The 72,089-nt window shown below is 45.3% G+C and overlaps 2 protein-coding genes and 1 long non-coding RNA gene across 3 annotated transcripts; 1 reads left to right on the top strand and 2 right to left on the bottom strand.

The window, feature by feature from the left end:
• Positions 1 to 35,694: 35,694 nt before the first annotated feature.
• Positions 35,695 to 40,688, bottom strand: LOC133910013 (uncharacterized). Its single transcript, XR_009908477.1, has 5 exons — positions 40,614 to 40,688; positions 40,246 to 40,305; positions 39,922 to 39,996; positions 36,563 to 36,635; positions 35,695 to 36,118 (listed from the first exon to the last, which is right to left on the bottom strand). It is a non-coding gene; the product is annotated as an uncharacterized LOC133910013 (long non-coding RNA).
• Positions 40,689 to 42,094: 1,406 nt separating this feature from the next.
• LOC133905449 (long chain acyl-CoA synthetase 4-like) lies at positions 42,095 to 57,207 on the bottom strand. Its single transcript, XM_062347233.1, has 20 exons — positions 57,169 to 57,207; positions 51,355 to 51,674; positions 50,191 to 50,254; positions 50,010 to 50,099; positions 49,744 to 49,800; positions 49,511 to 49,559; positions 48,914 to 48,990; positions 48,199 to 48,238; positions 48,010 to 48,104; positions 47,390 to 47,557; positions 47,191 to 47,301; positions 47,026 to 47,113; positions 45,855 to 45,921; positions 45,647 to 45,722; positions 45,442 to 45,559; positions 44,673 to 44,918; positions 43,213 to 43,352; positions 42,862 to 43,044; positions 42,661 to 42,780; positions 42,095 to 42,380 (listed from the first exon to the last, which is right to left on the bottom strand). Exons 1-20 carry the CDS (start codon positions 57,205 to 57,207, stop codon positions 42,345 to 42,347), a joined length of 2,184 nt encoding a protein of 727 aa, XP_062203217.1. The 3' UTR covers positions 42,095 to 42,344.
• A 1,690-nt stretch (positions 57,208 to 58,897) lies between these two features.
• Positions 58,898 to 60,196, top strand: LOC133905441 (uncharacterized). The gene is given in 1 exon segment (XM_062347220.1): positions 58,898 to 60,196. A coding segment is annotated over 1 exon segment (1,224 nt). The 5' UTR covers positions 58,898 to 58,972.
• The last annotated feature ends 11,893 nt before the right edge of the window (positions 60,197 to 72,089 follow it).

Below are 72,089 nucleotides of genomic sequence, written 5' to 3'. Positions count from 1 at the left end.
GGTGGCTCCAACTGAGGTGAACATGAACCTTCCTATTGTGGTTAGTGGAGAGGAAAATGGCGGATCCAAGCTGGCCATGAGGACCACTGTCGTCAGGTGGAGATCGTCGGATCTCCCCCTCGCGCAGTGCAGCTGGTCGGAAGTTGCCACCATGAAGGCAGTCGGTGAGGAGATGCGGTGGATCTACCCCGGAGCCATGTCGCCATCTTCGTCTTGTCGCCAGTGGGGTCTCCGGCATTGGGGTGGATGTCGCGCTTTGATGAGCACCACTGTCGGATACCGCCTTCTACCCAAGAGATGCCGACCACCGGAGAGATGGTTCTCGGGAGGGACCGGCCAATGGTTGCCGAGGGCCGCACTGCCATGGTGTGCGACCATGGGCGTGCGGTGCCAAAGCGGGCGCATCACTGCGTCGCGTTAAGCGTCGCTGCAGGAGATGGGGCGGCCACCATGAAGCCTCGCTGCAGCCGCGTACGACGGGGCAGAGGGTGGGCCACCGAGGTGTACGGCGCCGTTTGTGGGCGCGTCTAAGCGGCCACTAGTGGCCGTCAAGACCAATGCATCCAGAGGGACACCACCAGAGAGGTTGGTTGCCGTCATGAGGACATGACCTCTGTGTTCACTAGATGTACTGAATGTAGGTGGTGCGACCGGGGAGTAAGCCGAGCGACTGGAGAGCCGCTGCCTACCGACCTGCGGTGACGCCAGGAGGGCTGAGGCCCACCATCTGAGGATGGCACGGCTAATGCCAGATCTGGAGAGGCCGTCCGCTATCGTTGTTCGTGCGGTTGCAGTCGAGGAACAAGCGTTCCAGTACCTTTTGTAGTTGATCTCGCGTCGGTCTTCTGTTTTCATCCTTCGTAGTGCAGTGGCCATGTGGATGATGTATGGCGCTTGAATATTTCTGGGAGAGGCCTTCATGCCTCTCTTTTCTTGATTGTTGTGGCCGATCAGTGGTAGAACTCATGTTCTTTGTTTTGTTTAGAGACCTTCATGCCTCTCATTGGTATGGTTTCTCCTGGCCGCTCAGGTTAGAAACTAGTGTGGCTGATAACATATTTAGAGTACAGAAAACAATATGGAGAAATTGAAGATAGTAAAAGACTTGTATCCATTGATATGATATGTATACAATTTATAAATTACAAAGGGATAGGTTTCCACCGTTGGAATCCCCAACGGGTGCCTCTACAGGATACAACTGTTTGAGCACATGTTATTATTTACAACATTATTAGTTCATACACGGCCAAAGATTCCACCATGGAAAGGTGTAAGGTGTCATCGACGGAGCGTGCATGGTCGATCGTGTGGGCCTGTTGTACCTAGAAACAAGCTACCACTAACCATAAAGGGAAGCAGACGTGGCACACTGCACCCTTGTGTTACTTATCTAAACGACCCCATGGCTACGTGGCTCCTCGTCTGAATAAAGCGATCCCTTGGTGAGTCACTCAGGCGTGTCCCCGAAAAGGCAAAAAGAAAAGAAAACTGCTTTCCCCCTGAACCAAAATAATGTTGTGAATGTGAGATCATGGTTTCCTTATCTAGTAGTATAGTACAAGGGAAAAAGTTCTTTTTTGGAATGTGATCGATGTAACTATGTTGATACACACCCAAGATGAAGTGTGTACTAGCTAGCACTGCGTACTCGTACCAACTACCAACAGATCGCGAAGATGCATGCATGAATACGTGGGACACGAGAGAATGTACACGCACACATGCGGTGACGGTGCGCATGAAGGGAATCGGTGCACTCCCGCGTCCACTGGCGAGTGGGGCCGGGCTAACAAATGGTGAGACGATCGACTGCATCATGCATGGACTTCGATCGCCTTCGCATGGGTTCCATGCAGCACAATTAAGGTGAAATTGAATCGGATATGAACGAATATTATTATTATATATTCTATCTTGTATTTTTTTTCTCGAAGTTTAGAGTTGACAGATAGTATTACATATATATACGAATACGGATAGTTTCGATCACAAATACAAATAATATAAAATTAATACATGATGTTATTAGATATAGACCATACTGGTCTCAAATATTGCCTCGGACATTGAGTAAAAGCAACATGACATATGTTACGACCATTCAATCATTCCACGAATCCAAAATCTAATCACATTGTGCTCCACATACCACAAATAATCCAAGTAGCACCATTGAATACACGGTCACATACTACATTAAATAGATAGATTTACAAATCCATAGCAAATAGCCAATTAGCAAATGCCAAAAATTAGGTCATTTCAATCGATAATTTCACCCACATCATCCCCGTTCTGAACATTTGTATGGCCCTGAGGAACTTGGAATTGGTGTAGCTTGGTATGGTATCGGTCAACACTAAGCAGCTTTCAAGTGGTTTCAAAACATTATGATGCTCCTGTTAGAGTCAACGTGAGATTTGTAATTGCAAATGTTACATTTCCCCCAAAGTTGTTCCTCTGTCACACCACCTTCTCTCTTGTGTGTCTTCATATACCTAGTGTAGTGTTCCCAAATTATGCAAGTAAGACTAGCAATACGTTTGTAGCGAATTGGAAACTTAATCAGACACCTGCAAGGCTACACATTACTAATGCCCAGATTACCTTCAAAAATCAATGAACTGTGTTTTCCTTACGATAAAAGGGCCCTCCACTGGTTTTCATTACTGAGAACCTAATCATACAGATAATACGTTTGTAGTTTCTAAAAGATCATCAGCATGAGCCCCCAATTGTGCCGCAGCTTCTCCAACGTTCTCAGTTGTGGAACAAACCTCTAAGCAGGTAAGACTAGCAATGTCCAAAAAATTCCCGGAAACCTCATCGACAGTAACAGCTGTTGAAGTGGACCATGCAGCCACACGCCGAATCTCCAAAGGCTTCGAATTGAACTGCGTTTTTCTGCACTCACCTGACCACATCACACCTTACTGACCCCACGAAGGCAAAGTCACAAAACCAAGAACATGTAACCAATAACAGACCAAGAATCAAGAACCCGATGGATGGACGGATCCATCCTAGTAACAACCAGATCTCGGCAGAGCAAAGTGATTAAGAGTGGGTCAGATGTACCAAGGTCGCCGCAGCGCCGTGCAGAGGAGTAGTCGGAGTGGTGCTGCGAGGTCGGCGAAGGCGGCTTGGCCGGAGGGATCTGCTGACGGAGGTTGAGGAGGCGCGGGTAGTGGCAGAGATGATGTGGCCGTCGAGGTCCTTTCACAAGGCCTTGCGGCGGGATCAGGGTTTGGCTTACCGACCAGAGCTCAATTATCGAGCTCTGGCGGTAACCGAAAAGTCGCGGTTACCGCGGTAACCGTTCAAAAATTCAAAAAAATTGGACAAAATTCATTTGGTAAAATTTAAAATTTGAGGAAAAAATCACGATTTTAGCCGTTCGGGTTTGGACCGGTTACCGAGCGGTTTTTGCGATTTATCGAGCGGTTTTCTCGAATTTTCCGTATTGTCGGTAACCGCTCGGTTTTCTCGATTTATCAAGCGGTTTTCTTTATTTTCAACGAAGTTCAACAATAAACCTAAAAATTATCTTAATCTTGTAAAATCAATAACTAATTCATCTGAGCTTCAAATCAAGTGAAACAAATTTTGTTGGTTTTTTTGTAACATGATCTACATGATAAAAGTATTTATACTCATAAAAAGTTCAAAGTTTCTGTGAGAAATTGTATTTATTAAACCAAGTTAAATGCATAGTTTACTCTTTGCTAATCTAAAAATCATGAAACTATTTTGTTTAGTCTTCTTACATGATCATATGTCTTTTAAAAATACATGAACTCATGAATTAGTTATTGTAACATGCAGGATTGTGTAAATGTGTTGCGACTAGATTAATTCATAACTGACCCATCACACCTCAAAAATTAGTGAAACCACCTTTAGTAGTTTATTTATACTATGATTTACGTAGGAAAAATAATAGTAGACATGAAAAAGTTAATTACAGTGCTATTTCTTAACATATTCACTTTATGCTTGTGAACTTTGTAAAAATCATAGAGGAATTAATAAAACTCTAAATAAAGTGAAATCAATTTTAAAGATCCTCTTAAGATATGTTTTACACAAGAAAAATATGTGTTTGCATGTTAAAATTTTTCTTAACATGAGTTAATAACTGAGCCGCGCGCTTCAATTTTTTTCAAACTTCCTCCCTATAGAATATGATGCAAATGACATTATTTTTGAAAAAGTTTTTTACATAAGGTCTTACAATTGTGTCTAGTTTTTAAAAGATTTTTTTGATTTTTTATTTTTTTGAATTTTTTGAATTCAAATTCGGTTACCGTTCGGTTTCTGAAACCGAATCGGACCGAGATGGTCGGCTATCGCGATTTTTGCTCGGTTACCGTCGGTTTTTTGAACCCTGGGTGGGATCACTCATGTTTGCGCCGTCGGGGAGGAGAAGCACTGGCGCGGCAGAAGTAGAAGGCTAGCAGCTCGATACTGGCTCTTCGGATATTCACTGGGCCAAGCATCATCGGATACCTCTTCGGATATTCATCTTCATCGAATCTATTCGATAATTTTTATAGGATATCCGATGGATATCAGACTATCTATATATAGCTCCTATATCCGAGTCAGCTATCCGAGATCTTATCTAATATTAGAGATTTTTTTAATATTTGAGATCCAATTAGTATCCAAAACAATCGGAAAAAACCTGATCTGTTGTCACCCCTAAGGACAATGGTTCAACAACAACTTGGATACAAGACCTAAGCTATCCACCTCAGTTTTAGTTTCTTCATGAATTGCTTTCCTCTTAGATCTGATACCGTCCCTTGTGACTTAGGTCACCAGCAAGCTCACTACAGTTCGATCGTGGCCAAAAGCCGGAGAGTAAGTCAAAAGAAAAAGAAAAATCTCTATCTTCGGTCTTCAATAGACGTTATACAAATTATACTAATGTTTTTTGAAAAATAAAAAAACCTGTCATTATATTATTGCCCGTAGATACTAATGATAACTACTAGTGCCTTCTCCCCAGTCACATATGTGTATAAAAGGCAATTAGTAGAGTTTCGCACAAGGATTTCTTAAGATGGGCTTCCCTTTTTACCTCCTCATGGCCATATTGGTTTCTGGTTTCCCAGCGAGCCTTGCCTCTCCTTTCTTAGCCTTTTCTAGCGCGGGCGAGCAGGCGAGCCAAATTTGCTCGCTTGTGGTAGTGAAAGAAATATGCTTCCTATTCTTCAGATATTTGAAATCGTGCGAGATTTCAAACGATGTTCAAATTCACCATTGAGGAAAGGTTAGGGTTTGGGACTTTTGCCGATGAGCTTTTCCGATGAGGATTTGTGCCCTACAGCCTTAGAGAAAGGTTGGCGGTAGCAGGCATGTCTGACGGAGGAGGTGGGTGCGGGGACAGAGCGGCGAGGCGGGGGATGCCTTCAGCCACGGGCCAGGTGACAGACAACGGTGGGTAGATGCCAGGGCAGGGGAGCTTCAAAACGAAGATGTTAGCGCGGTGGGAAGCAGGGGAGCGAGATGTCATCGGGAGGTCGAAGATAACCTCTGGGCGGTTGGATCACAATCCGACAATCAATTTTCGTCAGCTGAGAATTTTTTTTTCCATATGCATGATAATTAGCATCTCCCTGAAAGAAAAGCTCGCAAGCTCATGCCCGGAGAAAAGGTTCCAAGAGATCCAAAAGCTATACCACATCTAGCTTCTTGCGCAAGGAACCGGCTCCTCTGACTTTGGTAAGTAAAGGCAGAGGCTAACAATATCTCAAATAGTAATTTGCAGTGAAATATTGTAGCTGAATAGTGTTCACGATATACTATGCTGATGCAGCACGAGTACTATAGTGGTATTATATCGCCCAATCTGGACGGTCCATTTCCAATCTAACGCATCATAACAGGAGCAAAGTCACAGTAATGTTCGCGTAAAGTTAGAGGAGCCAGTTCCCTTGCGCAATGAGGCGATGTAAGGCTTGCTTGCCAACGGATCCAAGCATGGCCTCTGTCTTCGACTGTTTCTGCCTCTGAAAAAATAAATTGAAATGTGTCTTAGTTCATTTGTGAATGATAAGGTTGTTGAGTTTTGGATTGCTTGAGCTTGGTTTAAGCATTTTGATTATGGACTAACTAGAGTTAGAGTTGGAGAAATATATTTGATTGTCTTATGGTGTACAGGTGACGGATGCAACTTGGCGATCAACAGCGGGTGATCGGGGCTAAGCGGATGCTTAGTGTCAAACGATCAAGAAAGTTAGGCGGAGTCAAGGGTGATCCTAGTTGTACACATAGAGGTCAAGCAAAGTATGAAACGGAAGATGAAGACGGTATGTTGATAAAGTCAAGCGAAATGGATGTCAGTATAAATGACAAGGCAGCCCGAGGGATCAGGAGCAGGAGAGATTTTTCGGCAGTCAAGATCGCAAGACGGAGTACACGCATCGACATCAGAGCGCTTGCTTAAGCTGTAAGCAAGTAACGAGTCACACTTTGAGAAGCGTGCAGAGGGTTTCACAGTTGGGTCTCAAAACGGTGAGAGGATTGGAGAAGTATGTGGCACCATCACGAAACTTGCGTCGAGGCGAAGCTAAGTTGTGAAAGCGTCATAGTCGTACGATGGACGGAGCAACAAATGGACTAAAATATCCTCAGTTGTAGGTAGGAGTATACTATAAGAGAGTGGTATTTTGATAACAAACTAGAAAATTTAGGGGTCAAGTTTCCTAGGCCTATAAATAGAGGGGAAGGGTTATGTGAGAGTTTGAACTAGCCACTTGAGAACCTTGTACCACCTATTTGAGAGCTTAGTGCTAGAGTTTTAGAGAAGAGGAAGATGAGTGTTAGCCTATGTAATATGTGAGAATTTTTAGAGAAAAATCCTTATAATTCACCTAAAATAGGACTGATCTCTTTGGGTAATGAAATTTATATTTTTGCATATGCTTAAATTCTCCTCCTTCTAGTCTCTCTCTATTGGTTCCCTTGCAAGTTTGCAAGTTTTCCTTTTTCGGTTATGATTTTCTTGTTGATTTTTGTTTTTGCCTTTAAGCTACGATTTTTCAACCTTAGAAAGTTATTCTTCTTGTTGATAGATGCATAAATATTCATATATTAATGTATTTGAGAGGGTCTTGAATCCTCTTGTCTTTAGACTATCAACTTGGAGAGTTGCTTCTTTTGGTGACTGTCTTTTTGCTTTGTTCTTCGTTTAAGTTTCAACCTTTTGTGCTCAAAGACACATGTAATGCTCTTGAATAAAGCCCACGGTTCATATTCCATTCATGGAGTCATATTTCCTTGGAACTTTATTTCTCGCTTTGTCTCTCTTAAGTTTATGCTTTCGTTTGTATGTTTTTAAGGGGCATTGGTTGAACAAGGAGTAGGCCATCTATTTTGCAACAAATTTGTAAGATGCTTATTCACCCCACCCCTCTAGTTGTCGTTCTTGATCCTACAATTGTTATCAGAGCCGGTTTGATCACTAGTTGATCCTAACCGGCTTTGTGATCTATAGGCGATATGGAGAGAAGTGAAAAGATTCCTTTGTTCGATGGTCGTGATTTTTCATACTGGAAGGTGCACATTGAGACTTATCTTCTAAGTTAAGGAAGTACAATATAGGAAATAGTTGATTCTAACTATGCAGTCCCTACTGCTCGCATGACTTAGGTTCAAATCGAACAGTATAAGCCTAACAACAAGGTCAGAAATATTTTGTTCACAAGCCTAAGTCAGAATGAGTTTGACAGGATCCAGCACCTTCGTACTGCCCGGAAGATCTGGACTACTCTGAGTATCTTTCATGAAGGCACTAATCAGATTAAGGCTAGACACCAAAGCACATACAACCAAAAATATCAAATATTTGTGCAAGGGTCCGGTGAATACCTTGATGCTATATTTGCCCGTTTTGATGGAATTATGAGCAACCTTAGATCCACTGGTGTTTTGCGCTACTCTAATCATAAGAGAGCCATCAAGCTTCTCTATCCTCTTGATCATAGCATATGAGAAGTGAAAATCTCAAGCATTGAAAAGTCATCAAGTTACGACACGTTAACTTGTGATGAACTCTTTAGCAAGCTCAAGTCCACCAAGATAGCAGAGGCGGCTCGGAACCTGTCGGAGGGTTAACTCCTGTCGCAGGGATCCTGAGGTACCCCATTTTAGAGATTCGGCCGGGGGGGTGATCCTGAATAAGTTTGCCGGAGAAATAAATGGATCTGAATGCGATGACTGGCGGGGTGGAATGATCTGGTGCGGAATGAAGTAAATGCACTAGGGGTTTAGACAGGTTCGGGCCGCACGGAGGCGTAACACCCTACTCCTGTATGGATGCTATAAATGTCATGAGAAAGTCTCTCAAGAATGTGCTAGTTACAATAATGTTTGTCTATCCTAGAGCCTGAGGCTCCTTGTTCTTCGGTCTGTGTGTATCTGTTGGCTTTGGGTGCCCTTGGACTTCTCGATCTTCTTTACCTCCTTAACTTCTTCAACCGTGCAGAGCTTCTTCCGTCTTAGTGCCTTCTGAGAGATTCAACTTGTCTTTGTCCGTGCTGCCGGCTGCTTTAAATACCCGCCGGCAGTAGCGTGCCCCGAATGGGAGGGCACGAGTTCCAAGGCACTATAAATAGAAAGGGCATCATCATAGCCTCTGTGCGAAGTGACGGGGGTTGAAAACGTGCCCCGCGCCCGGTCATCAGTTGCCATAATGGCACTGGCAACGGGCGCCGTGGAGAGGGCCCACCAGGCCGCTCTGTAGCTGCCCGGTGTGCCCGCCCTGTCTTGTTCTCCTGCCACAGTAGCGCGGCAGACGGAACGCCTCAGCCCTTGCGATGTTATCCCGAGGCGCGCCGGATGGCACGGGATGAGACCCGTGCATTTAATGTCCCCACGTCCTTCTGCCAGAATATGGCAGGAACTGACACCGAGCATGGCGGGAGCAGTTGGAGGTGACAGGCCATGCGCACTCTTAAATGCGGCCTCGGGCCTTTCACCGGCTGACACCTCATCGCTGGACCCCTGTGGGGGCCACTGACGGAGGGGCTTCCTGGGTTGTCGGGGAACCGAGTGCTCGGGGGTCACTGTTCACCTCCCTGAGCACTCTCTCCCGAGAACGCCCTTCATTGGTCCTCGGGGAACCGAGTGCTCGGGGGCCGCGGCTCGCAGCCCCGAGCACTCTCTCCCGGAACTTCCTTCAGTGGGCCCTCGGGGTACTCAGGTGCACGGGGGGCTACTGCTCGCAGCCCCGGGCACACCCCTCCCGGTACTTGGTTCTCCTGGCTGTCGGGGGACTTGGGTGCTCGGGCGTCATCGTTTACCTCCCCGAGCACTTTCTTCCCGTCACTTAGTCTTCGCAGATCATCGGAGAACCCGGGTACTCGGGGACCACCGACTGTGGCCCCGGGCGCCCTCTCCCAGGACTTAGTCTTTTTTACCTTGCGGAGGTGACCCCGCGGGATGGCGCCACGTGGCAGATTGCTGGCCTGGCCTCAGGATTCGGGGACCCCTGGTTCCTGATTCACCGACAGCAGCCCCCGAACCCAGCACTGACGCCACGCGGCGCGCTCTTAGGCGCTGGCCCTTCTGGTACGGCCCAACAGGGAGCTGAACGGACGCGCATCCAGCCGACTTCGGAGGCGAGTGATAACGGGGTGGGCGGCGCGCGTTGCAACTGCGCAGATCGAGGAAAGTGCGCCTGGCAACCGCTGACAACCGCGCGGCCCGAGGGAGATTCGCCTGACGGTTGCGCTGGCAGAGGAAACCGTCTCGCCGAGCGCGTCACGGCAGGCGACGTTTGAATTTCCCTGGAGTATAAAAGGAGGAGAGGAGCGAACCGCCCCCCTCTTTACGCCATCTTTGCGAACAAGCCTTCTTCTTCCTTGCGCTCCTAAGCCCTCATCCTCCCTTAGGCGATCAGAGCACCACTTTTCCCCCACCGATCCAAATCATCCCCCACCCTGACAGGATGACGAGAGCGGGAGGAAGCCGTCGCGACAAGACACCCGACAGCGTGCTGCTGGAGTCCCGGCTCATGAACGAGGAGGCGCGGACAAAGTGCGGAAGTTGATGGTGCCTGAAGGCCAACGGGAGGCCTCGGTGGTGATGCCGGCGAGCTTCCCGCCGGTGACGGACCGACCGGAGCGTATCGTCCTCTTCACCTCCTTCGTGGCGGCCGCCGCCGTTCTCGACCTTCTTCCTCGAGATCCTTGACACGTTCGGGATCCAGCTGGTGCATCTCAGCCCGAACTCCGTCGTCATCCTGGCGGTCTTCTCCCACCTCTGCGAGATGTTCGTGGGGGTGCCGCAGTCGGTGTCGCTCTTTCAACACTTCTTTGTGCTGCGGCCGACCGGGAAGAAGAGGGGCTTCTCCACCGCTGACGTTGTCAGCTACTGCAATTTCTGGCTGTGGGACGGCTTGGGAGAGCAGTGCATTCCCCAGGTGCTGCGGAGCAAATGGGACGACTGGCGGCGCGATTGGTTCTACGTCGACTTCAGTCCCCACGACCGCCTGACGCTGCCGGAGAGGGCGGTGGAGCCCCAGAAGCCAACCTGGGAGGCACCGCCGCACGCGGACGAGCGGATGGAGCCTGTCCTGGACCGCATCGACTTCTTGCACCAGGCCGGGCTCACTTCGGTGATGGTGGTGGCGGACTATCTGCGCCATCGCCTGGCGCCTCTGCGGGAGCGGGCCCGGCCCTGCTGGGTGTACACGGGCCCCCAGGACATCACCAGGACCCAGATCGGCGCGGAGTGGGACCTGGATGATGCGGTGCTGAGGGGCCTGCTCCGGGTGGTGACCGAAGTGGATGACCTGGGCCGTGCGGAGCTTCCATGGAAGGAGCTGGCGCTCTGCGCCGACCCGAACCGGGTGACGCTGGAAGCGACGCTGCTGGAGTTCGACGCCCAGGGGCTGCTCGACCGACCAGGTCGCCGGAACCCCGGAACCATCCAGATTCCCGGGGTGGATGAGGCGACCGGCCGTGCTCCGAGTGCCCCTGGCAGGGATGCCGACAGAAGCAGGCCGCAGACGAGCAGCGAGGGGGCCGCAGGCGGCCCAGCGTAGACCGGCGGCCCGGGCGCCGCGGGTGCCAGGCCGCAGGCCAGCCGTGGGGCTGCTGCAGGCAGCAGCCGCCAGGCCGGTGGCGGAGGCGCCGCCGGCAGTGGGGCGGTGACAGCGCCGGGGGACAAAGGGAAACGCCGCCGGACTTTCGTTCCTACTTCAACGTCCTTGTCGTGGCGCGAAGGAGGGAGGGTCGGGGCAGCCAATCGTCCGGCGTGGGGCCAAGGACGGAGGCGGCATCTACGGTTCTGGAACCAGACCTTGATCTGCTTGGGCTTGGTCTGGAACCCGGAGATCGCGTGGCGGCCCCGCAGAGCCCCCCACAGAAGAGGAGGAGGGAGGATTCCGGGCCAAAGCCGTCGGGCCCGGAATACAGGATCCCGGAATCAAGATGGCAATACCGAAGACCCAAAACTGCGTAAGTTTCCCACCTTTTCCCTGAGCACACCTTGCCCAGAGTGAGTTCGGAGACTGACCTTATTTTCTTTTTCAGGCCGCCTACGGACACCGCCGGAGACCAAGGGCGGCCGGACGCGTCGAGGCCGGCTTCAGCCCCCGAGCCGAGCGCGCTTGAGCCGAGCGCGCCTGAGCCGAGCGCGCCGGTGGAGCCAGAGCCGCTGAGCGCGCCAGAGGAGCCAGAGCCGCAGAGCGCGCCAGCCAAAATAGAGCCACAGGCGCCGCCCTACCTCGAGCCGATGGCAGAGGCCGCGCCCGAGCAACCGTCGCCGGCAGAGCCCGCCCTGAGTACATCGAGTGTGGGGCGGATGGCCTCATCGATGGCGGTGCCTATGTGGCATTATTCAGGGACCCTGAGCCCCTCGGAGAGGGCTCGCAGGGGACCCAGCGCTCGGTCGTCGCCCAGCCGGCCTGCTGAACCCCTCCCAGACGTGCTAGGAAGCGCCCGGGAGGTGATCGAGCGGCTGGAGGCTGCCGTGGCGGGGGAGAGGACGCAGCTTGAGGCGGGCCACACCGCCCTTGTCGAGGAGAGGGAGCGACTGGCCGAGGGCAGACGCCTTTTTGAGGCCCACGTCGCCACAGCGCGCGCCGTCAACGAGAATGAGTGGCGCGCGATAGAGGCGGAGCGGGAGGCGCTGGAGGGCATACGCACGGAGGCCGTGCAGGAGCAAGAAGTAGCCGCCCGCCTGGCCGAGACATCGTGGCGGCGAGCCGCCGAGGTACTCGCCAGGGAGAGGCTTGTGCAGGCTCGGGAGGAGGCAGTCCTGTCTCGCAAGAGGACGGTGGAGGCCTCCCAGGCGAACTTGGACCACTAGAAAGGCAAGGTTGAGCAGAGCCACGCTGAACTCTAGCGTCGGGAGGAGGAGCTCCAGCGCCGGGAGGAGGACGTCGCGATCCGTGAGACCGACGTCGGCATCACGGTGACGGATCTGGACACCCGGGAGGAGCTGCTAATCCGTAGGGAGACGGAGCTCGAGACCGCCAGGGCCGAACGGACCAATGTGAAGCTGATGATGGAAGACATCCTTCGGCAAGCACGGAGGTCCGTGAGGGTGGCCGGGCTCGAGCGAGTCCACGTGGGGGCGAAGGGGACGGGCATCGGCCACATCGCCCTTGGCTTCAAGAAAATCAGCTAGCGACTCGAGGTGCTTCCCCAGGCCGTGCAGGAGCTAGCCGCACGGGAAGGGCGTGGCTTGGCCCAAGCGGTGGCCAAGCACGTCCTAGCCTGCTACCGGAGCCGGGATCCGAACTTCTCACTGGAAGGAGTGGTCGAGGCCGAGGAAGGGGTGGTCGAGGCCGAGGAGGAGGCTGCCCGGGAGGCAGTCTGGGGCATCGCCGCCAAGGTGGCGGCTTGCTTCATGCGGGAGGTGCCGCCGACTCCGGACCCGGGGAGCAGCGGCGAGGAGGCCCCGCTGTCTTCTGAGCCCGACGGCTCTGACTTAGATTAGGATTTTGTAATTTTCTTTTTCTTTGACTTGATGTAAATATGGAAGTGATCCCTCATAATAGCTGTCCTTTCTTGTGAATATAATGGGAGCCTTTCTTTGGGGTCGCAACTCCAGTGTTCTTCCAAATGCTTGATGAAGTCTTTGTTCCTTTCACTTAATGTCCTGAGGAGTACTCAGTCAGACCGAGCCCGACCTTTCCCTCCCCGAGAACGAAGTTGCCCTGACCACTCGTCGCCCGAGCAGTGAGGCCTTCTTTGCGCATTCAGCCCCCGAGCCCTCGCGAGTCCGCAGCGGCTAAGTCAAAAGACAAAGGCACGAACTTCCTTGCTCGGGAGATAGGTCGATCCAGCACGGAGCACACCACGACCAGTGAACACTTTCCCATTTTGTGACCACTCAAACAGGTAGACTGGAGACACGGGCGGGCGGAAATGCGACCAAGAGTCCTCACGGTTTGGTGGTGCCCGGGCTAGGATGAACCGGACCGAGCACTGACAGCCCGCCCTCAGGGTCTAGGCTCCCGACCGCTCTTTGCTCGAGCGGTGAGATTACCCAAGAACCCTAGAGGCTCTGTAGTGCCTGGGGCCTTTTAAGCGGACCGAACACCACGACCACCATGAAGGACTTCGGTCAGACATCGCCGTTCGTACGGTACACCTTTCTACTATCCGTTTTGTCGTTCTGGGAAAAGCGGACACGTGGCAGGGTTTTGTGCGCGAGGAGACCATCTCGCCGAACAGATTAGAATACGAGGGCCCCGAGGATAACTCGGGAACAATATATTACTAAATGTAAATTCGTATGAATTTAACCACTCACCGGACAGCTATCAGCTTTTCGGCCGACCGATCCAGGAGAGGTATGCGCTCCGAGCTCGGGGTGCCCGGGAACTTGGTTCCCGCGGCTGGAGCGCCCGAGCACTGGGGAGCGTGATGGGGAGCCCGGGACCAGGCGATCCCGACCACTCATGCATGAGCAGTAGGACCACCCGAGGGCCCTTAGGCCCGAGCAGCGACCTGGGCACTGAGGCCCTCGAGGTCGAGCTGCTTTTGCTTTTGATTGTTGATCTGTGATTCGAGAAAAATAAAAATATTCTTTGCTTGGTGCGCTATGTTAGTGCGGTACTCATTATAGGCTGCTCTTATTTTCGACCCGAGACCTCTCGAATACCCAGACCGACGGACTATACAGGCAGAGGTATAACCCAGAGTTCCTATGGTTCGGTGGCGCCTGAGTATGACAGACCAGACCAAGCACCGACAGCCCGCCTCTGGGGCCTAGGCTCCGGACTACTCTTTTCTCGAGCGATAGGATTACCCGAGAACCCCAGGGACTCGGTGATGCCCGGGGGACTGCCACGACACCGAACACCAGAGCCTACCACGACAGACATAAGTCAGCAGTAACTGCCCGCGCGCATACCGATCGGGATTCTTTTATCAACGGGGAAAATGAGAGAGCAAATTTTTTTCTCGCACAATCGAGCATCTCACCAGACAGATTAAACAAATGGTTTCCAGAAAAAATAAAATTTGACATAAGAACTGCACATTGATAACATATATATTGTATTGATAATTTTTACAAGGCTGGGTGACTTACCCGGTTAGTGGTAGCCCCCGGCCTGGTTGACCTGAGCACGCATACATGGCCATCTACGGGAAGAACTTGCGCAGATGCTCGATGTTCCACGCGTTGGGGAGCGGCTACCCATCCTCTGCAGCCAGCCGAAAGGAGCCTTCTCGCGGGACACCGATCACGGTAAAGGGGCCTTCCCACATAGGGGACAGTTTATTCCTTCCTTCGCGCGATTGGACGCGTCGGAGAACTAGATCCCCACCTCGAGAGACCGGGCCCGGATGTGACGCTGATGATAGTGCCGCAGGCTTTGCTGGTAGCGGGCTGCTCGGACGGCGGCACGCCGTTGGCGCTCTTCCAAGTAGTCGATGTCGTCGCGCCTTCGCTGTTCCTGTTCGCCTTCAGAGTAGGCATGCACCCGAGGGGAGCCTAGAGTGAGCTCAGAGGGGAGGACCGCCTCAGCGCCGTACACAAGGAAGAAAGGAGTTTCCCCGGTAGCGCGACTTGGTGTGGTCCGATTGGCCCATAGCACGGCAGGCAGCTCGTCGATCCACCCTTTCCCGTGCTTTGCGAGCACGTTGTAGGTCCGGGTTTTGAGCCCCTTCAGTATCTCCGTGTTGGCGCGCTCGACCTTCCCATTGCTCCGAGGATGAGCAACAGAGGCGAAGCAGAGCTTAATGTCGAGGTCCTCGCAGTAGTCCCCGAATAGGGCACTTGTGAACTGGGTGCCATTGTCGGTGATGATCCGGCTCGGGACACCGAAGTGACTGGTGATACCGCGAATAAACTGGAGCGTCGTGTTCTTGGTCACCTTGACAATTGGAGCCGCCTCCGGCCACTTGGTGAACTTGTCGATGGCGACATAGAGGTACTCATAGCCCCCGATTGCTCGGAGGAATGGACCCAGAATGTCCAGCCCCCAGACCGCGAAAGGCCATGACAGGGGGATGGTTTGAAGAGCCTGAGCCGGCTGGTGAATCTGCTTTGCGTGGAACTGGCACGCCCTGCAGCGCTGAACCAGCTCGGAAGCATTCTGGAGGGTTGTAGGCCAGTAGAAACCTTGCCGGAAGGCCTTTCCGACCAACGTGCGGAACGATGCATGGCCACTGCACTCGCCCTCGTGTACCTCAGCGAGAAGATCGCCGCCTTCTGCCCGGGTGATGCATTTCAGGAGGACGCCGCCTGCGCCACGCTGGTAGAGATCCCCATCTACTATGGCATAGCGTTTGGACTGCCGAGCAACTCTTTCAGCAGAGGCATCAGCCCCGAGGAGAAACTTTTCTTTCAAGTACCCTCGGATCTCGTTCATCCACGAGGCATCTTGAGAACAGCCAGCAAGCGCAGCGCACTTGCCGGGCGGCGACACCCTGTCAAGGCTTCCCACTGAGGGCGCCGCCAGGGTCCCCTGAATTGAGCTCGAGGTTTCCCCTTCGTCCTGTTCGGTAGGCAGGACGAAAGGCCGTGTGAGTCTTTCTTCAAAAACTCCAGCAGGGACGCGCGCACGGGAGGAGGCCAGGCGAGAAAGGTCATCGGCCAAAGCGTTGTCGCAGCGAGAGATGTACCGCAGCTCCAGGCCGTCGAAGTGCCTCTCCAGCTTCCTGACTGCCGCCACGTACGCCGCCATTTGAGGATCCGTGCACTGGTATTCTTTCGACACCTGGTTGACCACCAGCTGGGAGTCTCCCTTGACCAGGAGGCGATGAATCCCGAGGCCCACCGCGGCTCGGAGGCCAGCGATGAGGCCCTCATATTCCGCCATGTTGTTGGTTGCTCGTAACTGCAGCTGCACGACGTACCGGAGTTCTTCACCCGTTGGGGACGTGAGAACCACTCCGGCCCCCGCGCCTTTTAGCGTGAGGGAACCGTCAAAGTGCATAATCCAGTACCCGGGCACATCGTGCCCGGGATATGTGGAAATTTCTTCTTGATCGACATCTTGGACTGGCGTCCACTCTGCCACAAAGTCGGAGAGCGCCTGGCTTTTGATCGCCTGGCGGCTGACAAACTGCAGGTCGAACTCCGCCAGCTCCACCGCCCACTTGACGACGCGCCCGGTGCCTTCTCGGTTCCGGAGGATGGGCCCTAGTGGGTATGTGGTAACCACCGAGACCTTGTGCGCCTGGAAGTAGTGGCGCAGCTTCCGGGAAGCAATGAGCACGGCGTAGAGCAGCTTCTGGGCTTGGGGATATCTTGTCTTGGCATCCCGGAGGACTTCACTGACGAAGTACACTGGTCGCTGTACGCGGCGGGCCCAGAGCTCGGCGACATGGTCGGGGCTGGGCGGGTGCTCGAATTCGACTCCCTGGTCAGGAGGAGCCAAGTGCTCGAGCTCGATCCCCTTACCGGGGGGAGCCAAGTGCTCGGACTCGACTCCCTGGTCGAGAGGAGCCGAGAGGACTTGGGAGTGCTCGGGGGCGGTCGGGAGCTGGGACCCATCATCTTGCCCCGAGCACTCATCTCGCTCCACCACCAGTACCATGCTCACGACCTGAGGAGTGGTCGACACGTAGAGCAGTAGTGGCTCGCCCTCAGAGGGGGCCACCAGTATGGGCGGTGAGGTGAGATACTTCTTCAGATCGCCGAAGGCTTGCTCGGCCTCCGGCGTCCAGTCGAAACGACCGGTCTTCTTCAGAAGCTTGAAGAGGGGGAGTCCTCGCTCCCCAAGTTTGGAGATGAAGCGCTCGAGGGCCGCCATGCAGCCGGCGAGACGCTGGACGTCCTTGAGTCGAGCCGGAGGACGCATCTGCTCGATGGCCCGGATCTTCTCTGGGTTAGCCTCGATCCCTCGGCTGGAGACCAAGAAACCGAGGAGCTTGCCCGCAGGCACCTCGAAGACGCACTTCTTGAGGTTGAGCTTCAGGCGGGTAGTACGGAGACTGTTGAAAGTCTCGGTAAGATCTTCAAGCAGGGTGGCGCAGTCTCAGGATTTGACCACGAGATCGTCGATGTAGGCCTCGACGTTGCGGCCAACCTGCGAGTCAAGGGTGGTGCGGATAGCGCGCTGGAAAGAAGACCCAGCGTTGCGCAAACCAAAAGGCATCGATACATAGCAATAAGTCCCCACCGGAGTGGTAAAAGAAGTTTTTTCTTCATCCTCTATGGTCATGCGAATCTGGTGATAACCAGAGTTTGTATCTAAAAAACACAAAAGATCACATCCCGCGGTTGCAACTACAATCTGATCTATGCGGGGTAAAGGAAAAGGATCTTTTGGGCAAGCCTTGTTTAGATCGGTGTAGTCCACGCACATGCGGAGCTTGCCGTTGGCCTTCGGGACGATGACTGGGTTTGCCAGCCACTCGGGGTAGAGGGCTTCTCGGATGAATCTGGCGTCAAGGAGCTTACTGACTTGCTCCCGGATGAACTCCTGGCGCTCGGGCGCCTGCCGCCGAACTTTCTGCTTCACCGGGCGTGCGTCCGGGCGCACAGCCAGGTGGTGTTGGATCACCTCCCTAGGGATCCCGGGCATATCGGACGGCTGCCATGCAAACACGTCGACGTTAGCCTGGAGGAAGGTGACGAGCGCGCTTTCCTATTTGTTGCCCAGGTCAACGCCGATTCGGACGACCACGACCTCCTTCGTAGAAACGGAGGCGTTGGCAGCGAGTCAGGGTTTGGATGAAGAGGGTCCCGGGCCCCCTGGACGACCTCCGACCTCGGCCCGAGCTGAGACCAAGGCCGAGTATAACTGCTCAGCGCAGGAGACGGCGCTGCTGGTGTCGGCGGACACGGAGATGGGGCCCGCTGGGCCCGGCATCTTAACCGTGAGGTACGGGTAGTGCGTGGCCACCATGAACCGAGCGAGCGCCGGGCGCCCGAGGATGGCGTTGTAGGGGAGGGGGAGCTCCACAACGTCGAAGGTGACGTTCTCCGTCCGGAAGTTGTCCCGGCTCCCGAATGTCACGGGCAGCTCGACCTGCACGAGGGGCAGGGAGTGCCCGGGTGTCATCCCGTAAAAGAGGAGCGATGGCTTTAGGCGCCTGGAGGGCACCTGCAGCTTCTCGAAAGCCTCCTTGGAGAGGAGGTTAAGGCATTGACCCCCGTCGATCAGCACTCTGCTGACCTTCACATTGCAGATGGTGGGGGACACTACCAGGGGTAGGCACCCCACGCCTGCAGTACTGGCGGGGTGGTCGGCCATGCTGAACGTGATCGGGGCATCCGACCACTTCAGGGGCCTTGCGGTCTCTTCGCTCGGGGTCGCCGAGCACACCTCGCACCGCATGGTCTTGACACTGCGGCGGGAGGAGGGCGTGTAGGCGCCTCTGTCGATGAAGGCGACGGTGTGCTCAGGTTCCTTGAAGCCGAGCTCTAGGTTGTTGGGGGCGGCTCCGTCGTCGCCGCCCCTGCGAGGCTCCTCGTGGTCCCTCTGGCGCTGCTCGATGAGACCCTTGACTGTGCAGCACTCTGTGAGGTCATGCCACCTAGTCTGGTGGATCGAACACCACTTCCCTGGCTCAGGCCCCGCGGGAGCGGGGGCCCTTGCCGGAGCGGGAGCCCTTGCGGGAGCCGAAGCCCTAGGAGGGGCTCGGACCGGAGCCCTAGCGGGCGCAGGCCGTCTGTCGACGGCCGCCCTGCGCGCTTGCCGGCGGTCGGGTTCCTGGGCCGGCCCACGGGCGGGGCCTTGGCCTGGCTCGACGGGGACAGCCTCGCGCCTTCTTCTCTTTTTCTTTTCCCACCTATCGAAGCGGGAAGGACCTGCCTGATCGGCGGCGGGGTGCTCAGGGCGCGGAATGTGCCACGCCCGAGCTTCTGCCACCTTGGCGCACTTGTCGGCCAGCGCGAAAAGCTCCGCGGTGGTTTCGACCTCGTGTGTGCCTAGCTTTTCAAGCATCCGCTCGTCGCGGACACCCTGCCGTAAAGCGATAATGATAGCGTGGGGGGTTATCCGCGGGATGGTGTTGCGGACCTGGCTGAAGCGCTGTATGAAGCGCCGCAGCGTCTCCCCCTCCTGCTTCTTGACGGCGTGGAGGTCGCACTCCAGGCCGGGGCGCGTAAATGTGCCTTGAAAGTTAGCCACAAACTGGTGTCAAAGATCATCCCAGGAGCTGATAGATCCTGGGGGTAAGTTCATAAGCCAAGAGCGGGCAGAACCCCTCAAGGCGACATGAAAGTAGTTGGCCATCACCTTCTCACTGCCGCCAGCCGCTTGGACAGCGGTGGTGTATATCTGGAGGAACTCGACGGGGTCGATGGACCCGTCGTACTTCTCCGGCAGTTCTGGGCGGAACTTGGTGGGCCATTTGACCCGGCGGAGCTCTCTGGTGAAGGCTCGGCAACCGGTGCCGTACCCTGCGGCGCGGGCAGCACATTTAGGCGGTGAACACCAGCGAGCCGGGGAGCCCCGGCGATCATGGGGCCGGCAAGGAGGAGGCCTGGTCCTCGGCTTCAGCCTCATTCCGGGTCTCCCGCTAGCGCTCGAGGGTGACGCGCGCGTCTTCGATGCCCCTCCGCTCGTTGAGGTGCAAGCGGAGGTCCTGGGCTCCGGTAGTGGCCAGGGGGGCAGCGCTCCGCTTGGAGGCATCCCGGCCAGTGCGACCGCCACCTGATGATGGGTCAGTCTTAGCTGCGCCGCGGTGTGAGGTAGCGCGGGAACTTTCGGCCAGCATCTGGCAGTGGGCCGTGCCGACTAAGGTGGCTACTTCCTGGAGCCAGCGGCCTTCCGGGGTTTCCCCCACCGCCTGGATTGGCGGGTGCCTGAGGAGAGCTTGCGCCGCAAGCAACGCGCTCCCAGGACTGGCCTCGCCGAAGGTGAGCCTACGCCGCAGCGGCGCCCGGCGCTGTCCAAACGCGGACCTGGCGGCAGGAGTTTCGGCCACCTGCTGGGGGTTAGATGGTGCACCGGCGATGGCGGCGGTGGCCCTGCTAGGCCCAGCGCCATGGTCCCCCAATGAGGGGAACATCGTGCGTGCAAATCGTGGCTGCTGCTGGGAAGCAGCAGCGACTGGGGCCTCCTGAGCGAGGGGCTCCATTTGCTCACTGGAGCTGGAGCCAGAGCGCCGAAGACGATGACCGCCAGCCATTTTTTCTGCAGGAGAAAACAAACAAACAAATCCAGGGATGCTCCCCCCTACCTAGCGCGCCAGCTGTCGGAGGGTTAACTCCTGTCGCAGGGATCCTGAGGGACCCCTTTTTAGAGATTCGGCCGGGGGGATGATCCTGAATAAGTTTGCCGGAGAAGTAAATGGATATGAATGCGATGGCTGGCGGGGTGGAACGATCTAGTGCGGAATGAAGTAAATGCACTAGGGGTTTAGACAGATTCGGGCTGCACAGAGGTGTAACACCCTACTCCTGTATGGATGCTATAAATGTCCTGAGAAAGTCTCTCAAGAATGTGCTAGTTACAAGAATGTTTGTCTATCCTAGAGCCTGAGGCTCCTTGTTCTTCGGTCTGTGTGTATCTGCTGGCTTTGGGTGCCCTTGGACTTCTCGATCTTGTTTACCTCCTTAACTTCTTCAACCATGCAGAGCTTCTTCCGTCTCAGTGCCTTCCGAGAGATTCAACTTGTCTTTGTCCGTACTGCCGGTTGCTTTAAATACCCGCCGGCAGTAGCGTGCCCCGAATGGGAGGGCACAAGTTCCAAGGCACCATAAATGGAAAGGGCGTCATCATAGCCTCTGTGCGAAGTGACGAGGGTTGAAAACGCGCCCCGCGCCTGGTCATCAGTCGCCATAATGGCACTGGCAAAGAGCGCCGTGGAGAGGGCCCACCGGGCAGCCACAGAGCGGCCCGGCGTGCCTGCCCTGTCTTGTTCTCCTGGAACAGCAGCGCGGCAGACGGAACACCTCGGCCCTTGCGACGTTATCCCGAGGCGCGCCGGATGGCACGGGATGGGACCCGTGCATTTAATATCCCCACGCCCTTCTACCAGAATATGACAGGAACTGACACCGAGCGTGGCGGGAGCAGTTGGAGGTGACAGGCCACGCACGCTCTTAAATGCGGCCTCAGGCCTTTCGCCGGCTCACACATCATCGCTGGACCCCTGTGGGGGCCACTAACGGAGGGGCTTCCTGGGTTGTCGGGGAACCAAGTGCTCGGGGGTCACTGTTCACCTCCCCGAGCACTCTCTCCCGAGAACGCCCTTCCTTGGTCCTCGGGGAACCGAGTGCTCGGGGGCTACTGTTCACCTCCCCGAGCATTCTCTCCCGGGAATGTTTGTACAGATCCTCGGGGAACCGAGTGCTCGGGGGCCGCGGCTCGTAGCCCCGAGCACTCTTTCCCGGAACTTCCTTCAGTGGGCCCTCGGGGTACTCGGGTGCCCGGGGGGCTACTGCTCGCAGCCCTGGGCACACCCCTCCCGGTACTTGGTTCTCCTGGCCGTCGGGGGACTTGGGTGCTCGGGGGTCATCGTTTACCTCCCCGAGCACTTTCTTCCCATCACTTAGTCTTCGCAGATCATCGGGGAACCCGGGTACTCGGGGACCACCGACTGTGGCCCTGGGCGCCCTCTCCCGGGACTTGGTCTTTTTTTCTTTGCGGAGGTGACCCCGCGGGATGGCCTGGCCTGGCCTCGGGATTCGGGGACCCCTAGTTCCTGATTCACGGACAGAACCCCATGTCTTAGAATACGGCGTTGGTTTCAGTACCTAATGGTGGCAATCAGGCTAGAGCTAACTATTCTTGTGCTAACACTTGACCGAGTAGTTTTGATTTGTCTTCCTTGGTTTTTATCACAGAGAAGCAGGTGGATGCACTGGATGATGAGAACCTTGCTCTTATTGTGAAGACGTTCACCCACTTCTACAATAATAAAAGAGATCGGAGGAGAGGGGGCTCCTATGTTTGTTTTGAGTGTGGTGATACCACTCACTTCAAAGCAAATTGCCTTAAGCTCAAGAACATGGAGGACTGGGACTACAACTCCGACAAGCATAAGAAGAAGAACAAAAATCCCTTCTTCAAGAAGAATCATGACAAGATGGGAAATAAGGCAGCCAAGGCGGCTTCTAGGGCATCTGTGGTTGCCCTCAGCGACATCAACACCTCTTAAAGTGAGGAGGAGAGCTCAGAGGAGGAGGAACTGCAAGTGAAGAACAAGAAAAAGGCCAAGGACTTCACCGACCTCTGCTTCATGGCGGACGACAACGATGACAGTGACCTCGAGCTTGATCCCTCCGAGGTATTACCTTCCTATGACCAGCTTTCTATTCAAGTTGATACCTTGAATGATGCTCTCATTAGTCAGGATAGGTTGTGTAAAAAAGTTGTGCATGAGTTGAAGGAGCTTAGGCCTAAGTATGGGTCTGTTTGTTCTGAGCTTCAGTTGCTTAGGTCTATGGCCAAAGTTGAGGATGAGGATTGTGAGAGTTACTTGGTTGTCATGAGTTAGCTTGCCGAGCTTCAAACTGTGCATGCTCAAGTTGCCAATCGGCTTGAGACTGCCAAGAAGAAGCTCATTGAGGAGGAATCTAGACCTACTCTGTTAGGTGCTTACAAGAATTGCCATTTTCTCTCAAAGGATGTTGATGTGAAAGTTAAGCGTATAAATGAGCTAAAGTCTAGATTAGAGAGTGTTGAAAGTTCTATGGATATGCAGCCAAAATGTTCCACCTGCATTATCCTTAAGGACAAGCTTAGTTGGATTAGAGGGCAAGTTGAAAAGCTCATGGCTGAGAATGAGTACATCCTTTCTCTTGTGGAAAAGTGCTCATAAGGTAAGGGCAAAATGGATTTGATCTTAGCCAAGACCAAGATATGTGCTGTTAAGGCTGGATTAGCTTTGGGTTTGAACTTTGAGAGAGATGCTTTTACCAGTTCTGGCAAAACTGTTTTCACCTCACCCACTACCCTAGAGTCGGAGAAAGCCAAGATCATTACCTCACAATCCATACCAGAAAAGAAAAGGCCTACATCTCAACCTACAAAGAAAAAAACCCACACCCAAGAGAGCTCCACAGCCTAAGAAAAGGGCACCTATGAGAGAGTCTAAACTGACTGACAATCAAGCTCCTGAGAGATGCTACCACTGCACCTATTGCCAAAGAGATGGTCACCTTGTTGGGTTTTGCTTTTGCTGTAGGAGAGATGAGAGGCATGAGTGGAAGTGAAGCACTCGAGACATGTACCGCGTCTCTGTTGGTTTACATGAGCCTTTTTCCCGCTCCTACCCATGAGTCTCTAGCACTTTTTAATCTTTTTCTAGAGATGTTGCCCGAGGTGGATTTTACTATGACTCATATGATTTTGGTCCATGTGTAACAGGTTTTGAGTCCCAACGCTTTGGCAGACCATATTTTCCTCGTCGTGGTACTTGACCCAAGCGTTTTGGTATTGAGTTGCATGCACCAACTATTTTTGCTTAAGGGCGGATGACCTAGTACTGAATTCCCAAGAGATTTTTGACTAACCCCAGTACTGAGCCATCCCCCTTCTATTCTTCTCATATGTAGGTGGCAGGCGGAGGCCTAAAGAACAAGTGGCTCATCGACTCTAGTTGTTCGCACCACAAGACCGGAGATTCATTATGGTTCTCTAGCCTCATCCCAACGAAGTATCACGAGTACATCACATTCAGGGATGATCGGAAAGGTAGAGTAAATGCCAAAGAGACTGTAAAAGTAAATGAGAGTTTCGCTCTTAAAGATGTGGCTTTGGTTGAGCATCTGAGATACAACATGCTTTCTGTATCTTAGTTGCTAGATGAGGGCTTAGAAGTACGCTTTAAGCGCAATACTTCTCGAGTTCTTGATTCTTCTGGCGCTTTAATTTGCAAATTTCTCAAGTTGGGAGAGTTTTTGGAGCTGATTTTTCTGAGTTTTTGTGCTCTTCTCGATGTTTACTTGCTCAACCTTCTTCAAAGTTTTGGATGTGGTATAGGAGACTAGGGCACATGAGCTATGATTTGCTTACTCGTTTAAGTGCCCTAGGCTTGATCTGAGCATTGTCCAAGCTCAAGTTTGAGAAGAACCTTGTTTGTGCTCCTTATCGGCATGGCAAGATGGTTGCCACTCCTCACCCACCCGTTAATCTGGTGATGACTGAACAACCGGAAGGACTTCTCCATATGAACAATGTTGGTCCTTCCTGGTTCGTTCAACAGGTGGAAAGTGGTATGTACTTGTTATTATTGACGATTGCTCTCTCTACTCTTGGGTCTTCTTTCTTGTAAGTAATGATGAAGTTTTCTCACACTTGTTCAAAGAACTCTCAGGTGCATTGAAGCAATTCGCAGTGATAATAGCACCAAGTTCAAGAACTATCTCTTTGATGCTTTCTGTCTTGAATATGGTATTGAGCATCAATTTTCTTCCCCATGCATTTCTCAGTAGAATGACGTGGTTGAAAGAAAGAACAAGACCTTGGTGGAGATGGCTAGGACGATGCTTGATGAGCATAAGACTCCTAGGAAGTTTTGGGCCGAGGCCATTAGCATAGTGTGCCACATCTCAAATCAGATTTTCTTACGCTCGATCTTGAATTTGATTTCTTATGAGTTGTGCTTTAGGAGGAATCCAAATGTTTCACATTTGAGAACTTTCGGTTGTCAGTGCTTCATCCTAAAGCATGACAATCTTGACAAGTTTGAATCGCATTTTTTTTGATAGCATTTTCTTGGGGAGTCATGCTTACAGGGTTTACAATCTTGACGCTAACACCATCATGGCATCTTATGATGTGACTTTTGATGAATCAACCCCCTATGCTAGTTTTGTCTTTGAGTGTACAAGTGATCAGAAGATAAATGAAAGCATCTTTGTAGATAGCGACATTTCAGCTCTTGGTGATGACGAGGATGATCCATACTTTTCTCGACCACACCTACTCCAGAGCCGGCTCCTGCTTCTTTTACTCCAGCAGAGGACCCTGCAGCCTCTACTTCCACTTTAGCTGCTCTCGAGCCTACACCAACTGTGTTTAAGGGAGAGGTTCCCTCGCAGCGTGAGGCCCCTCAACACATTCAGTAGCGACATCCCCCACACATGATGACCAGAGATCTCAGTGAGAGGGTAACTAGGTCCAAGTCCACTTTTTATGCTCATTTTTGAGTTCTATTATGTTGGACATACTTTATTTGATTTAAATTGGGTCAATGTCATGCATGCATGAAGAGTTAGAACACTTTAAGAGAAACCAAATTTGGGTCCTTATAGAACCACCTCCCAATGTTCACACCATAGCCACAAAATGGGTTTTCTAAAACAAACAGTAGAAGGATGGGTCTGTAGTGAGAAACAAGGCTAGACTAGTGACTCAGGGTTTTACTCAAATAGAGGTGATAGACTTTGGAGAGACTTTTGCACCGGTAGCTAGGCTAGAAACCATTAGGATCCTTCTTACTTTTGCGGCATCCTAGGGTTTCAAACCGTATCAAATAAATGTCAAGAGTCTGTTCCTAAATGGTTTCATACAGGAAGAGGTCTATGTCAAGCAACCCTCAAGCTTTGAACACACCAAATACCCACATAGAGTATACAAGCTTCAAAAAGCTTTGTATGGGCTTAAGCAGTCACATAGGGCTTGGTATGATAGGCTTAGGACATTCTTGTTAGAGCATGCGTATGTCATGGGGTCGGTTGATAAAACTTTATTCACTCGCAGGCATGATAAAGATTTCCTACTTGTTTAGATTTACGTGGATACTATCATTTTTTGGCTCTTCTCATGCACTTGTGGTCAAGTTTGCAGAAACTATGAGCAAAGAGTTTGAGATGTCGATAATAGACGAGCTCAACTTGTTCCTTGGACTTCAAATCAAGCAATGCAAGCAGGGTACATTCGTCCACCAGACGAAGTACACCAAGGAGTTGCTGAAGAAATTCGACATGAGCGACACGAAGCCCTTGGCAATACTGATGGCTACCTTGACTGTGCTTGACCTGGATGAAGATGGTGAAGTAGTGGACCAGCGGGAGTTCAGGAGCATGATTGGCTCCCTCTTGTACCTGACGGCGACAAGACCGAACATCTACTTCGTCGTCTGCCTCTACGCGCTTTCAAGCTTCATCGAGGATGTCTCACTGTCAAGCGGTGAAACGAATTCTGAGATATCTCAAGCACACTCTCGAGTATGGACTCTGGTTTTTTGTTTTCTCTTCACTTTCTCTTCGAGGTTTTTCCGATGGGGATTTTACCGGGTGTAGAATTGATAGGAAGAGTACTTGTGGTACGTGTCATTTCTTAGGTAGTTCTCTTGTGTGTTGGCCTTCTCACAAGCAATCTAGAGTTGCACAGTCTACTACTGAAGCTAAATATGTAGCTGCTGTTAGTTGTTGCTCACAGATTTTATGGATGGTTGCTACCTTGAGTGACTTTAGGTCAGATTTCAGGAGTGTGCCACTTTCGTGTGATAACACCAATGTCATAAGCTAAGCTAATAATCCAATCCAGCACTCCAAAACCAAACACATAGATGTGGGAATCTATTTTTTAAGAGACCATAATGAGAAGGGGGATATAGACTTGAAATACATTGGTACCCAATACCAGCTAGCTGACATTTTTACCAAGCCTCTAGATGCTACTAGATTTGCCTATTTGAGGAGAGAGCTTGGTGTGTGTCATCCCTTTGACATTGTGTGAGGGGGAGTTGTCTTTATATATATATTCTATCTTACTTTTGTTATATTTGTATTACATCGCATCACGTAAGATAATCATAGTAGTTGAGCTTTGACATGTATGTCTTTAGTATTTTCGATTGCTAGACTTGAATTTGGACTAAGCTGAGTAGTTGTGTGAAATAATCTTTTAATCTTAGGCTCCTCTTGATGCTTTGACATGAAACATTTCAAGCAAGCTGGTTTTCTTTAAGATGAAATTTGACAATTTTATGAATTATGTAGACTATGAAATGCTATATTCTTGATCATCATATTCTTCATTACTTTGACTTAGTCAAAGCTTGTGTTATGGCAAGTTTGATGAATATCTTTCTCTAGGCTTCTTGGTTCAAGTCAGTAGATTGGGAACCATTGCACTATATTTTCTGTCTTCATCAATATTTAGCTCATGATAGAACCTTAGGGAAACATGTGTTTCTTCTGTCGCAAAGATACTACTTGACTTGTCATATAAAAATTTCATTCTTTGTAAAAATGTGAATAATCTAGTCAAATCAAGTATCTTGTGCTAAAATGTGATCCAATACGGTTGTCTTGAAACCTCAAGGTATTTGCTGTATCCAGTCGTGCGACACTTTGCTTGGATAAGAGGCAACATGAGGATAAAAATGAAAGAAATATATCTAATTTCTCAATTTTGTTTTAAATCACTTTGATTTAACTAAGTCTTGGTTTCATATGTAAGTATTTACAAAGCTTACTGTCATGAATGCTTATTTGCCTAGTTTGAGATTAAAGTTGGCTAGTTCTTAATACTTGTATTGCCTCAGCACGAGTGGATGCTTATGTGGTGGTCGCCTTGAATATGATTCGGCTATATGAAATTAAATGTGCCAACTAATTCTTCGGGTTTAGCTTGTATAGCTCCATGTTCTTGTGTCACTGTTTCTTTTTGAGCCTTTATGCATTTATAAGTCATTTTCTATTTTCCATAGTCCTTTCACATTTCTAGCTTTTGCAAATACTTTGTGGTATACTTGTGAAAACTCATTAGGATTGCATGTTTATGTATTGCATAATGTTTTATCCTCGATGTTTGCATTGCCAAAGGGGGAGAAATGAATGAAAAAAGGAAGAAATGAAAATATTGCACAAAATCAAAGAAAAATCTTGCATAAATGAAAAATGTGCATTCATCAAGGGGAGTATTTGATTTTGTGTTTTTTAATTGTTATTGCTCTTTTGAGGTTTTTAGATTGTCTTTACCTCTCTTAGATCTTATGCAACCTTTCTTATGCTAAGTGATATATTTTTGCTCTTTTTTGATTTTTTTTGTCACTTGGATGAGTCTATCTTCTTCGAACCAAATTTTTTGTGCTTTGAGGTGTTGTCAATGTACACATTAAGGGGGGATTGAAAAAATAAGTTGCAATGTGCCTTAGTTTATATGTGATGAGTGATTGACAAGGTTGTCGATTTGGTTTGTCGAGTTTTAGATTGCTTGAGCTTGGCTTGAGCATTTTGATTATAGACTAACTGGAGCTGGAGTTGGAGAAATATATGTGCTTGTATCATGGTGTGCAAGTGACGGATGTAACTTGGCAGTCGACGGCGGGTGATCGGGGCTAAGTGGATGCTTAGTGCCAAATGATCAAGGTGGTCGGACGGAGTCAAGGGTGATCCTAATTGTACACGTGGAGGTTAAGCAAAGCATAAAACGAAGGATGAAGATGGTGTGTTGACAAAGTCAAGCGAAAGAGATGCCGGTGCAAGTGACAAGGTAGCCCGAGGGATCGGGAGTGGGAGAGACGTGTCGGCGGTCATGATCGTAAGACAAAGTACACATATCGACATCAGAGTGCTTACTTAAGGTGTAAGCAAGTGGTGAGTCATGCTTTGAGAAACGTGCAGAGCGTTTCACGGTTGGACCTCAAAACCGTGGGAGGATTGGAGGAATATATGGCACCATCATGAGCTTGCATCAAGGCGAAGCTAAGTCGTGAAGGCGTCACGGCCATTCGATGGACTGAGAAAGAAATGGATCAAAATATCCTTGGTGGTAGGTATAAGTGTACTATAAAAGATGGATATTTTGGTAACAAGCTAAAAACATATGGGTCAAGTTTTCTAGATCTATAAATAGAATGAAGGGCTATGGAAAAGTTTAAATCAGTCACTTGAGCCCTTTGTATCACCTATTTGAGATCCTAGTGTTAGGGTTTTAGTGGAGAGGAAGATAAGTGCTTAACTTATGTAATAGGTGAGTTTTGAGAGGACAATTCTTGTAATACATCGAAAATAGGGCTGATTTTTTTAGTAATGAAGTTTATATTTTTGCATATGCTTGAATTTCCCTCATTCTAGTCTATCTATTGCTTCACTTGTAAGTTTGCAAGTTTTTCTTTTTCGGTTGTGATTTTATTGTTCATTTTCGTTTTTGCTTTTGAGCTGTGATTTTTCAACCTTGAAAGTTGTTATTTTTGTTGCTAGAGGCATAAACGTTCATATACTCATATATTTGAGAGAGTGTTGAATCTACTTGTCTCTAGAATATCAACTTTCGGTGACTATCTTTTTGTTTTATTCTTCGTTCAAGTTTTAAATTTTTATACTCAAAGACACATGAAATGGTCTTGAATAGAGCCTATTATTTATATTTTATTGTGGAGTTATATTATCTTAAAATTTTCTTTCTTGCTTTCTTTCTAAATTTTATACTTTCGTTAGTGTGTTTTGTTTTTGAAGGATGTTGGGTGAAAAAAAAATATTTAAAAAATTATACATCATCTATTTACCCTTCTTTGATAGCCGTTCTCGATCCAACGGCCTGAGAGCTGGTCTTTCATGACCAAGTTCCGATGGATCCGTGATGGGATTTGGCGAGGCCCTAGCATGATCTCTGTATCTAGTATGATGTTTATCATTTTTTTTTCCTTCTTTAAATCCTTCCAATGTGACTACTCTGCATCTTGCATCTTCTCCACGGCAGCACATTAGTCCTTCACGTCTACAATCTGCCCTGACCTTCATTCGGTACGTGGCAACAAGCAGAGGATCCACGTCACCCATCGTTCAAAGAGTGGGCGTTCTCTTCGTTATGTTTTCCCATGGTCACAATCAGGTGTGGCGGCATCGACACCTTCCATCAATGGATCATTCAAACCATGGAGAAGCCTCAAATCCACAATCTTCTTCGTCAGCGAGGTGATGCGCACGGGAGAGGAACCCGGTGATTTCGGTATAATCTTATTTTTCCTCGTGCTTCTTTTCATGAATTCATGGAAAGTTGTACTCAAGTTCGATATGGTCGAGTTAGTTCCAATTTGAGGGGCCTTCTGGACTATTTTCCTTAAGACCCTATTTGGAACAAAGGAATTTGCAGGAAATCTACTATTTTATGTGAAATTTCTACAAAATCTTATGAATTTCTTTCGTTTCAAACCGGACGTAAACAAATTAAAGGGAAAAAGATGTCTCGATACACCATCCATTCCGCCGCACTGCAGTTCACACTTTACACCACATCAAAAGGGCAACTTATTCGCATCAAAGTGCTTAACCCGTCCAGCGCACATCAATCTGTTCCGAGTTTGCAGCCTCCATAGGTGGTGTGCCACGTCCGCTCGTACTCCTTGAATTTCATTCACCTCCATTGACGATCTCGACCTGCCTCTGCTAATATTGCCTTTCACTCCCCGTAGTCCATTCCCAGGAATAGAAGTCCATGCGACTGAAACGTGAGCGCTTCGAGCTAAGGCTCTCAAGGTGATGTGAAGCGAGGGGATCACGAGAGCCTGCCACACGCCCATCGGCGCAGGGTGGGAGACGCACCAAATGCACGCGCGGGGTGTGAGATTTTCTCCTTTTGCTTGAAGGCTCGCGAGCGAGATTTGAAGAGAAATCACCGGGAAACGTCTGTCTCAGTAGTACGTCTGGAGGATTTGATGAAGGTAGGCCCCGGGTTCAGGCTCGTCCATGTGTAGACACGACGGGGCGGCAGCCGTACGGGAAATAATCTTAGCCGACCTATAGTCTGGTCCAATCCACAACTTGATATATAAAAAAAATCTCTACTACTTAAAAAATAGTAGTGGTTCTCGGCATCAGGCAATACATCTTGCCATAACTCTCGAACTTTCACAGGTGGTCCTCTGTCCTCGGCTCCCATCTCGCCGTAACCGCCCAAACCCGCAACCCTTGTCTATCCCCCTCCTCCTAGATCCCGCTCTTGCGCTCCCTCTCCCCCCTCTACGATCTCGCACCATCGTTGTCAGCTTACGACCAGACGACCATCGCGACCAACCGCAGTCGATCTGCCATCATTGAATCCGGATCCCCCACGTCCAGATCGGTCTCCTTCACCGTGCTCCTCGTCCAAATCGGGCGGATCCACCCCGAGCCATGCGTCGCGTGCTCTCCCCAGCCACTCGGTTCATCTGTTGCCCGGCTGCCGTTTGCATCTAGCGGATCCACCTCGGTCGTCGCTGCTGTCATCCGCCCCTGTCCGATCTGCCTCGGCCACCATCACCATTCACTTCTCCCGTGCCTCTCCGTCCGATGTCTCGTCCGCCCGCCTGTCGGTCAACGACGGCTTCTTCGATTGAATCTACGCTGCCCTTCTGTGTCACCGTTACTCCCCCACCAGCCTCCTCTGTCTAGCCGCCTGCGCCTCCCCGAGCCGTTCGCCGCTGGCCCCCCACACGTCCGCTGGGCTTCTTCTCCCCCGGCCCACGAGCTCCGTCCCGTCGACGCCCCAAACTGCCGACTCCGCCTGCCTCATCGCTGGCTCCCAAACCTGCCGTCTCCCACCTCCTCCACTCCTCCCCTCCTCCTCCTCCTCCTCCTTTGCTCCAATCTATCGTGCAACCGCCCCAAGCCCGCACCCCTCGCCATCCCCTCCTCCCAGATCCCGCTCTTCGGCTCCCTCTCCGCCCTCCACGATCCTGCACCATCGTCGTTAGCTTGCGACCCGACGGTCATCGCGATCAGGTATAGGATGATCTTTGTGGTCAACAAGTACTATGGTACGACGGTTTAATTGAGATGATAATCTTTTACTATGATATCTGCAGTACTATTTAGTGTACTAATGCTGGAAAAGGGCCATCGTGCGATGAACAATTTTCGAGATCTCCAGTTAGTACTCTCTGTCCTTTTGTAAAAAGATTTTATCTTGATCTTTGATTACTTTTGCTTTTACTCATTTAGTAGCATGTCTGCAGCAATAGGACTACTTCTCCGACACTGAGCTTTGCTTTAGTCAGACGTGTGCGACACTCTTCGCCTGTTTATACTTTATGGTTTTCTTATTTGTTTATTTTCCATTTGTCACCCTTTGATCATGGCCCCGGACCCATCTTAGTCGATATTTTTAATACGACTCACCATAATATAAGCAATCCCCTTTCCATAAGGTACCATTTGTCAATTTCCTCTCTGATTGAAAGAGAATTTCAGAATCTATAAATAGTGGTGAATTGTACCCTACCCGTTTAGTTCAAAGTTTTGATGATATTAAATATCTTAGTGATGTAGACATAAGTTATCCTCGAATGGGTGCTGTTGAATTCATTGTTCAAAGCACTTTTGACTATTTTTGCTGCACGTGTTATTGATATGTTTCGCTTCAGGTACTTACCTCTGTTAAATTTGCAGTCTCACAATCAGTAAGCTCACATGGTTCTAGCAGTGGAAGCACTTTTGGGAGCAAGCCATCAGTTAGAGGATTGTACAGTCCCGTGCATAGGAATTCTTCAGATAGAGAGATCCCTGGCAGCACAAATTTCTCCTTGACAGATATCCAGAAAGCAACCAAGAACTTCTCGCTGAACTTGAAGATTGGGCAGGGTGGTTCTGGGACTGTATACAAGGGTCAGCTCGCTGATGGAACTCTCATCGCCGTCAAACGGGCCAAGAAGGTTTGTTCTTTTTTCTTGTGTTCTGTTTGTGTAAGATGTTTCTCGCTACAAACCTATATGGGTTGTCTTCTCCAGAATGTGTTTGACATGCATGTGGGTCGTGAGTTCTGGAATGAGATTGAGACAATGCAACGCATTGAGCACCTGAATTTGGTTATGTATCTTGAGTACCTGGAGTTTGGTGGTGAGCAGTTGATAATTGTTGAGTATGTTCCCAATGGGAATCTTCACCTTGATTGTAAGAATGTCGTGGTCCTGTGACCTGTCAATGTCTCCTTTGCAGTAGAAGTGCAATGGTTTGTACTAACTGTGTCTTACATGAGGTTAGCCATATGCAGGTCTGAATGGTAAACTTCTGGAATTCTCACTGAGATTGGATATTGCAATTGATGTGGCTCTTGCTACTACATATCTTCATACCTACTCAGATCATATGAATTTATTAACTTCTTATATCTTCTTTCATCTGCATTTTGCTCCCTAATTTACCAGATAAATTTGTATTTGTTCCTGGATAGTTTCAAGACATGCATCTTTGTCATTCAATAGGATGTGATTGAATTTCTATGGGGGCAAAAACACTGGTCATGCTACTTTAAAAACTTCTTCACTGTCAGCCCATAAAGAGATTTTATTGTTGGTTTTGGAGTCGACAGTGGGCAACAGACAGTAATAGTCCCCGACTATTACTGTTGGTACAAGAACCGACAGTGAAGGTATTATCATTGCCGGCTGAAGGCTCCAGCCGGCAGTGATAGTCGGACACCGAATCGATCTTTTTGGACTGAAAATTTTGAAAAAAAAATTGCACCTGAGAAACCCCACACCCGTATAAGTCACAAGTCACGCCGAATCCAAATCGAGCTTCACTTGTATCCAGGCTATACGAGCTTCACTTGAATCGATCTTTTTGTATCGTATAGGTAGGATGACCCATGCAGGTTGTATCCGTTATGCAGATAACCAAATAGACTTATGTATGAGAATGCATGAGTAGATACAAGTTTTTCATATATACAGATTCGTATGCAGCAAACCAAACTGGCTAAAAAATGTAAGAAAATAAGAAAATAAATTATTACGTATAATATTATAAATTGCATTTAGCCCATTATAAATTACATTCAGCCCTCAAATATATGGGACTAGATTGCTGCTTTGTTCGGCTACCAGGGTGGGTTGACCCGGCCGGTGGCTGCACACGTGTGTGCCCGCATACCCGTACCCGAGCCGAGGCTGACTGGCATAAAGGCTTCCAGTTCCAGGAGAACAACGCGCAGTACGTATAGCGTCGGGATTGATTACTCGTCGTCTGAAGCAATGGTTCAGGCCAACACATGGCCTTTTGCGCCATAACTTCATCTCTTGGATGGATGTGTGTTCGGTAGCCTCAGCCATCAGTCTCAAGCCATGTGATGCGGCTGTTCCCGTGCCTCGATCGATCGCCTCCGCTCTTTCTGCCGCTGCTGTCAACCGGAGAGCGATGGGCGCGAGCCGAAGCGTCGTCTTCCCGAAATAAATCCTGTTGAAATCTGCTCCGGTCTGTTCACTGTTGACTGTTGAGTGCCGGAGGTGGAGGAGCACGGGCGCGATGGCGCGGCAAAATGGGCCACTACTGCTGAACTGAACTGCGGCGGTCCAACGGGGACGTTACACTTGGACGCTGGTTGTTAACAAGTGGCTGTGGCGTTGCTATCATTGGGATCATAAGGCGCCAAAACGAACATCGCACTGATGATACATACCGATCGGCAGAAGTCGGAAAGCAACGCTCTCTTGGATATCTCAAGTGCCAACAACATTCAGGAGAAGTCCATGGGCACAACACAACGAACGACCAAGCTGCTCCTGCCTCCTGCTCCAGAAACGAACCATGCTGCTGCTATGGGTTACCAGTTTCAAGTAAAATTAGTGGCTTGCGCGAGGCGTGCGCAAGCGATAATGGTGTTTTGGAGTATAAAGTTATGTTTTTTGGCATATGTGTTATTTTAATGAAGTGTGGAGTAGATGTCAATAAAAGGCTTTGCGGTGCATCTTGTTAGAATTCTTTTATGCTGTTGGTGACAATAAATAATGTAAATGGCTTTATGGATGGTGGAATCTTGACTTCGGAATCTTTTTGACAATGTGTAAAAGAATTGCTTTTACGAAATGGAATGTGTTTGGACTTTATCGTGTGGGAGATGTAAGCTTTGTGAATTGAGTGAGAGATCTTTTGAAACTTATAGATGTGGTTCTTCCCTTCTTATTGTTTTTATAATCCGTCTTAATGTGCGTTGTATAAATACTTTATGTAGTATAAAATATTTACTTTATCCGTTGCATTAACTTGATCTAAGAAAAGGACGAGAAAAATAGTCTTAATAGGGTAACATTGAAGAGACGTAAATTAAATGATATAGGTTTCGTGTCCATTAATACGGTAGGGAAAATTTTTTGTTGGATTAATGTTTAGAGCCAACATGAAACAACATGCACATAGGTTGTGCCTTTTAATACGGTAGGGAGAAATTGTGTTGAATTAATGGTTGGAGTGAACAAAAAGTAACATGCACATAGGTTTCAATGACAGTATATAAATGTTTTGTTATATTGATGGTGAAGAGAAGGTATGCATTTGGTTTTTTTATAGTAGCACAGTAAATGATACTTGCATGAGGCAAATATAGTATTGCCACAGATGATTGTAGCACTGATTATTAAGTTTAACATACTGTAACAGGGACCTAATAGGCAATAGTATCAGAGGTACTACCGAATATGTTTATCATGTTGGTTACCTGGAATTACAAGAGCAATTTTGCTATCTAGATGTTAGTGGGTGCTGAATTATACATTCCTAAACTATAAATGGCCACTACTAGGAGAGCCTGACACTATCCTGCTTAAAGAACCTAGTTGGAGGAGCACATGGTAATGCAGCTTTGATACGCTTAGTTCCTTAGATAACTTTGATGTTCTGCCAGTATGTACATTACTATATATAGGAGGATCAGTGAAAATGTCGTCTGCTATGGGTAGCAGGTTAATAGGTTGGCCTACACAGGTTCAAAAGCAAGCTCCAACAAAAAAAAAGAAGAGAAGATCAGGCTCCTTCCTGTGGCAAAAGACAAGGAGTGCTTTCAAAACCAAAATGTGTTCGTAGTTTTAGTCGACTGCAAGTAGAAGAGAAGAGAATGATTAGTATCTTCATGTTACAGTTACAGGGGCAGTTGGTAAAAAAGTGGCATGTGACTGGAAGTGGCCTTCATTGATTGTTTTTTTTTATGAGAAGCTTTGAATTTAGACACATTTGCTCCAGTTGTGTCTTGCTGGGAAGTAGCTCTGCATGGGTGCACAATAATATAACAATATATTACTATTAAGATTGGTTGTAAAAGACAACATCCAAATTGTAAGATAGGAGGAGTTTCATTTTGGACTGTTGGGCTGCCAAGTGGAGCAATGGGTCGGTTGCTGCTTTGGGAGTGTCATTTTTGCTCTTTTTTGTGTGTGTTACTGTCCTCCTTACAATATGTGTAAAAGTGAGTCAATAGGATTTGTTACGATGGTTTAAATGCATAGAGGATTAGGTATTGAAGAGAAAAAATTGTGCGTACCTTTGCAGTATCTGAGCTATCTCGGAATAGCCTTATTCAAGCAATAGTATGTTTGGACGCACCAACAGCATCTCTGTATATCATGTAGATAAGCATTTAGTACACTATACAGTAGAATGATAAGCATATTTATCTCATGTGTATCGCTGGTGGATAGTTACAAGGGTTGAGTTTTCCTGAATGGTGATTCACCATGTTCTAGTGAAGGGGGAGGGGTCTGCAATATAAATTTAGTATATTGTTATTATATCACAATAAAGAGGTGTTGTATGTGTTTATGTGTTATTCAATAGACCACAAGAAAGAGTGCATATTTATATTGTCTGTTGGTATGTTTTCGGTAGCCACTTTTTCAATCTCTGGTTCTAATGAAGGTGTGATGTTCATGGACCCAGATGGTATGGTAGGATCGGGTAAAGCGGCATAGAAATCGATGGGATAGTTGTGTGTCTGAGATGTTAGCTGGGTGTTTGATGATGTTAGATAGGTGAGTGGATGGATTGACCTCTAGGAAGCTACTAGATGTTTGTGCTAGTCACCTCTTATATGTGGAAGTGTATGTTGTCTTCCATAAGCAGCAAAGACAGAGCTGACCTGATATGATTTTTGGGGATTATAGTAGCTTTGATCTGTTAAGGTAATTGCAAAAGTGAAATTTAAAGATAATATGGCTACAATATCTAGTGTTGTGTCATTTGCAAATCTTGCTGTTTGCCGGACCTACTGGACAGGTTTACCCACAATACAGCGAGCAACCTCACCAAAATCTATCATTTCAGCTTCAGCGGTTCCATCATTTCCAATGAAGCACAGTTAGTACCTATGTAAGTCGATTTGCACAGGGTATTTATTAGTGTAGGTTTAGTTGTATGAAAAGTGATTCTTACTTGAAATGGTAGTCTGTGCAGAAGCATGTGTTGCATCTGGTATGTAGGCTCTGCTGCATCTATTACACAATGGAAACCATCATGGGGTGGTTAGGACTAGGCAGGCGATAATAACAGTACACCGACATCCACCTTCCTATTATTGTTATTGTTTAGTGATTGTTAGAAGATGTAATTAATAGTGGAAGGAGTATTAGCTATGATGTGTTATTTAGAGATAGAGGATAGGATTATGATGGGAAGAATAACTGTTTGAATAGGCAGTAGAAATAATAGGATGCATGTTATATATTGGGAAGTCATATGGATCCATTGCTTCTAAATCGTTGAGATGCTTATCTTCGAGTTGAAATGGTCCTCACAATGAAGTTGCTTGTTGTGTAGAAGCGGTGACACGTTTGATCGGCAGCCGTTGATTATGTATGTTGTATATGAATATTTGTGAATAAATATGTAGCAATAAATATGTATTGGTGTGTAGTAGTTTCAGTATTGCATACATGCTATAAAATTGTTCAGCTTCTGGAATTTCATGGTTGAAATACCAGTGACATGCAGAATTTCCACTCAGGTATTCTTCACCTGTTTAAATTAAAGAATTAGAAATGTTGTTGTGTGATTACGAAGTAGTAATAGTTGTTGAGTGTAGAATAATTTTTATTGCGTAGGTTTTTATAACGTTGCCAACAATGAGGACAGCAATTGGCTTAGCTTGTTGCTCATTGTAAATATCGTGGATGTAAAATTTAGCGGCTCGCTGCCCCATAGAGTCAATTAAATTCAGCATTGATGTGTATAAATAGAGTTAGTTCTGTATAAAGTCTTATTGGCTGTATCTGTGATGAAGTGTTGCGAATATTAGTATATAACATCCAAAACACAAATTGATTACCTGAGATCCCTAAGGATCACATCTTTGGTTAGAGTGGGAGTTGATTGGTGTCAGAAACTTTAGTGATTATGCCAAGAACATCTACAGTGATTGGTTCATTATGTGTTAAGTTTGTGACTGAGAAATGGAAATATGAAGTTATTGGGTTACATGTAGCAATGGTACTGACCTATGAAATTTCTATTCTCGCCAGTGTATCTTGGAAGGTCAATAAAAGGTGTAAGCTTGTAGACATATGCTGGGAATGTGTTTGCCGCATCTTTTGTTGTAGTTATTTTGGTGTAGCGCTCTGAATCTACAAACATATGGCAAAGAAGCATACTTTGTTTTCTGGGAATTCCACTCCTAGGTCGCGTACGGTGGGCAGACGAAGATTTTGGGTGTCACGGAAGTAGTGGGCACGGGGGGCAGGGGGAGTGGAAAGGAAAAAAGTGGGAAATGGTGTGAACTGTGAGCTTGGGAGTAACATGTTAAATGTAGCAAAGGGAGGCAAAACCAAAGGGGAAGGTTGACGAACACACATGACACAGCATCAGTGGTATCATGCGGCTGGGTTGAACGTGCCTCCATTGGCTATCGATGGGAAAAGCATGGGTTTACACTGGGGCCAATGAGGTGAAAAAGCAAACAACAATGAAAAGAGATAGTCACAACCTAGGTCAACCATACAGGGAGAAATGTCAATGATTTGTTTTTTTTTTTGTTTTTTTTTTTTTTACTGGCAGTGGATAGAGAAGTTGATATTTACTAATTAATAGTGCAACGATAAGCATAGGTTGGCACATACAATACAGTGAACAAACCAGGGAAAGTACGTACTCAAGGGGATACTTAAACAAGCTAATTTAGTGATGCAAGCTCCTTTAAAGAAGTTTTGGGATCATTATGGCACTACGCACCATCGACACTACCACCTGGAATCATACTCGGTAAATGTGCAGATTAGTTAGCGCAGGAGGGAGAGGTCTTTTTTAAAGAACTTACCTTTCAAAATTATAATTAACCATAACAAAACTGTATATGGTCTTAAGACAGGCAACAGCTTGAAGTGCAGCTTGTTCATAAGCAAGCATGCACTCTGCCTTAGCACATGATTAGAAAAAGAGTTGTCGCGGGGTACTTTGGAAGTTCAGTAAAGGCAACTCAATTTATACTCCGCAAAGTACATTTCCATCGTCAACAACTTCACAGACCAATGAGGCGTATGGCAAGCAGCACCTAGACGCGGCAACTTGCAAGAGGGAGATATAAGAGGCTCTAATAGTAAACATATGGTTACTCCAGGTTGCTCTGGCTATCCTCTTTAGTTTTCCCACCACGCAGGGAAAAGGAGCAGGAGGTGCAAGAAAAGAGGGTAAAAGGAAAAGGGAATAGGGGAAAAGGAGGGGAAACGGAAAAGGTAAAAATAAAAAGAAGAGAAAAATGTGTCGGCTGTGATACTATGCAAAATGGCATAATCTAACAGGCACAATACAAATACGGTTAATAATTTTGTGCATAAGGCAACTGATAATAAGATCACATAATATGGGCGTGAACGAATTAATCAGGGACAGGAGGAGAAGGGGGATACATCTTACCAAAAATAGCAAACTCAACCCTGTGCCAAACTCCTTACAGATCAAACAACACGAAGGGCTTCGGGAGGTAGAAACCTGCATGGAAAGGAAGAATACCCGTTAGCCTAATTAACAAGCATAACTGCATCAATCAAATAAGATTGGGTTTTTAAAAAAAAAATGTTTGTCCCAAAAAACAGCAGGGAGAGGAAGGGCGGGGGGAGCGAATAAGATGCAAACAATGCCATATCGGCATGCATAAGTTTGTTGATAATAAGATCTTTACATAAGTATAGGTATGGACGAATTATTCGGGGACAATAAAAGGAGGGAGCCACAGCTTACCAAAAAAATGGCGAGCTCAAACCTGTGACAACCTCCTTGCGGATCAAACAGCACAAAGAGCTACAAGAGGTGGGAACACAAGAAATTTAAAAGAAGGAGCCGACACATCCAGCATAACAAAAAACAATAAAAACGTAGCATAATATAATATGTAGCACAACATAATAGGAACAATTAAAAAAAGGCATAATGTTATATGCGGGGATGTCATCGGTTGTTGTACTATACATAACGGTATGGTGTAACAAAGCCAATAAAAACATGGTTAATAATGGCATGCGTAAGCTAACTGACAATAAGGTCTTTACACATAGTATAGGTATGAACGAATTACTCAGAGACAATAAGAGGAGGGAGGCACATATTACCAAAATAACAAACTCAATCCTGTGACAGTCTCCTTGTGGATCAAACAGCGTGAAGAGGTACAAGAGATGAAAACCTGCATGGCAGGAAGGACACCCGTTAGCCTAATAAGCACACATCAGTACATCACTAGGATTAGGAAGATGAGTTTTGTAAATTTTTTTCGTCCCAAAAAGTAGAAGATACTCCAACACTGATCCATTTTCCTGTTATGCCCTTAAATGTATCCATGCATTTACTCCAACACTGATAAGTTACTTACTCTCATCCTTACATTAATTAGAGGTAGCATGATCATCTGTGTATTTTTTTACTTGATTTTAGTATTTTTTGGTTTGTATGTAATGATAGATATGGATAAATATTGTAAAACGAAGGGAGTAAATGATACGACGAAAAGGGTAAGGAAAAAAGCTTCAGGTCGCTTTTTCGCTCCCCTACCACGCGGGCAAAAAAAAATGGTAGGTGTGTCCAGCAAGCAGGGAAAAACGCTAGAAAGTAATGTGGAGAGGGCGAAGGAGGGAAAAAGAATGAGCAACACCATCTGTCGATTTCATCTCCATAGAAAGCGACAATCAAAAACAGCAAATAAATCAGTGGGTGCTAATAAAAGGAACACAGATCTAGTCATTTTAAAAGCAACTGCGGAAGCAACTTAGCCCATAGAGGGGTCAACGAGATCACAAGCCGAAAATCTCGATACCAAGGGATTCGAAACGTGGGAGCAACCACTGCCCAGACCAATAAAACTCTAGAATAGACACTACCGCACTAACCAGGGCAAGCAAGGGTGTGGAGCCGAGGACCAAGACTGAGCACGGAGTGCGGAGCTAAGGACCAAGGCTGAGCAGCCAAGAAGCATGCATCGCAAATAGCAGAGACGAAAAGGGAGGAGAAAGGAAGAGAGCCTGGGTTGTATCGTCCGGTGACACCCTGGACAGCTGTCCATTGGATTACAGAAGAGCACGGCACAGGTGCACAACATGCGGGCTGGCAGGACCTCCCCATCAGGAGGTAACCGGCACGTGCAGCTGACAAGCAGGCACGCTTGACCGGCGGGTGGCGGACGACAGAACAGCGAGTGGGATCCAAAGAGATCGGCGGGAGATTGTGGCCGGGCACATGGGCCCGCCAGGTGGGCGTGAAGCGCAGCGCCCCGCGTGCGACGAGGACCGCACCGCGTATCGGATGGACGGAACGTTTTTTGCCGAGAACCACGCGGCTGGCCTCCGAGCCGCGCGGCTCTAAAATATAGTAATAGGAATTTGACAAGACCTCCCTTGCTTTACTGAACACCACCACTACTGGAAAACCGCCAGCATTGACTTACTGTATCCCTACAATGCACCACAGAAAGCAGCAGGCAGATGAGTTAAATGTCAAGATTCTTGCAGATCACGTCCAAAAAGAAAATGTATTCCTTGATCAAGGTAGAAATTAACATTTGGATAGTGACGCCAGCAAAGGGCGCGATTCAAGAATCTAACGCAAAACTGGCAGTTTCAGATTTCAAAGATCATGAAATGGTATATGCAAGTTCCACATGCTAGCGCATTGCTCGTTTGCTATATATATGGCCAATCGTTTTCTGATAAGGTGTTACAGAATACTTGCATCCAAACTATGAACGTATACACAGCACAACAAAAACACTTCTCAGTTCGGAACTCCAGTCAGCTTCTTCAACGTTGGGAATCTTCATCTCGGGTGTTCTTCTATACGGCATGGTGAGCTCACTTGGCACCTTTGTACATGTTGTCAATCACACCCTGCAAATTGAAGGTTAGAACTCAGAAAAACTCTTATTTGAACGGAAGACATCACAAACCCATAAACAAGCAAAAGCATGCTAATAAAATAAAACAACAATAGCCTCAAAGGTACCCAAACATCCCACTATAATGCCTGCTGCCATAAAAGGAAATGTTACCCATTCGTATGAGCTTAAATTAACTCAAGGACAGTTAAACAAATGACACGGTCATGCATCTAAGTAAACAAAAAAAAAATTCCGGACCTGCTTTATGACAATAGATAAACGGGCAGTACCTGGTAGTACTTAAGCAACTGCGGCCGCTTCTTTTTATATGTTGGAGTGATCAAGTCACGATCCATGTCAAAAGGCACTGGTTCGAGATGTACATCTTTTATGAATTCAAAACCTTTGAGCTGAGAAAATAAGTGGAGAGTTATAGTATGCACCACGAGCAAATAACAGGAAGCAAAACAAGGGAACAATCATGAGATCACCTTCTTCTCTTTGCCTATTTTCGACAGTTCTCCTAAAAAGTATTCCTTTGCTTTAGGGTTCTGGCACAACGACTCGAAATCACCACTGATTCCATTCGCTGCAGCCCAACTCTCAAGAGCTTCCTTGTTGGGATTGATCACAGCGACAAGGAAGGACTCAAAGCTATTCCCATATACCCATATCTGAAAAATTGTTCAAAAAATTGAACAAAATTCAAATTCGTTCAAAAGAATCAACAGGAGGCAAGCATGAGTAAACCATTTCATCCATTTATTGATTATCATATAAAGAACAATGTGGCAGCAAAAATTTAAAGACCAGAGAAATTAAAAGGTTGAAGCATTACATACCGAGTCTATAGCAGAAACAAGACCATAAATATTCTCCAAATTTTCAACTGCCACGTATTCTCCCTGTGAAAGTTTGAATATGTTCTTTTTACGATCTATGATTTTCATACTTCCATCAGGTTGCCACTCACCAATGTCACCTGCAAGCATAACAGGAAAATATGTGTTCATGGTCGGCAAACATATAGGAGGAGAAGAAAAGGGGCAACAAATCAAAATGGTGGCTGAGTTTCCATATTAGGATTTAAATAAATTAGGAAGTTTAGATTGAGCCTAGTCGGATTGGTTAGGAGATCAAATTCAAGTCGGATAGTAGAGATAGGTTTGCAAAGTTTGATTTGTAATCAGTTAGGATTGTGTGTGGAGTTGGATTAGGACTCGGAGTTAGTTTAGATTTCATCAATGGCCGTGCCCTGCCTAAGCCATCTCAGGTGGTGCGCAGCAGGTTTGTCTGGGGAGTTTAGCAGGTGCTAGTGCGTTGGGAAGGTTTGGCTGCAAGTGAAACAACTTGGGAAGATGTTCCAAATTTTAAGGAGCAATATCCGGACTTTCAGTTCGAGGACGAGCTGTTTCCGAAGGAGGGGAGAGATGTTATGGTCGGCAAGACATATAGTAGTAGGAGAGGAAAAGGGGCAACAGATCAAAGTGGTGGCTTAGTATTAGGATTTAAATAAATTACGAAGTTTAGATTGAGTCTAGTCGGATTGGTTAGGAGATCAAATTCAAGTCAGATAGTAGAGATAGGTTTCGAAAGTTTGATTTGTAATCAATTAGGATTGTGTGTGGAGTTGGATTAGGACTCGGAGTTAGTTTAGATTTCGGCTACGACCGATTGGAGTCTGTATGCGGCTGCAGCTCTATATATAAAGAGCAGTAGGCCTCTTGCCTCTTCAGGAAATCAAGCAATAAACAATCTAGTTCCTCGTCTCTATTCTCTACTATCTCATCTCCTGCTGTTTCCGACAAATCCACCAGAACCGGCATCAATCTTCCAAACACGGGCAAGAAGTTGGCCAAGGAGAGACCGGCCACTTCCCACAGCTACCCAGTTAGGTCATTACCTCAGGGTCGTGAAAATATGTCAAATCTCCACCTAATTGAGGCACAAAACAGAACATTGTTGTGTTGATGCATGACGAGAACCCTAAGTGAATTTTTATATGGAAATTGAACTGCTAAAAATACACACCATAAAAATTGTGATTACTCGGGTGCTGTTCTCGAACAGGTTGGGCATGATGATTAGTAATCTAGAGGGAAAGATGCTGAATCAGCTCAACTGGAGGGAGCTTAGCCTATCTCTCAGTGTTAAGACTAATTAGGAAAACAATTTCCAGTGACATTCTTCACTTATCAGTAAGCTTCAGCAACTCATCTGACAAGAAGGTTTTATCATATTTTGCAGCCACCACATTATAAAAACAGAGCAACAGTATGGATAATAAATGAGCAATACATACCAGTATGGAACCATCCATCAACCAAGACCTCCTTTGTAAGGTCTTCTCGCTTGTAATATCCTGAGAATAATGTTTCTCCCTTGATGCAGATTTCTCCACGAGCTCTGCTTGCAAGTGCATCATAATCCATTTCTGGGACAGACTCCAGACGAACATCAATGTTTGGCACTGGAGGACCAACAGTCCCTATCATGGACATCTGATTTGGTAACGAAACAAAAGATCCAGCACAAGTTTCCGTGAGACCTAAAAGGAAAGCAGATGAGTAAAAACGTTCCAGTGTAGATAGTTAGGTTGGAGAAGATAGACAAAGTTCTGTTCACACCCCAAACAAAGCATCAGCTTATGCAGATAAAGGGATATGACGTAACTGCTACAGGAAATATTAAACTCTTTTCTCTGCTTATGTTAAAAACCAATTTAAGGAAAGAAAATTAATGCTGACACTTGTTTTTTAGGGTGGGTGGGGGCATTAACTACAAACATCATACGAGCCAACAGCATTCATTGCGAGCAGATAACAAAGAAGGCATCCTATCAAGTAATTAAACTAAGCTGCAAACTATGAAGTAGTAGTAACTTTATTTACATAATTACACCAATTTCCCATGCTTTAATGGTAGATATAATCTGCACTAGTAAATTATAAAAGTGTCCAGCTAGATGAAATACAACAGAAAAATGACAAGAGCAAGGTTGCAACTTGAACCAACTTCAAGAGTAGGGAGTTACTGTTTTCACATCACAAAGAGGAGCAAAAGATATATACCATATCCTTGTATGACATGTGCGCACGTCACCACTCGCAAGTATTCTTCAACATGGGTGGCAAGTGGAGCAGCTCCAGATAAAATAACTCTAACATTTCCACCAAGACCCTCTTTCACCTGAAGATCAATAAGTTAAACTTAAAGAGGCAAAAAGATAAAAGAGCATACATAATCGAGAATCATTGACTGCAAAAATTTAATTACCTTACTAAAAACTACTTTGTCACATATGGCTGCAGCTTCATTGTGCTTAGCTCCTCTCATCATTCTAAACTGCTTGCTGCAAAATACAATGTGCACTCAATACTTGGATTTGTATAAGGTAAGGTTAACTGCAGCTACAGACACTTATTAAGAAAATGCTATCATATAGCACACTCAGAAGAAACAATATTTAGGATAGTAAACTTACAATTTGTAAGCAAGATTGAACAGTGTACTCTTTACAAAACCACCAGAGGAAATTTTAGCTTGGAGTCCTGAAAATTTAGGTAAAATATAAGGAAGAGTATACTCATGAACACTCAAAATTGCACTCACAGTGCCGGTTTCAAATCCTTTTGAACAGTGGAAGCAAACTGCTCGAATAGATAGACCAAGAACTATACACCAAGTTCATGCATGAGCTTACGTCAATGACTACAAGAACCTCGCCCACCAATTCTTCATATACTAAGAGCACGAAGGACAACTGTTGTGGCTTGGGGGCTGTAAGAGGTTTTTAAGGTTGCAGGTGTGCTCAACGGGAGGATGAGGCTTGTATCCTCTGTCTGCATGGAGCTGTGATGAAAGGGAGGTGCTGAGCACCGAGAGATAGGAATAGAAGATCAACTTCTTGCTTACCTTTGTTCATGAATGCCGCCTCTCTTATATATAGATGGTCGGATGAAACAAACTCCTAACAACCTTGAACAAACCAACTCTTAATCCGAACGAGCTGAATTTATATAACTTGAGTTGAAAGCTAATGGCAAGCCTGATCCTAAACAGCCTATGCCGTGCTGGGCTGCTTGTGGTGCCGACTGGACGATCGGCCCCACATAACAACAACATGCAGATTCATAAAAAGAACAGATTAAGGCGGTAGACTGTACAATAAGTCCATGCCGAAGGCTTTCATGGCCAAGTTGAGAATAATGAACTAAAATCTAAATGAATGATAGATAAAGTAGGAAAGACTAGATATGATACAGATATATCCAATCTATTAAGTTAAGAAGAATAGTAGAGTAGGACATCTGGCAATGGCACCTCAAGATTATTGATGGACCAGATAGAATTAACCAAAAAAAAAAACCGAAGGTGCAAACCACACCATAGGCATAAGCAATAAGAACACCAGTGAAGAACAGGTGTTTCCCAAAGGAAATTTATAGTGGTGGTGAAACAAATTGACCTATCATAATCAATGTGTACATTGATATATTTATTCATCTTTAAAAAGTTAAGGCCAAAACAATCTGATAATAATCATATGGTATAAGTGTAATATTCTGCTGCTCATAACCACGTTAGATATCTCATCCACAGAAAATATTTATGAGATTTAGATAACTTGTGTCATGTTTCAAGTAGTCCCTTACCAGAAAATATCCGATCAAGAACACGTGGAACAGCACACAAGATTGTTGGTTTCAGCACACCAATATCTTCAACTAACAGTTTAACATCCTGTGACAAAAAAGTTAGTCACCACAGGCCCAAAAATAAAATGACAAAAAGGTATTCACGTGCACACTGATGCTTACCCCACGCCAGAATCCAATAGAGGCACCATGGAACATAAACAACTCCTCCACGACACGATCAAAGATGTGCGCAAGAGGAAGGTAAGACATGTAAACGTCGATTTCTGCCAGCTGAAATTCTCACATTGTAGAAGATATTAAAGGTTAACTAGTGTGTGAGGTGAGGTCGCATCATGCAAGAGTTGTTAGAGCATCTCACCTCCTCGTTTACAGAATTAAGCAGCCGGTCCACACCTGCGATGAGACAAATAATGCTCGCATTGGATATCAGTACTCCTTTCGGGTCACCAGTAGTTCCACTAGTATACATTATAGTGCATATATCTGTCTTCTCCTTGACTGGAAGATCAAATTCTTGGTCACCTGACTGCATACATAGCACCACATAAAATGGAATAGTAATGCATAGCCGCCATAGAAAGGTCATCCCAGTTAAATATTTCATGAACTGTACAGTAAAACCAAATTCACTTTTGTGTCTGCCAAAGATAGGTCATTGCAGTAAAATAAGTCATATCAACTAAAAAATTAAACCAAATTTCACTTTCGGTCTTTTTGTCAGCAAAAACGTACTGTGTGATCAAGCAAAGTATGAAGCAAGAAAACAATTTTTTAGGACATTCAGTACCACAGATGGTAACAACAACAGCAGACTTGACTAATTTGCAATGACATAAGTCTTTATTTTGATGTTTCATGAATGTAGTTAATTATTTGCTTGTGCAGTTATTCACCGGCATTTGTGGATAGACACAACAATTAGAAAGCTGTAAGTCAATAATATTCAAATGAACCCCACAAAGAGCTGGAGCATCTTACCAGGGACAGAAATTCATCCCACGAGTATATTAACACCCCATATTTGGAACCTTCTTCCATTTGTTCTTGAGTTACCTTGCCAAAACTCACAATTGCTGCAATAAGATTATACATTTAGTTTCATGGTACAAACATTTTAGTTCTTGATGAATATGATGATGGAATCTATCTAGGATATATTGAACTTACTTTTCAAGAACTCACTTGACTTAGGTAAAGTCTTCAAGAGCTGCCCAAATTGAAAATATTCAACATGCATCAGAGACATAAAACATAGATATTGATAATAGAATACCTATTACGATATTAATAGCACAACTCTTACAATTTTGGAAAACCATGATGAAACTGTTAAGTCCGTTAGGAATGTGTTATAGGCATGCTTAGCTAGGGGCTTTTCTGTCATTTTGCTATATCCTATACATGCATAAATCTTGGCCCATGGAATGGATAAGCAACATTGCTAACATTGTATCAAGAGGCATCGAAACTCTAAGCATAGTTCCCCCTCCCTCTCTCCACCACCACTTCCACTTCTGCCACAGCACCAAGATAATAGCTAGACCATAGAAAATTGTATAAGAAAAGCATTTTTTTTTTACAGTTACTGTGTACCAATGACTCTATTGCTCCCGACAAGTTATGGAACTTCACAGAGATAACTGAGAATTGACCTTTGTCAGGATAAAAACAATTTATATACAGTTATACACCTCCTGTAGACCAATAAACGGATCTGCATATGTTTATAGAGCCACTAACTAAATAGGGGTCAACTCACGTATTCATTGCCCAAGCAAAGACATGAATATCAAATATTTAAAAGAGAAGATCCACAACTGGACACAGATTACATGAGAAATTGCAAGCATATTAATTCTGCATGCAAGGTAAAGAGTCATACCAGCTCAACTTTCTTTTCCTCAGTAAAAGCAATCTCAACTTCTGCGTGGCACAAAATAAACTCTACTGCACCAGCTCCTACAAAAAGAGCATGTTCAATAAGGTGTGAGCTATAATCTCATACACTGCTTCTTTCAATGCTAGTAAATGTGCAAGTAGTGGGGACAGATTAGTACTCACTCAATACTACTCACTTTCTTAGTTAATTGCTTACATGGTTGTTTTACATGATAAATTAACAAGGTCATCAGATAACTTATTTGCAACAATTTCTAAAGGTGTCACTCGATTCATTTGTTTTCTTCCTGGAGATATGATTAGGACTCAATCTTTTTTAAAAAAGAATTAAAACAGTGCACGCATATGGAATTCAAGGCCCATTTCTCAAAGGAAAAGGAAAGAAGCATATGACCCACAGATGCAACAACAAAGCCTTTGTCCCTAGGAAGTTGGGGTAGGCTAGAGATGAAACCCACAAGATCCAACTAAGAAGATGATGCACAACCAAAAAAAACTAGCAAGATGTATCACCACAGAAAATGATAAGCTTATCCATGTGTAGCCAAAGCTGAAATCATGAAAACGGCAGAATATATACCAAGTGTGTCGTATAATGGAACACAGTAGATTCCATGGGCATTGCAAGCCTGCAAAGGATAGAGATTTTTGAAGGCGAATAAGTTGACAAGAGACACTTAACACAGTGCTTGTTAGTTCAAAATACAAAACTTCAAGTCCAAAGTGATGAAAATAGTGCCTCTAATATCTCCATGCTATTGCAAGAAAGATGAGAAAGCATTGAATTAAAAGCTGGCGACAGACAAGATTTACCTCCATTGTGATAACCCATTCAGGACAATTAGCACCATAGATACCGCAACGGCTGCCCTGCAAAATTACCATGTCAAAAATTTAGTCAGAAAGAGATGACATGATTCTTTAATCAACAGTGCATCAAACTGGTGCGCCTAAGGTGACCCGAATGTTCCCACAGTGTTTAATTCATGTGTCCTTCCAAGCTCAATACACATAAAGATGCTCAAGTAAACTAGTATTGGAGTGGTAAAATAGCAGATACATAAAGAAAGTGACCAAACCTTTGCAAGTCCACGGCTCCTAATAGAGTTACCGATTTTATTTGCAATGTCAAAAACCTCCTTGTAAGTCTTCCAGACGTATCCACCAGCCTATGATACAAGATAAATCCTCTTTCAGCAAACTTCATATCGCTGGAGTCATCCAGGGGAACAGAAGGTGTTCACGGAGTAATATAGATACCTTCCCATCAACAATCTCACGGTGACCAAGCATTCTGTTGTTTGGATACTTCTCCACAGCCATTCTGTGTATGGAGAGAGATGATTGAAACCAGAGATTAAACAAGCTCAGTACTTGGAGACAATAGGCCGCTAAATTTATTGGAAAAAGGAAAAACAGATCACCAAATTAAGCGTTGTCAGAAGCAAGTCAGCAGCCTAAAATGCAAAGGGCCGACCTATCCTATTAATTTTCCTGGTTAATGCGTACTTAACCAAGTTCAACACCAAACAGACATGAGACCATTGATGCATTGACCAACCTGACACCAGCATGAATGACTACACAGAATCATATTCCACTAATAATAATTTACTTTGTCAAAGTGTATGACATGTTTGTACTGTCACCCAGTTTTACTGATTCAGAGAGTTTTCTTCTGATTGATTCCAAACTTGATTAAAAAATTTGCAGGATGAAGGAAAAATAGTAGTGCCTACCAACTAATATCTAGGAGATCTTACCCATCAGGAACCGCAAGGAGCAATGAAGACCAAAAAAACGTTGCAAATAAAGCCTATGGGGCAAATCAGGCAACAAGAACAGAGAAAATTGAAGCGACCAAGATTTGCAATCCGCCTATGGAACAACGTAGGACCGGATCAGAAGCAACAGAGAGCCTGAAAGCGTGATTGCTTCCACAACTGTCCAGCGAATCTGAAGTGTAACTAACTAGGATCTCCAAACATTAATGAAAAAAGGTAGGTGAGCAGGATAACTAACTTTGCACATAAATCCCATAGAGAATTGGATTTTTTTTTCTTCTGTTTTGGTCAAAAGCAAGTGGAGCAGACAAATATGAAATATCAAGCAATCCACTACTTTTTATTTATTCAGAACAATCCCCATACTAGCATATGCAAGCAACTAACCGAGCAAAAATAAGCACCTGCCAAATTCCAATATCCATGCAAAAAAAAAACGGAGACAAATAACCAATAACGCATCCATCCACAACCTTCTGAATCTTGCTGTGCAAGAGCAGCACCAACATACCAAGCACCCAGACGCCAAAAAGAAAATATTTCGAACCGATCTTCCACCCCTCAGGTCTCGGCAATGGAACAGCAAGCTCAGCAACCCCTCGTCACAGAACCGAAGAGCAAAGCGAGAGAGAGGGCTCACCGGAAGATGTCGTAGCAGCTATCGAGCCCGGGGACGGGGGGCGGGAAGCCGTCGCGGGCGAAGGCGCTCCGGTAGGTGGGCCCCACGGAGAACCGGCCATCGGCGGCCGGGCGGCCCGGCTCGACCTCCACCACGTTCTGCATCTTCTTTCCCTCTCCTCTTCCTTCCACCGCTCGTGAATCGGTGGCAGCGTCTGCCTTGGACTCCGTTCGCAGTGAGTGGGGACCGAAATGCGAGACGCCAGCGAAGCGGGGGGCTAAATAGGAACAAGTTGGTGGGAGCAGAGGAGAAACGGGGGGCGCGGCGATGCGCGGGCCCACCTGTCATTAGCGGTGGAGCTCGTGTTAGCGTCGGGTTGGTGGGTTTAGGTGACCTAGCGTGGAACAGCGACTTTCTTTATTCCGTGACGCATCATGGAAATGCTATTTTGGTGGTCGGGAAATACTGTTGCCGTATGCTCGTTTGCTTGGGCAAGAAACCGGAAGAATTTTGAGCCATTTCAAGGAGAAAAAACTTGAACCAACTAGCAACCACCCACTATGTTACACATGTTGAATCAGTAATATTACGATGGAGGCTAATACTTTTCAAAAAAATTAAGAAACAAAAAGCTGAAATGGAAGGAAATATAAGATATAGATTGATTCTAGCTATTAAATATAGATTAAAGAAAATAATTGTGTATTAATATTTTTTAATTCTGATAACACCTATTAATTATAGGTTTTTAAACAATTACAAGGAAAGAAGATGGAGGAACAATTTTGATTATCAATCGTTTGATCGTATAAAATATATAATAGATATTATTTAGATCTATCATAACTTATCTATCACGTAGGAGTATGGATTTATGAAGTTTGATAATTTAGGTGCATACGACTTGCTTGACACTATTGTTTTAAGTAATTTTGCTTCATGCCATCAGTAGCGACGCTACATAGTTTGAGTGTATCCAAAATTACCAGATTTAAATAGCAAAATTGAGTATATTGCTATGTGTATTGCGTCACCGTCAAGTTTGTTCTAGCTTCATCACTACATGTGATACAGGCTGGGCGCATGATAATTAGCAAATCCTAAAAGTATTATCACTGCAACGTGTAAACTATTGTACGCAAGCAATTTGCCTCGAAAACGAGAAAACGATGCTAAAATTCCAACCCGATTTTAACTTAAAGAAAATCAATCTAGCTTATTTTGAGTCATGATATTCTCGCGACGTAGTAATTAATAGGCTGTTGTAATTTGTCAACAATGTTTTACGATTTGAACTGCTGCTAGACGTGAATTGGGCAGTCCTTTGTGTATGGGGGGGGGGGGGGCGGGGAGGATTGGGGCAATCTTGATGCGGAGCCATGCATTTCATGAGGACAATCATCACGCCACGAGAAAGGGTTTGTTTATTAGAGATCTTAAATCAACTCTTAAAATGAAATTAGTAGGAGCTTTACTAAATGATGGTATGTAGTTTTTAGCTTTTAGTTAATTTTGTTGGAGTGATTCATTGAAATGAACTAGATATTATAAGTTAAAAATAACTTTTTCTAATTCACTTCTACACAAAATCATTTTATCTATAAAATTTACCATAAATAATTATTAGATAATCACTTTCGAACATAAAATAACTTTTAAAGTAGAGCCACTTCCAAAAAATTTAGAGCTCTACCAGCCAACTCCAGCGGAGGAAGCAAATTTGCAGATTCGGGTGCTGTGCTCTTCATAGAGGCTAACCGCGGGACCGGAGAGAGAAAAAGAGGAGTAGAAGGTAGAAAATAGGGTAGCTGCTGGAGATGAAAAAATAATGGATGCTATAATAGTATTTTTGAGGATAAAAATTTGAGGTAGCTGCTGGAGATGGCCAAAGCAGTCGAAAGAATCACATGGGTTGAGGATGCGGGCCTGATGCGGTCCAACCGATAGTTTGGAAACGCCAGTTTTGATTCATTTGGCATTTCTGCATAAGCGAGCCCAACTGCCCGATGGCCTGGCCTGGCCCACACCTTCAAGGCTGAGCCCAGGCGCCTGCCATCTCTGACTGCGAGTCGGATCAGCCACTACTGCACCGCTGAGTTTACCAACTAGAATTTCTTTATTTTTTCTAACATAAATAATTAAATAAATATACCTCGGAGAAGACTATTCTCAAAGGACTGGCATGTGTAGTCCTTACCGCCACTAAGAGGACGATTAGGCCCCACCTCAGGCCTTATCGTATCTTATCGCCACTTACCGTTCTCTTAGAGTGTGGTTAGGCCTCTACTGTCCTAAAAGGACAATGATGTCACTTAGAAGGGTGAATAGGTGTTCTTGCAAAATTAAAACTACGCAGTGGATTATATATAATTTAGAATTTCGGTTTCAATTCAAAACTTCCGGGTTCAAGAGATTTTGCAGCGAAATATGCAGAATCCAGAACTTCCGGGTTAATTCCAGAACTTCCTAGTTCAACAGAGAATGAACTCGAAACTGAAATCAAAGTACACCTAAAGAGTTCTAACTCAAATCAAATGATATCATGTATTCCAAATGATAATTCTAAGTAGATCTATAGAGAACCTATAATCAATTTCACACAAGCAACTAGATCGAGCAATATGCATAAATAGTGAGCAAGAACTCAAAAACAAGGAAACAAAAAATAAGACACACGATTTATTTTTTGAAGTTCGTACACCTCCACTAGAGGTTTCTACATCTCTGTTGAGGTGCTTAGTCACACTTGAGCCGGGTCTCACTCAACCCTTTTTCTCTTCAAGCTCAGTCACACTTGAACTTGGCTTCCATTTTTCATTTCTTCTCTTACGGAGGTGAAATTGACGTCTTCACAAACTTTCCACAACACACCACAACATTGGGTGCTCACCGGCGATGCCTAACCACCTAAGAGCACCAAGCTCCAAGAGTAACAAACGTGATGACAAACTTCTTGCCGATGAACTCGAGTGCTCAGTATGGGAGTTATGCCCACTTGCACTCAAACTTCCAATCACTCAACCCAACTTATTTTTCTTCTCAAATCTCACACTAGATTGGAGTGGGGAGAGCTCTATTGGCTTTGGTTTTGAGTGTTTTTGTGGAAGCACCAATAGCATAAGAAAAGAGGGAGTGAGGGGGTATTTATATCCAACCTCTAAAAACTAGCTATTATGTAACTTTCTGACTTAACCCAGAACTTTCGAGTGAAACATAGAACTTCCAGGTTGACACTTGAATGCAAAACAGAGGGTTGTAGCCTGGACTCAATTAAGGATGTCAATGGGGACCCGATCCTCGATTCCCCGCAGGGAATTCCCCTATTAGGGGACGGGGATGGGGAGATTTCGTCACCCGCGGGGATATAAATGGTACAAATCATATCTCCATCAGGTCTAGCGGGGACGGGTATGGGGAAGCATTCCCCTTCCCCGTTTTCCCGCGGGGACCCGTTTCGGCCCAGCGGTGGTGGCCCAGGCGTGCGCGACCGGCCCAGGCGGGAGCCAGATGCGCGACCCAGGCAGGCGCTAGCGTGCAGCCCAGCCAGGCATGACCTGGCGCCGTGGCATGGTGCGGGTCGGCCCAGTGGGTGGCCACGGCCCAGTGGGCTGCCTCGGCCTAGGTGGGCGGGGACGGGTTCCCCGTCGGGTCTCCATTCCCCGTGCGGGGACGGGGATGGGGAGAAAATAGTCCCCGCGAGCGGGGGTGGGGACGGGGACAGGGAATTTTCCTTCGTGCGGGGACGGGGATGGGGAAACATTCCCCGATGGGGAATTCTCCATTGACATCCCTAGACTCAATCCAGAGGTTCCGGCTAGTCATTAGAATCTGGAAGTCCCGACCCAGTCCGGAACTTCTGGGTTCAGACTTGAAAATCAAACAGAGAACCTTAGACTGGTCATTATCCGGAATATCCGACTACCCAGAACTTTTGGGTTGGTTAGAAAAGCCAAACTGAGCACCCTTGCCCAGATCCTATTCTGGAGGTTCCGGCTTACCCGGAACTTACGTGTTGCACCCGGAATATTCGGGTACACACAATAAGTTAGAAGTTCCCGATGTTTGTAGGGTGATTTGTGTCTCTCAACTTGGTTTAAAAAGGGTACTTTGAGCACTGAGACATAACAGATAGCTCTACGTTGTATATCTTTATAGTGTGGCATACCTATACTCATTTTAAAAGATAAAACTCGTTTGAACCACTTTGAGGTTTTGAGTACCTTTAAGTATTGTTTTTTTCCTTCAAACTTAGAGGGTTGCTATTTTTTATATCGTCTTCACTCTATCTTTTCTTGATTCTTCATGTGATTGATGTGAATCACTTGTAGCTTCCCATGGCCTCGCACGGTATTAGTGCAAAGCCTTCACTCGCTCTTTATCACCGTCTTAGTCCTTCGGTGCCAAGCCATTTGTTTGCCCTTCACCACCAGATGGACTATTGCAGTTGAGTCTTGCTTGCTCTTCACTGTCTTGCCATAGAGAACAACTTTGTATCTGATATCTTCAATTAATTCACTTTATCAAATATGGACTTCAATCTTTATTCTTCACTCTTGTCATATTGGATTTTAATTTAACTTATGCTTTCTTATGGATCCTAACCCTAACTCACTCTCAAACATAAAGCACATGCGTTGGTTCATAAAACGTAATTAACAATTACATACCTTTAGTTACTTGGTTTCCACAAGTAACTTAACCTTCATTCTTCAAGCTTCTTCTTCTTATAGGTATCACTAAGATCTTAATGACTTTGATGCAATTATTTGAACTCATGGCATTACTTAATGAATCCATGCTTCATCACTTATGCATCCCCTATAGAATAACCTAATAACAATTTTCAATAATATTATTAGTTCATAGGTATTGTCATTGACTTACCCGTGCATTACTTAGAGCTTATCTATCAAGATGCATATCTCTTCTCTATGCATCACCTATAGAACAACCTACTAATAATTTTCAGCACAATTATTAGTTTATAGGTATTGTCATTAATTATCAAAATCACACTTAGAGGCTAGATATACTTTCATGCCCTCTCAGGTGGCAGTTAGCCTCTAGGAAAAAAGAAAGAGGGGGAGGAGAGGAGAGGGAAGCAGCGCTGCGAAGTCCAACTATTTTTTAATAATAATTTGGGAAGAATCATGTATTTAATGAGGCAAGTCCAGAGGTCAGTGTACACTCGTGCAACATCCTATAGAAGAACTCAAACTATTTCAAAAATATCAACTAAGGCTACAAGGAAGCTAAGGCAATGAGACACGCGGATGTTGAATGGCATTTCTTTATTTAGTTGATGTAAAATTGTGTGAGTAATTTTTTAAATGAAGTAATGTTGGGATGATACAAAATCTAATTTTTCGAACAATAATAGTTGTGAAGTACAATTATGATAGAACTCGACACGGAGCTTCCACACGGCTCATTTGGCTCGCGAGCTAGGTCGTTTGATCGCGAGTAGCTCGTTATTTTTTTTTTAAATGAGCAGCTCGTTACTAGGATGAAAAGAATATAAATGTCCACTAAAAAATACATCGATAAAATCATACAACAATAGCAATGACATCTATAAGTATAGTACTTCTTTGCATGATTTAATCAGATATATAATTGTTGTAAGCTGAATCTCTTTTGAAAATTTTCAAACCCACATACAGCACAGCAGTAGACAGATCCACCTATATATGTTTTGCTACTGGAACAAAACATTCCCCCAAAACAATATATGAAACAACGTTCCTCGCGCATTCATCTATACATGCAAAGCCTGAAGGAATGATCGATGGGAGAAGAAAAAGGATAAGAGCTGCATCGTAACAAGGAGCTGACCAATAGAAAGCCAAGTAGGCTGGCGAGGAGCCTCTCCATCGAAGATGGAGATGACCAATGAGCAAACTGATGACCACAGTGAAAGAGAGCGATATGAAGCAGACGATGGTCCTAGCTCATTTAGCTTCCGAGCTGGCTTGTTATCTAACGAGCTTAAACTCTGGCTCGCCTCGTTAGATTTTGGAACGAGCCAAGCTAGACACGAGCTGAGCTAGCTCGCGAGCTTCGAGCTTTTCATCCAGCCCTAGTGGGCTTGGTGGAGCTAAGGAAGACATTACAGTTGAGAGAGCTAAGAAAGGAGTGGTCTATCCATGGTTGAGAGTGTAGTTATTTATGGTGGCTACGAGCTGGTGCATGGACTGAGTGCATGTGCATGGCTAGGGCTGGAGCATGAGAGTATTATGCACAAGGACAAATGAGCTGGGATTCCCTGTGAAAGTTGAAAAAGTTGTGACATTAATGCTTGACAATGATTCCCTGTGAAAGTTCTTGTTCGGTATGGTCATTTCAATCTACAAAAGTTCAGCAATGAGTTATTGTTGTCTCTGCATTGAAGGCAGAGAATTCTATGAAAGCATCAGGCTTAGAAAAACTGTATTGGTACAATGATAAATCACAACCATTTCATTGATAAAAGTGAAATACATCACATATAAGGCTCATCATAAGTATTCGTTGCATGTTTGTGGCGATATTACATAAGGCAACATGCACCGACTTGTACCCTATCCCTAGACAATCAATGACAAGTTACAATGGTATGTAGTACCCCATCGCTAAATGAAGCATGCCTTATGAAAAGACAGATTGTTGAGTGCAAGAAAACTTCTACTGGGTTGATGGAAAAGATGGAGGCTTATCATCCAGATACTCTTAGTAGCTCTCTTGAAAGTTGCGTTTATGAGGATAAGGCTTGTTGCACACATACTCTTGTGCTAGTCCACGTGCCACACAGGGCTGGCTCTGGGCCAGGGCGGGGGGTGCGACCGCCTAGGGCCCAAGCCGGAAGAGGGCCTCACAGCAGCAGGTACGCTTCGGCATAATGTCACGAGCCTACACGAAGTCACGAAGTCCTGTGCGGAACTGCGGACGCCAATGCCTAAGTCGAAGTCGGCCATGCAGGTTGCAGCTTTCAGGACTATCGGTCTCGCCGTCTCGGTATGTGGCCTGCGGCCTGCCTGGTGCCTGCTCTGGGCTCTGGCTCCCGCAGACGGCCAGATGCCAGCGCCCAGGCCCCAGCGGCCAGACGCCACAGACGCCAGACGCCAGTGCCCAGGCAGCAAGCGCCCAGTGACCAAACCCAAATGGCGCAGTCCGCAGACGCCAGACCGACGGCGCAATCGCGCGGGTGAGCGGGCCAGCCGCCAGCGCCCAAATACGGCAGACGCTGTCGCTGAGACGCCAAGTCGAAGTCGTGAACGGTGAACGCGGTCTGCAGTCTACCGTCCTTGCCCTGCCGGTGCATGCCTGATGCCTCCACGCACCGGTCCACCTGCTCCGTTGCCGCGCCGCGCGCTCCCTGGCAGACAGGCAGAGTCGGTGTGCTTTGTAAGCTTTTTGCAGATTGGAGACGGCCATACGCCAACAGCCAGACGGCACTCACGGCAGACGCCCACTCGCTTGGACGCTGGTTAGATCATTTTTTCCTATTTGCCTATTTTGTTTGACTGGACGGCTGATTTAATTGTGCAAATTGCAATTCGCTGACTTAATTTGTACGGTTACTCATAGATGATCCATTGCCCATTGGTTAGGTCGTTAGGGTTCTTGTTGCTTATTTTCCTTTCTAATTTCAGGTGTTAGAATGTTGCCTAAGAAGCATTTGTCGGGTGCTGAGAAAAGGAAAAAAAGAAAACGAGAAGATCAGTTTATTGAATCGCAAAAGGGTGCTATACATAAGTTTTTTTCAGTTTCAAGTAATGTTGTTCCCGGTGATAATCCTGAAGATATAAATGATTGTAGTACAGAAGATCAAGGGTAGGAACCTAATCATAATTTAAATGCAGAAGTTGATGTCAATGACGATGCTACAGGGGAACAAAATTTACCGCCTTCATCTGATACTGAAAATTCAAATGCTGATGAACAAAAAGATTCTCTGTTAGCTATCTATGATCCTAGAACATGGGACAATCTTGACAATAGGGGAAGAGATATCTTAATTGAAAAAGGACCTGTGAGAGAATTGAATTTGCATTTTCCTTCGGATAGTAGTGGTAGACATTTTTCATATGCTTACTACTCCAGGAAGTTAAGTAATGGTGAGGTTGTTGATAGAAAGTGGTTGGTTTACTCTAAGCATGTGGACAAAGTTTACTGTTTTTGCTGCCGATTGTTCAAATCAAATCAGACCAAAACTTTGTTGGCATATGATGGATTGAGGGACTGGAAGCATCTCAGTGGGAGACTCAAACAACATGAGAACATCGTTGAGCATATAACAAATATGAATACGTGGAATGAACTTAGGTTGAGGTTAAGGAAAAACCAGACAATTGATGATGATTTGCAACGGGAAATTGCAAAGGAAAAAGAGCGTTGGAGACAATTTTTGGTAAGAATAGTTCCTGCTGTGAAGTTTCTTGCTAAACATAATTTGGCCTTTCGAGGATCCAATGAGAAACTTTATCAGGATAACAATGGTAATTTTCTAGGCACAATTGAAATGATTGCTGAATTTGATTCTGTGATGCAAGAACACATTAGGCGCATTCAAAATAATGAAATTCATCATCATTATCTTGGCCACAATATTCAGAATGAGTTAATTTCTATTCTTGCTCATGCCGTGAAAAGTTTTATTTTAAGGATCATCCAGGATGCTAAGTATTTCTCTATTATCTTGGATTGTACCCTAGATGTGAGCCATAAAGAACAAATGACTCTAATTGTGCGGTGTGTTAATATGTCAAGTAACATTTCGAGAGTGGAGGAGTTCTTTCTAGAGTTCTTAAAGGTGGATGACACATCAGGATTGGGGCTTTTTAACGAATTGATGAATGCATTGGACTCTCTTGAATGTCGCTGATGTGAGAGGTCAAGGTTATGACAATGGTTCTAATATGAAGGGAAAACACCAAGGTGTTCAGAAGCGTTTGCTTGAAATTAATCCAAGAGCATTATATATACCATGTGCATGTCATAGTCTAAATCTCACTCTGTGTGATATGGTGAAATCTTGCAGCAAAGCTATTTCATTCTTCGGTGTTATACAACAGATATATGCATTGTTTTCATGTTCTACTAAAAGGTGGAAGATTTTGCTTGACAATGTTCCAGAACTAACTATCAAATATTTGTCTAATACTCGTTGGGAGAGTCGAATAAACAGTGTACAAGCTATTAGGTACCAAACTCCCCAAATAAGGTCAGCTTTGTTGGAACTGGAGACATCTTCTATTGATGACCCAAAAGCAGTGAGTGATGCTCAATCTTTGATAACTGCACTTGAGAATTTTGAATTTTTAGTTGGTATGGTTATTTGGCATGACATTTTATTTTCTATAAATATGGTGAGCAAGAAGTTGCAATCTAAAATTGTGTGTATGGATGCTACTCTCAAACAAATCGATGAGGTCATCTCATTTTTTTAAGAGGTACAGAAATGAAGGCTTCACTTCTAGTATTGATATTGCAGAAGCCATTGCATCTGAATTGGATGTAGAGCCAAAATTTCCTACAAAACATCAAGGTAAAAGAAAGAAGCATTTTGATGAAGAAAATGACCTAAATGAAGAAACACAATCAGATATAGAATCCTTCAGAGTTAATTACTTTCTAGTCATGATTGATGTTGCAATTGCTTCATTGACTATTCAATTTGAGCAGTTGAAGGCATTTGAAAATGTGTTTGGTTTCTTATTCAACTCAAAAAATCTAAAGTCCTTGGATGATACTGATCTATGGAAACATTGCACTACTTTTGTAGAAGCTTTTTCTCATGATAACTCATCTGATGTTGAGTTAAATGATTTTTTTCTCTGAATTAAAAGTGTTGCAAGTAATTTTGCCAGATGTTTTGATGTCAGCACCTGAGATTCTTCAGTTCATTACAGCTGCAGATTGCTATCCAAATGTCTCTGTTGCCTATCAGATCCTCTTAACTGTACATGTGACTGTAGCTTCAGCTGAAAGAAGTTTCTCAAAATTAAAATTACTGAAAAACTATTTGAGGTCAACTATGTCACAGGAAAGATTAAATGGTTTGGCTATGTGCTGCATTGAGAAGAATGTCTTGGACAGCATTGATCTGGATATTGTCCTTAATGATTTTGCATCAAGAAATGCCCGAAGGAATTGTTTTTTATGAGAGACATTGGGTATTCATCGTCTCCTCTTTTATGAAACATTGTCAATGGAGTCATTTGAGTTTGGTTCTCGTTCTTATTTTAGGTAATCTTACTAGTTTTATTTTGCTGTTCTTTTAATTTTTCTATTGTAGTATCGACATTATTCATCGAGATTTAAGAATATGTTAGAAGTTAATTTTTACTAGTTACTTCTCGGTTTATCATATTAGCAATGTTCATTTATATCATCTTAAAAAATAAATAATTTATAAATTATACAAATGAAAATAATATTTAGCTTTAAGGGCCTATAGTGCCGCGGTCGCCTAGGGCCCTCGAAACTGTAGAGCCGGCCCTGGTGCCACAGACCCCGGTACAACAGGTAGACCGCACACGTATTGTGGAGAAAACTGTATGTTACCGCATGTAGCGAGATACTTATCCCACCACTCTTCATTGAGGTCATATAGCGTCATCTTCGGGCCTTCAACATCCGCGCGCGTCATGGTCTTAGCCTCCTCGTAGTCGTAGTTGATGTTTGTGTACTCTTCTTCATTCGCATACCATTCGTAGTTACACCTAGTCTTCTTATATTGTTGGAGGAAAACAACCGGATTAGATGAAATGTGTAGCACAATAGGATATCATGTAAACTTACCCCACAACGGAACCAAACAACCATGGCTAGAGGGAATGGTTTTAGGCTTACTATTTGAAGGATCGAGATACGTCCTAGAGAGGGGTGAATAGGCGTTTTTTTCAAATATTATAACAAAACAGCACAGCAGAAATAGATATCGGATATTCCGATATAAATATCGGATGTTTCGACTTAAACTGGAAGTTCCGATGTATACGATTGGAACTTCCAATATGCTTGAAAAATGAATTTAACTAGATCTATGAGCAACAATAAGTTAAAGTATGAAATGCTTGATGCAACAGGGTATGATGCTATTCAATTTGAAGTAAAACTAGCAAGCACAAAGTCTAACTCAAGATAGTAAATGAATTGCTCAAAATTGCATAAGAGATAAGAAATAACAAAAGAGGGAGACAAAACAAATTTGTTCTCGAAGCTCGGATCCTCAAGGGGATCCTACGTCTCCGTTGAGGGGCTCAGTCGCACTTGAGTTAGGTCTCTTTCAACCTTTTTCCTCATGAGGTTGCACAAAGCACTCCTCGGCTCCACTTGGTATTCCTTCCCTTTTAGAGGTGGAATCTAGCCTTCACAAACTCCTCACGGCGCACCACAAGTGAATCAGTGGCTCGCGAGTGACTCCTAGTTGTCTAGAAGACCTCAATCTCCAAGAGTAACAAATGCACATAAAGCAAAGCTTGGAGATAAAACCTAGTGCTCAAAGATGAACTTGAAATCACTTTTACTAGATCTCTCACTCAAATCCCTTTCTCAAGATATAGCACAAAGCCAGAGAGAGGAGAGGTGAACTTAAGGGCTCTAGAGACATGTTTTCTTGTCAAGGCAGCAACAGCTCGAAGAGGGTAAGGCAAAAGGCGTATTTATAGGGTATCCTCCAAAAACTAGCCGTTATGTACTTTTTCAGCTCACATCGGAACTTCCGACCTTAATATCAGAACTTTCGATCTATTCAAAGTAACAGGTGCGTCTTACTCTACCCAAACCAAAACTAGAAATATACACACATCGGAACTTCTGACTAAATACATCGGAACTTCCGATTCAACAGAGAACTTCCCGAGCGCTCAAAATTTTAACACGTCGGACACTCCGATCAACATCGAAACTTCCGATCTAAAACATCGGAACTTCTGATTCAACAGAGAACTTTTCGAGCACTCAAAATTTTAACACGCCAGACACTCCAACATATATCGGAATTTCGGATATGACATATCGGAACTTCTGATATCAACAAAACGTTTTCAAAATAAGTGTCCATATTGTTGATTGTGTCTCTCATTCTAAGGATTGACTTTAAGCACTAAGATCATGGCAAAGCTTTCAATGTTGCATCCCTTTTAATAGTATGGTATTCCTATACTTAAATTAAACTAAAATGCAATAACTATAGGAATAACCATGCATCGTCTTCTTTCTTCATTTTAGGGATCACCAACGTCGTTTAGCTTTTATCATCGGGACTTTTACCTATTAAAATACTCATTGAAAATATTAGTCTCTTAATCGTTTGTCGTCAATCATCAAAACTCATATAGGGGGCCTAGATGCACTTTCGATCTCTCTCTTTTTGGTGATTGATGATAACATGATTAAAGTTTACAAGAGATTTTAAATGAAATTATTTTTAAATGCAATGATATATGGTGAGCTTCCTCTAAAGGTGTGCATTGTATGAAATTTGTTTTTGAAAAACAAATGCTCATCTTAAAAGAAAATTTTGTGAAAGCCCCCCCCCCCCATATCTTTGCATTCGTGGGTGTGCAAGTGTAAACATACGCGATATTGGCATAAGAGAGTATGAATATATAGAGTATGTCATCTCATATATATCAAAATAAATTTCATATGACATGATAGCTCACACAATATGAAACATAATTACACATACGACATATGTCATAGCATCCACAATACATAAGAGTAGCACATTACATCACACTTGCACAATAAAGTTCTTACAACACATTAGACAAGGTTCAATACATAAAATAAGTCCAACTGACAACGATGGAAAGGAAACGAAGATGTCATAAGATATGATTAAGCTTTTATCTCCCCCTTTGGCATCAAGGCACCAAAAAGAAGAAAGAAGCTAAGATAGTGCTCTACTCGTCGCTGTCCTCCTCATCGCCGTCCTCATCTCCATCGGACTTAGAAGTAGAAGCAGGAGCAGGAACTGTACTGAAAGGATCTTCTATCACATCCTCATCACTGTCCTCAACCTTAGAACCATCGGGAGAGCAAAGTGGCTGAATATCCAGGTGCTTGTGGATCTCCTTGACTCTCCTAGTGAGCTTTTTTCTAACAGCCCTCTCTTTTTAAATCCTCACAGAAGTACTCTTGCATAAGCAAAAGATGGACTTCAAGATCTGAAGGGTGGAGGAAGAAGAAGTCGACTCTGGTGGTGGTGACTCCGCACTCGAAGAGGAACGAACACACTTAATCACCCTTATTTGCAACCTTCAATGCTTCACTTCCTTGTGAAAAGAGAGGTTGGTGACCTTTTAAATCATAAACATGATATAAGGTGTACAACCACATCATCTCTTAGGATCAAGAGAGTTAAAGAGAATTTCCCCCCAAATGAAGTTAAACACATCAAACTTTGTGTTACCCTTCATTTTTGCAAGTAAATTCCTGGTATAAGAAAAAATATTGTTGGCATCTCCATCTTTAGGTGCAATTGTCTTCCTCACCATCCTGTTAAGATAAGCACAAAAAGGAAGAAGACCTTTTATTTTACCAAGCTTGTATTTTTCATCGATATCACACATGAACTGCATCTCTTCTGTCTCCATGAGATTTTCATTATGGATTTTGTCAGTGTTGTGACGATCATCTGTAGTGAAACTCAAAAGTGTAGCAAATGTTGAATATTTGATCTTGTACCATGCACCATTTGTCATCCAATGGATAGTCCTTGCAACATCATGATCAACATAATAGGTAGCATAAAACTGGGCAATAACTTCTTCACACCAAGGATATTCAAATGTCATGATACACTTCAGATTATGAAACTCGCAAGTTGCAATTACTTCATTAAAGATGTCATTATCTTGGCTCTTCATGTAGCTCCAATCAATCCACTGCATACGAGATGTGGGATACTTCATGGAAAGAATCACTGACTCATAGTAATCCTGCTGAAAGAAGGTCCAGAAACGATTATCAGTGGAGAACCTGTCAAACTCAAAAGGATCTGATTTTCTTTGCTTCTTGACAACAGTGGATCTACCCTTGTAGCTGATGCAATACCTTGGGTGATTATTAGCTCTGCTAGGCGCGTGCATACTCAAGGGTCCAATCTCCTCTTCTAGCTCCATCTCAAAATATTCCTCAGTTTCTGTCTGAGCACTAGAGGTACCACCTCTTCTAGGTGGCAGATAGCCACCTCTACCAACATTAGCAGTTTGAGTGCTTTGCTCAATTGAGGGCATAGCTGGATTTGGATTTCTGCCCCTACCGGTTGCTTGCTTTTTGTTCTTTCTTTGTCTTGAGCTTTCCGGTTAAGATGAATCGATCATAGCTTTGATCCTCCTCTCATAAACAAATTAACCTTCCATCACTGATCCTGAGATAGATAGGTATGCCTAAATACTTAGGATCAAGCAAAACAATATCAGAAGAAAATCTAGACATTAGTGCTAAAATCAATGAAGATCGGAAGTTTCGACTGGATTAATCGGAAGTTCCGACATGGATTGGAAGTTCTGACGTCCCCGACCGAAAGTTCCAACTTTCACAGTCCATCACCAAAATCAAGATTTCTATGATTTTTACCAACAACTATGAGAGATGAGTATAGATCCAGCATCTAAGGACCACATGTTGTACTTCCACCGAAGGGATTCACAAGAGACCTAAGATTTCAAGAAACCCTAGAAGGGGATGAAGATAGCTTGAGGGAGAGCAAACATCAGAGAAGAACGTCGATCCGGAGAGGAATAGGAGTCTTCGGCCGAGGGAGAACCCAAATCGGAGGAAGAACCGGAGGTTCCGATGGCTCAGAAGGTCCAGTCGCCAATGGAGCGCGAGAACAAGGTGAGAGGCAACGGTGAAAGTGATAAAATGAGGAGGAAAATGTTTCACTGAGGGTAAAAGGTGTTGTTAACTTCCACATATCGGAAGTTCCGGTCATAGAATTGGAAGTTCTGATACGTGTAAATTTCCAGAAAGACTGAAGATCGAAAGTTCTGATATATAAATCGGAAGTTCCAATATGCTAATTTTTCGAGGGAAGAAACTGAGAGTTTTAACTGATCGGATGTTCCGGTTTGAGACACCAGATATTCCGATATGTGCAAATTTCCAGCAAAATAGAGGTTTTTGAAGGAATTTAAAACTGAGATTCGGAATGACTTTTAGAGAGGTTGATCAGCGAACACACAATCAATCAAAACTGTAATCACAAGCGGATCAACATGATCCGGAGATCAGAATGGATAAATTGGTATGAAGATGAACCAATAAATTCGACAAGCGGTCAAAAGAGCAAAATGGAACCAATAATGGTGAATTGACTTAGAGATTGGTCTTGTATGAATCCAAATATTGTACTAGGACCAAAAATCATTTAGAATGAGATCCCTTAGCACTAGATTCACATTTTGCGCATAAGTCACCCAAGGGTCACCTTTTTTTTGCAAAAATATCAATTTATTCACGTCATGTGGTTTGTGTATGCTCATTAAGAGAATAACACATTGCTAAGACATGTTCATCATATTAGTTCAAACTCATAGGCAAATATGCAAACATTGTATGCAAGGAGTCAAGCCATATTTTGAGAATCTAGGATATTTAGCTCATTTCTCAACTCACATAACATATGCTCATCTAGGGGCTTGGTGAAGATATCTGCTAATTGTTTTTCTATCCTTACATGTTGTATGTCTATGTCTCCCTTTGTGGAGTGATCATGAAGGAAGTGGTGTAGGGTATCTATGTGCTTGGTTCGAGAATGTTGGATGGGGTTGTTAGCTATCATGATTGCACTTCCATTGTCACACAAGAGAGGCACTTTGTTCATATAAAGTCCATAATCTTTCAAAGTTTGTCTCATTCAAAGCAACTGTGCACAACAACTACCCGCGAAAATGTATTCCACTTCGACGGTGGATAGAGCTATGAAATCTTATTTTTTGGAAGACCACGACACTAGAGACCTACCTAAGAATTGACATGTACCCAAGATGCTCTTCCTATCCACTTTACAACCCGTATAATCCACATCGGAATACCCAATGAGATTAAAACTCAAACTTTTAAAATACCAAAGCCCTAGGTTAGGTGTATGAACTAGATATCGAAGAATTCTCTTAACGGTCACTAAGTGACACTCATTCAGAGCGGCTTTAAATCTTGCACATATGCACACACTAAGAATAATATCGGGCCTAGATGCATAAAGATAAAGCAATGAGCCTGTTATGGAACGATATACCTTTTGATCCATGGGTTTACCATTATTGTTGAGGTCGAGATGTCCATTAGCTTGTACGGGAGTACAAATAAGCTTGGCGTTTTTCATGTCAAATCTCTTGAGCATATCCTTAATGTACTTGGTTTGACATATAGATGTGTCTTCCTTGAGTTGCTTGATTTGAAATCCTAACTTCAACTCTCCCATCATCGACATCTTAAACCTCTTGGTCATCATTTTACTAAACTCATCACTAAAAGAATTGTTAGTAGAACCAAATATAATATCATTGACATATATTTAGCACACAAATAGATCATTATCAAGCTTTTTAGTAAAGAGAGTAGTATCGATTTTCCCAATTTCAAAGTCATTCTTGACTAGAAAATTCTTAAGACACTCATATCATGCTCTAGGAGCTTGTTTAAGCTCATAGAGTACCTTATGGAGTTTATAGACATGAGATGGGAATTTGGGATCCTTAAACCTGAGAGGTTGTTTAATATATACCAATTCCATGATGGGTCCATTGAGAAATGCGCTTTTCACATCCATTTGATAAAGCTTGAAATCATGGTGAGTAGCAAAAGCAAGTAATAGAAGGATTGACTCTAATCTAGCAACGGGGACATATGTCTCACCAAAGTCCAAATCTTCAATTTGTGTGAAGTCTTGTACAACTAGCCTTGCCTTGTTCCTTGTCATAATCCTATTTCATCTTACCTGTTGCGGAATACCTGTCACACCCGGTTTTAAGATCAAAACCAGATGTAAACTATATGTATGTCAGGATCAGTTTATTCATACATATAGCGATTTTATTAGTGTAATAGACACAATGCTTCTTATTACAACGCTAATTATTACAAAATGACCACACACGGGTCTAAAGAAAAGAAACACCACAGCGGACAAAGAACGGTGCAGCTCCAAGCCAACAGGTAGCCGACCGAGAGTTCCACAAGCTTAGAATTCGGCATCATCTTTAGGGAAGTCGTCCTCAAGAAATTCTTCAAAAGTTTCACCTTCTGAAATAGCAAGCGTGAGTATTTCCAATACTCAACAAGTGGGGGAAAATTTAATTTGAAATGGTAGCTTGAATCAAGGCTTCCTATTCTCTAGGGTTTCATTTGCATAAAAGCCGATTTTATCCCTGAACTATGGAAAACAAATTTTTATTTTAAACGGGAAAAGATGTACCAAAGATTTTCTTTAACCTCCAAGAATTCAACCCAATTCCCAATCCAAGAAAAACAACCACCCGACTAATCATGTGAGGGTCCATGCTGCTCATAACCGTGAGCACGGCTGAATATTCAGTTTGACACTCTGCAGAGTTTGTACACTTTACCCACGAGTCGTGATCTTCTCTGTTGCTGGCACCTGATGGTACCTTACACACTTCTGGGGTGTGCACCAAGAGATCACTACGAGGCTTTTCTAAAGAGTCTCCCAATTATGCACTTGCCCACTGAGGTTTCACCGCCGTAGATAAGTGAAGTAACCCTCCACCCCAGAAGTCCCCTCTTGTGCCGGGTAGAATCAGGAAGTAACCCTTCCTTATCTACACATCTGATTGGCTCATACAACACTGGGAGAACATCTAATTACTAGGCCAAACCGTACCATATTGGTCTCATGGTTGTTCTGTTTGCCATGGATGGTCACTCCACGAACCGGTCCTTAAAATGGTCTGGGCAAGACCGCCATTAACCCCATAAGGGTATATTACCAAACATTTCCAAACAACCAACCATGCTGGGAAAAGTAGCCATTTCTTGCCCAAATTCCCAATTATCTTTGTTGTTAACTCCCTTAACAACATCAGTTTTCATGATATCAACTTTTAGTTCATAACTCATGATTCATCACCTACACGCTACATGTTCATCTAAAGCATGGCTAAGCATAAACATGATGATATTGTAAGGATAAAACATCTACAACTAACACTAGTATTTGCTATACTACCCATTTTGTAAAACAACATGCATATTCGATAAAGACTATCTTAATGTAAAAACTGGGTTTGCAACATGGTCAAGACACTTGCCTTCGTCGAAGTGATGCACACGTCCTTCAAAATCTACCTCCTGAAAGTTGCCGAACTCCTGGACTGAATCGTCTACACGAGCACACAATCTAACATAAGAACAGTACACCAAACAAACCTAAAACTAGGGGAAAACCCTATAAACCGAATCTACACATCGCTACAAGAATATGAGCGCAAAGATCGTCTAAATCGGAGCTACGAGCAAAAAATTATGAGCGTTTGAAGTTCCAGGGGTGTTTCTGCAAAATTTCCTTATTATCAGAGAAAATCTGAATTGTTTTTATACTGGAAAATTGGATTTATGACGTCATAAAGTGAAACAGATTTATTTCTTAAAAGAGAAGGCGTGGAAAAGGTTCACGGGGCTTGTGAACCACGGAGGACACACCGGTCCACCGGTCCATGGTGGACCGAAGGGGTATGCTACCGGCCGATCTAATCCGGGCCGTTGGTTGGATATCCGACGGCTGAGATTTAAAAGAGCGGTGCCGGCAGCGGCAGGGGCGGCGGCAAGCTCGCCAGTGATGCGCCAACGGCGCATCCGGCCACGGAGCTCAACGGCGAGCGGCACAAAAGAGAGGGGGAGAAAGGGAGTCTCACCACGGGTTCAACAGCGGCAGAGGAGCACCAGAGACGGCTGGCGACGGCGAGGGAGGCCGGCGGTGCTTCGGTCTCGGCGGAAGTGGCGTTCGGTCGCGAGAGACACACCAAAAAGCGCCGAGGGACGAAGACCGAGACCCTACGGCACTGTTTGAGCGAAGAACAAGGTTAATTGAGGCTCGGCCATGGAGGAAACGGGCAGCGGCCGAGCTTCTTACCGTCAACAATGGTGGTCTCGGCGGAGGGCTTAAACCCGAGCGCAAATCGAGGGGAAAAAGGATGGTTCGGGTGGGGAATGAAGCAACGATGCCGAAGGAGGGCTTAAATAGCCGAGAGGGGGAGGGAGGCGGCCGGATTCGAGAAGATTGGCCGGTGGCCCCAATTTTAATCCAAACTTTGGTTTCCATGCAAGTGAAAGGGGAAACAGAGGGGAAACGACCGGAATCAAGAGAGGGGAGGGGGAGGATCACGGCCATGCGATTGATTTCGCGAATCAATGTGCGGGGCGGCTCCGATTTGAAACGGCGGTAGCAAAAGGGGGCTAGGGCGTCGGGCGGCGAGAGGAGGAAGAAGGCGAGCCGATCAAGCGGCGGCTCGGCTCGTGGCTCGGTGGGTCCCACGCGGCAGCGAGAGCGGGGCGACGGGCTGGCTGGAGTGGAGGGCTCGGGGGCTGGCTTGGGCCGACGCTAAGGGGAATTCCGGTCCACACGGGAGGGGAAGAAGGGAGGAGGAGGGGGTTTGGGCCGAGGAAAAAGGAGATTTCGGCCCGAGAGCATTTTCTTAATTTCCAAAACTTTTTCCATTAGAATTTTTCAACATATTTTCAAATGAGGTTTTAAAGCAGCGAAATCTAGCGAAATTTTGCAAACTTTTTCCACCCAATAAAACCTTATTGCATCTATAACAGCATGAATGCAATCAAACAATTCTCTAAGGCCAGTTAAATTTAAAAATTAATTTCCTATTGAACTAAGTTGCAACACTTGATTAAATTTCTAGCAAAATTTTAAATTATTGCAAAAAATTGAATTTTGGGTGTTACAATACCCATTTGGTGCCGATCAAGTTTTGGTTGGGCCTTTCCGCCAATGATCATACTTTGTTGTGGTTGAAGTTATTCAACCCTTCTTGCATTGCCATCACCCAATCCGGATCTTCGAGTGCATCTTCTACCTTTAAAAATTTCAAAGAGGATAAAAAAGTAATATTCACAAAAATTAGCAACTCGAGATCTAGTAGAGACTCCCCTATTTATGTCACCAAGAATATTGTCGGTGGGGTCATCTCTTTGCACACTTTGATGAATTCTAGTGTGTGGCACTTGTGATTGAGGTTCAACTTTATCTTCTTTATCTTGATCAAGGTATGTGTTGGATTCTTCTTGATCTTGATTTGAGGTTGGAGGTTCTACTTGAATTGATGAAGATGATTGATTTGAATCTTCTTTAGACTCTTGTGGTCTCATATCACCAATCGTCATACTCTTGATTGCTTCACTTAGAATTTATTCATCATCTAAAATATTAGAATCAACTTGCTCTACTTGAAAGCCGTTAGTTTCATCAAATATCACATCATGTGCAATTTCAATACAACCGGTGGTTTTGTTGAAAACACGGTATGCATAGAAATTTGATCAATGTCCAAGTAAGAAACCTTCATCTACTTTAGAAGCGAATTTGGAGGATTTTTGCTTCTTGTTGAGAATAAAACACTTACTTCCGAAAACACAAAAAGTATAAGACATTTGGTTTGTTCCCGGTAAGTACCTCATATGATGTTTTTCAAGATCCAGTGAAGATACAACCGGTTTGTTGCGTGACACCCAGTGTTGACAGCCTCAGCCTAAAAACAATTGGAGATCTTGTATTCATCAAGTATGGTTCT

Source organism: Phragmites australis, chromosome 2 (assembly GCF_958298935.1).
Source record: "Phragmites australis chromosome 2, lpPhrAust1.1, whole genome shotgun sequence".
Lineage (NCBI taxonomy): Eukaryota > Viridiplantae > Streptophyta > Magnoliopsida > Poales > Poaceae > Phragmites > Phragmites australis.
The sequence above is the reverse complement of the archived record's forward strand: the minus strand, read 5'-3'. Positions and strand labels throughout refer to the sequence as shown.

Bases quoted from the DNA above. Each gene is read 5' to 3' on its own strand.
- LOC133905449 (XM_062347233.1), bottom strand. From the start codon at position 57,207: ATGGAGAGGCTCCTCGCCAGCCTACTTGGCTTTCTATTG. The intron at 51,675-57,168 runs GTCAGCTCCTTG...CGCTAATGACAG, and splicing joins GCCTACTTGGCTTTCTATTG to GTGGGCCCGCGCATCGCCGC. The intron at 49,560-49,743 runs GTAAATCTTGTC...TATCCTTTGCAG, and splicing joins AATGGGTTATCACAATGGAG to GCTTGCAATGCCCATGGAAT.